The sequence below is a fragment of the Thunnus maccoyii genome, chromosome 8 (genome assembly GCF_910596095.1).
Source record: "Thunnus maccoyii chromosome 8, fThuMac1.1, whole genome shotgun sequence".
Lineage (NCBI taxonomy): Eukaryota > Metazoa > Chordata > Actinopteri > Scombriformes > Scombridae > Thunnus > Thunnus maccoyii.
The window spans coordinates 4,166,890-4,238,978 of NC_056540.1; the positions used below are offsets into that span (position 1 = coordinate 4,166,890).

Genomic DNA, 72,089 nt, shown 5'->3' on the forward strand with positions numbered 1-72,089 from the left:
TATATGAAAGAAAACATTTCATGCAGATATTAATACTTCAGAGGGCAATTTCCCTCCCTTTCCCTTTAATGTGAAACATCTTCCACATATGTTGTGACTGTACATCCAGAAAATATCTATGGAACTGCAGGGTCCATGTTCTGTAGTAGTTCAGAGAACGACAATGAAATAAAAATACAATGTATTATGTTTTCAATTACTTCATTTAGCTGATATTTTATTTGTTGGCTTCTTTTTTGAGCTTTGCTAATGTTTTGAAAGTGAAAATGACAGTAAGCCTCCATCTCTTCAGGGCCAGGGCTCATTGCCTGAGGCCCACTTTGTACCAATTTACATCAGTGCAAAACAAAGTGTGTGAATGTATGGTAGTGTGCATGTATGTATGTGTGTGTATTTGTGAGTATGAGCTTATGATTGCCCATCTGTGTGTAGGTGTGTGTGTGTGTGTGCAGACCTGGTGGAGCTCCTTGCTGTGTTGGTGTTGGTTGGATCTCTGTCAGGGGTCATCCCTGCCCTCGGGGTGAGCAGACCTTGCCGACCGCAGCCTCACCCCGCCTGTAAATCCTTGGAGAGAGCTGAGCAAGCAAACACAGCCACCAAACACACTAACGCTTTCCTGTCACATTTCCCTCACACATCTAAAAGACATGCATGCACACGTGTTTACATGCACTAAAAGCATACTCACATGCGAAATGCAAGGCTGTATGGTGACAACTGCAGAGGATTATGAACACAGAAGGTGGCAGAAACAGAGATTTGCACGCTGCTACTGTCACATGGGTCAAAATCACCATAAAGTGCCTTTGAGACTTCACAGTTTCCAAAACAAAAAGCTGAGATTTTCCATTTAACTTCATATTCATTCTATTAAGTAAACCTTAGGCTGTTAAAAATGCATGTTGGTCAAGCTCCAGCACTTTTTATAAATTAACTGCAAGCAGACAATATAAGAGCAAACCGCAAAATATGTCCAACCCTATCATAGACAAATTCAAAGTAGAGTAAATACATTTTCATTGCATAGTTATTATAAATTTCAGGAAACATTTTACTATCAGTTAACTGAACAAATGTGAACATTTTTTTAAAGAAATATTACATTGCTGTAAAAAAAATAATAATAACAGGTTATAGCAATATAGCATTGCTATTAAAACATCATCTTCAGAACATCATGCCACTTTTTATGATTAGTAGTAAAACAGTGGTTTTGACTTGGGAACTGAACGGTTGATTTAATAAAAACATTGTGGTTTTCAATTTCAATTTGGGGGTAGAATCAATTCTCTACATCACTGTAATTGCTCTTCCATGTGCTTCCAAACAGACGGCTGTAGAGAGAGAGATCTGTTCAGAGCTTGTGGTTCTGGCATTAGGCAAAGTATCTGCCCATTACGGTACCAACTGGTTCAGAGTTAATCGGGAATGACTCTGAAGAAAATGGTCAGTATGATCAATTCACAGATATTCTTGAACTAATCATTATCTAATGATTCATTAATGCAGGACCTCTCAGTCTGTTCTCTTGTAACTTGTAAGTATCACTATATAGCACTCCATTAGGAATTATTAGGGATTAATGAACAATCAATCAATTATCAGGTCATTCCTGATTCTTTCCTCACTTGTTTCTCAATTAACTAATCATTAACTAATCATTCACTTATCATTAGCTACTCTATGAAAGAACAACCCATTAACTAATGGTTAACCAGCAATTAGTTCCTCATTTGTTCACCATTTGTTCCCTGGCAACGACACAAAATTTTGTGTACCTTATTGTAAAGTGTTACCACCTCCCCTGGAATAGTGTGTTTAAGTCCTTCTCTGTTGTTGTTATTTCCCTTTTTACCTTGACTGTTTGCATTTTATCTTCCTCCATGATCTTTTCTGTCATCCACTGAGATAAACAAATGTTCTCTCGCCCAGGAGTTTACAGCATCATTTGACAAGTGTGGAGGCATTCCCTGTACTCACCATAAGCACAGAGCTTTGCTTTGGGGTCACTCATGGTTGCTTCAGCCATTTCCTCAATATCTCTTGAAGACAGTAACCTATGGTTCTGTAAGGCATTGGCTATGAATTGGAAGTTGTCATGTTTTTTGCATAGACATGTGTCACTGTCGGAGGAGGAGGGGGTCACCACCCAAAAGGGTCTGAGACAGCAAAAGGAGGTGTATGATATGTGGCCAAGGTGCTCAGAGAGGAACTTCATCTGCAATTGCCTCATTGTATCAGTAAGCAAACTCTTCTGCATCTTTTTCTTCAGCTGTGTGACTGTTTGTGACTGATCATCATTCAACTGACATAATCTCAATGAAAAAAGGATTTAACTTTCTTTTTTATCTCAGTTTGACTGACACACTTCCTCCCACAGAAGGTTTCGATGAGTGAATTCACTTTTTGATGACCCAACAAAGCATTAACTGTTGCATGTGGCAATTTGGATGCACTATGGAACCACTGGGAAAAACTGGCTGCAAGGCTGAGCCCTATCCAGCTCTTATAATACATCCATAACTTGCAGCAGTTGTTTCAACCTCAATTGAAGAAAGACAAAATGGTGGTGGTGATGTCACTGATTACATTTTGGCACTGCTACCTTCAGGCCTCTGCTTGAATATGCGTCTTACAGCACATTCCATGCATGGGAACATGTTATATCCTTCCAACTGGAACTTTGGGGAAACAACGGATCCAGACGACTGGACTTCTGTTATGCATAAAACATCAGCAACTTTCTGTTGATGGTAGATCACGTCCTCAATGAAGATGAAAGTCCTTGAGCATTGTAGTGGATGACTTTTAACGTTTGGACTGTTTGGTCTGCTGATTTCACATCATGCAACAGTGGCTTTGACCTAAGGAGTAATGCTTGTCTCATATTTCTCAGTGCAGTTGTGATTTTTTTAAAAAAAAGATATAAATCAGTGACAAGTGAAGTGACAGGTGAAGTGAAACTAGGTAGGGTGACATAGGCCATTCCAGGCCAGGTCAAATTAAATCCTTTGTCGACTTTGAGCCAATTGCAAATATCCCAATAACAGTCCTGTTTTCCACATCCAGATTCGTGATAAGTATAACATATACTCCCTGTGCAGCTTGTATGCTGTCAGGTAAATCATTTTTCCCTTTGATGAGCTTAGGCTTGATCATCATTTGTCCTGTTCAGGGGTCATTGAAAGATATGTAAATCTTTGCCTGAATGTTTATGACATCAGAATGGAAAGCAGCTATAGTTGCAGAATTTGTGTTTGTCAGCTTTGTTTGTTGCAGATGTGTTTGGGACATCAGCGGGGCAATCTTCAGTATCAGTGACAGTCAGGGTGAGAAAAGCTTTGTTATTGTCACTGAGACCTTCCATCTTTTGCTTTACTCATATCCTGTTCATGGGCTCTGAAAAATCAAGGTCGTCCTTCTGGTGAATGATCTGTCAGTTTGACCATTTTTAAGTTGTCTGTCCACGGGTCAAGCACATCCTTCTCAGATACACAGAGTGGTTTGGCTTCACCAAGGTGTAGCATTTGGTAAAAGGTTCAAAAGGGTTCTTCTCTCCTTTGATCTGCTGAAGTCTTCAGTGGACATGTGCAAATAGCTTTTTTGAAACCATGGATATTTCATCTACCCATCAATGAGATTCTCTGCATTTGATAGTGATGCTCTCACCTCATTCAGTGCATTTCCAAGTCCTTGATATGGCGATTTTACATTTCTTGGCAGTTTTAGAATGGAATGCAGGGTTTTATCCAGAGATGTTGAAAGCTGCAGTGCCAGTAAATACAGTCAGTAGCAATGCAAGCATGGACATGTCTATGTGGTCCCGGAATCTAAGGAGATGGTGCTTGTCTTGATGGATCCTTGTTTGCACTTAATGACATGGGACTTGCCACTGCCAGTCTAGTCAAAGAAGAAGAGACAAGAAGAAGTGTTTGGGATTGTGGCCCCAGACACATTCGAGGCACCATTCATAGACTGTATAGAATATGGGTGCTTGCATTTCATAAAAGCTGTGTTATTTTATCAAAATGTCAACGCCCAACTTTACAACTTTAAAGTAAAGCTTTGTTGAAAATGTATTACTTCTATGACCTCGGGGTGACTTATTTCAGAACCAGAAAATGTGAGAAAGACAGGCTTGCCCAATTGTCTGCCATAGCATTGAGATCTGAGAGGTGTTTTCTCCAAAGCCAGCTGTATCTTTTTTTATATGTATACAGTATATATAAATATTTAATATAGTTATTCTACCTGGGGTTTATCGTGAAGCATCCTGTCGGAAACTTTGTTGTCATCTCTTTTTGACATGCTGCTTGTAACCATGTGTGTTTCTGTCACAAACTGTGGGAAGAAAGCAAAACAGGTATCTGCTGAGAACAATCTTGCATCAAAATACATGCTTGTGGACAACTTAATTTGTCTGACCTCATCTAGTGTGTTCTGTCTGGTTGGGAACAGCACAGGGAAACAATGACATCTAATTTTGCTGTGGAGAAGTCAAGTGGTTTGTTTCCTTGGGCTGGTGCAATGCTAAATAATTCCCTCACTGTATGATAAATTTACTTGTGCCATGTCTGGCTCCATTTCTCCCTGAGTGGTTGGGCTGCTCAGCACGATCAGCATTTCCATGTCCTTGTTGCGGCTTTGTTGCATCACTTGGCAGATCATCAGGGAGACTTTTAAGTGTAACACTTTCATCTATGGATGCATCTTTGTATTGACAATACATCTGTTCCAGTTTTGCTAGACCTGCAAGAACATTTTTCATGTTACTGTGTAGAAGTGCTGATGCCCTTTGTGCTTTACTTGTCTTTTTAGTTTAGCCCGTAACAGCTGGACTTTACTGCTGGGTCTTAGAAGACAGTTCACTGTTACTTCAGCCTCTGACAGTGCACACACAATGCGTTTTGGGCACTGCATTGATTTTTGCAAAATTTAGCATTTCTGCAATCAGCTGTCTTTATAGCTGTCTTTAGATCAATTCATGGTCCGCAGAGGATGAATCTTCCTGACTTTGGTATTCCCCTGACTTTTTCTCTTGCACTACCACACCACAACTATTGGATGGATTTCCATGGAATTTGCTGGAGATTTTCATTGTCCATAGAGGATGAATTCTCATAAATTTGTGGATCCTCTGACTTCTTTTCTTGTGCCAGAAGCATGTCAAACCTATGCAGTGAGATATTTCAGTGTTTACCAGGCAGATTGGCACAAAGCTTTGTACATGGTTCACAGGTCTTGTATTATACCCTAATTTTTCCTCTAGCACAACCAGCAGGTTGAAATCTTTGGTTCAGAGTGAAATACACATCTATGGGATGGAATGCCAGTTGTGCTGACATTTTTGTTGCCCACAGGATGAATCCTAATAACCTTGGTAACACCCTCACTTTTCATCTAGTGCCACCAGCAGGTCAAAGTTTTAATTTGTCCAATACTTTGGTTTATAATCCATAAAACTAATGACATTTCCATCAGCCTCAAATGTATTTTGTGTTTAGTGCTAATTAGTAAACATTAACACGCTGACATGATAAACTAAGATGGTGGACATGGTAAACATTAAACCTGCTAAACATCATGTTAGTCTTATCAACGTGAGCATGTCTTCAGTCTTGTTTTCTTGGGACTGGACTGCGGAATGCAATGATACTATAGATAAAACCTACCCTCATTCTGATTAATTTTATTTAGCACTAAGTTTTGCACCTTATCTCTGTGTGCATAATCTGTTAACATTCTGAGAGTCATGAGCCAGTCGAAGTATTAAGTTAAACAGGTAATTTTTGGAATTTTCTTTGTCTGAAGCTGACTGATCAATCAAACCCTTGCATTTTACATATGAGAGATAATAATATGAGCTCTGATTGGTTGACAGCAACTTGTGCTCCTTGACATAAATCCTACAACAAATTTATGACACACCTAGTAGCTTTTTGAATACTAATATTTTGAAATGTTGAAATAACACTTTTTTGGAAACTCAATGAGAGCAAACTGCACGCATGCATGTACAGTATTTTTGTGTCATTGCCTTCACAAAGACTTTATCACCGGCTGAATACCACATAAAGATGCAAATTGTGCATTACATAATAATACTATTACAGGTGTTCATGCACTCAACCTTGCATGTGTATAAATGTCTAAGTTGCCTCAGAGTGCATTTGTGCGTGCGTGTGTGTGTATGTGTGTACAGTCCCATGTCATAACACGTCAAGCTAAAACGCTCCATCTCCAGCTGTGCCCGTGAGATTTTGATCCTAAAATGCTCTGAAAAGCTTTTCTCACCAAGCTGTTTCCACCACTGTTTTCAGGCAGGGGAGAGGGAAATGTCATGTGCTGTGTTTTGTGTGTGTATGTGTGTGTGTGTGTGTGTGTGTGTGTGTGTGTGTGTGCACATGTCATCCACATCTTTATCCTTTTTCCACCAACTTTTTGCAACTAAAAAAATGCTGACTCCATTTTTAAATAGGTATGCATTGGTTTTCTCCAACTGTTACAAGTAATAAATACATTTCAACTTAAATAGCCGCATGTTTACATAAATGTGTTGCATTTTTTTAATATAAATCATCTGTAGATGTCTACAAATGCAAAATATGAGTCACGTTTTGTGGCATAACAGACTCAACATCAACAGTGTTCATTTTGGCACCTGATTTAGTCTTAGTCTTAGTCTTTTGATGAAATCAAATTAGTTTTAGTCAACAAAAACTAGACATTTTAGTCTTATTTTTGTCACGTATTTATTTATTTATTTATTTATTTAAATGTCTTCTCAGCATTTTGAGGATATAGCTGTTACCATTTTTGTGGTGTACAGTTACCATGGTTACAGGTGTAACAACACTGTTTTCTTGCTCACATAGACAGTATCCATGTGAGCCTACCCTGCAGTAATACAACAGAATGCTCACCTAGCATTTCTTTTTAATGTTTCATTAAAAACATTAAAAGCTTGCTCGTTTTAAAGTCACAGTTAAACAGAAGTTAGATTGTCTTTAGCTCCTGTACTGGGAGGTATATCCCAGTGAAATGGAATGAATTTGAATAAAAATCCTTCAAATTTAGTCTGCTAAAAAAGTGGGTGTGGCTTAGTGAATACAGAGTCATACTGCTGCAGAGAGAAATGGAGCTGTAGAGCGCTGTTTGCCCACACACACACCTCCCTCAACGGTGTTGTTAGATCAAGAGGAGGACAAGGGAGAAATAAATAAATCAGACCTTAGTCACTTTCTTTTGGAAATGAAAACAACAATGATAAGTTTTTGCCCCCTTTTTCCAGACACACACCTCTTCCTATGATGCTGCTCTGCTACCAGCTATTATGACTGAGAGTCATAATCAAATTTTATATGACAGGAGCAGTTAGCTAGTCACCCAAAGTCACATTTGGTTGTACACATTTTTGTTTACACCCCTGAGTTCAAGATGAGTCATCAAACATTTGAAAATGTGTTGCAGGAAGAGAAAAGACAGGGTTTTAATATAAAATTACTCAAAAAAATATTTTTTGACATATATTTGGCATATAACAAGAGATAAATGAACAATTAATACAGGGACATGGGATTGGAACTGCCAAAATATGTTTTTTATTTTTATTTCATATGCTGAAACACTGAGACTAAAGCTAACAGGTCCCAGATAAAAAAAAGCCAGTCAACCAGACATGGAAATAATGAAACAACATTGCTCTTGTACTGCAATGTAGAGCTTGTTAATCCGATAAGTATTATATAGTATTATAAGTATGATAAGGAAAAATGTGAGATTAGACTGTTATGTGAGTCTAACATAACCCTGTTTGGCTGATTCTCTTACATACTTGTTGGTACTTTCATATCTTCACTTTAACATTACAAGAGGAAAGGCTGTTAGGATGAGGATGTTTAATACGATCAGCAAACATAACACTATCTTTGGTAATGTTGGCGGAGGTTGCTGAAGTGTCACTTCTCCAAATACAATAAAGAGCAGGGCAGAGCTGCTAAAGCTACCCTAAACTCTAATAACAGCAGCGTTTGACATAATGGTGCTTCAAAAGCTGTCAATTCAAATGTTCAACAGACATGTATTACAAAAAAGAGTGAAGCTCTGAACTGCGTTTCGCTCTCCAGGTCTTTATTTATTGGTGAAGGTTCCAGTGTTTTCCTTCATAAAGACAAAGAAATTCCTCTGAACTTTTTTTTATAGCTGCGAGCTGTCAATTGCCATCACAGTGAGAAAATCTGCTAGAGCAAATGGAGCGTCAGTGTTTTGCTCAAGGGCACTGTAACAGTTTCAAGAGGGACAATGTTGCACATTCAGTGTCCCCAGCTGGCCCAGCCGGAGGTTAAAGGAGGAAACAGTCCAAAAAAGAACCAGACACTGAGAGCAGTTCTAATTGAATGAGTTATAGGGCCAAATGTGTGTGGCAGAAGGAATCAGCTATTTGACTTTTCCCAGTTGAAGAAATGAGTGAATGAATGGAGGAAAAGAGAGCAAAGAAAGACAGTGAGACTGAGTCTGTGCTCTGGGAAAGCATACTTGTCTGTTTGTGTGAGAAAGGGAGAGATCTGGTTTTCCTTTTATGAGAAACAGAGCAACAGATGAAAGAGACAGATGGAGAGAATCCCAGTGTCATGTAGCCCATGTATCTCTGTAACCTGTTAGATCACATTTCCGATAATCATGTTGCTATACTTACATGTGTTTGAATGTGTTAACATTTACCATGTTTGTCTGCTTACATAAATATATGCCTAGTTTTCTTTAAATTATTTTCTTGTCATTGTGCAATGCATGCTTAGTGTAATTTGATTTCATGACATTCATTACAAAATACACACTAATTATTAAAACCTATGATAAAACTAGCTGCTCTTTCAGGTAACAAACTCAACATCAAACACAGTAAGTCCACAGCTCATTTCAAGTTCAGCAGCCAAATGGTAGAGTTGGACAGCTTGACTAAAGATAACATTCCTACGTGCCTTCACTGAAAATACACCATTTGTGTTTATGTGACCAAACGTCTTGCATCACATTCACAGTATAAAACAGCAACATCATCAGAACCACAGACTGCAAAACCCGATCATAAAAAGGAACTGAATCACAAATACCTGAGACAACAACATCATCAATAGCTGATAAAAAACAAACTGAAAATGAGATAAACAATAAAATTAAAACAGGAGATACTGGATTGGCAATGCAAAATAATTGATCTTTGTTCACAAGAGACATATTTGAACTTGTCTTGTTGATAAAATCACGTTTGTGATTTTTACATGAATGTACCATAATTTTATCAACCCTATTTCTTAAAAATGACACTTATATACAACTAATTTAAAACAGCACATATGTTTAAAAGAAACATAATGGTGCTGAGATTACATTTTTTATGATGAGGAAACAATTTGAATGCACACGTTTGCCATGTTGCAAAATGTTGATATTGAACATATCAGCAAAAATGTTTAGTGGTGATGTATTTCATTTTTCATTATCAGCATTTTTTTTACTACAATATTCACTCTTGCGGTGAAATATCAGCTCATAGCAACTTAAAGCATGATTCAACCTTTTTATTATGTTTAGACACACTTGGTTAAGGTTAGGAGAAGATTGCAGTCTTGGTTTAATATTGTAAAAAAGTCGACAGTGATTTGAAGCTTTTTCAGCCTAAACCTCGCCACGAGGGACTCAGTACATGAACCTTGATCCCTGGTGTCCAAGTCCTGCACTTTGTTTAGCCACCATCTATTTCTGTATGATCTGCATACTGTACAAAACAGTAGCAACAATGAATCCAGGCAGCAGCCATACCCATGCAAGTCATACCAGTTACCCATACTATACTACAACAAGGGAAACAGAAGAGGACAAACACCCACAAACACATATTTATGGGTGTGTGTTTATTAGTGTGTATATGTAACTAGTTTTTAATCATTGTAGTGAGGACATTGTGGACAGTCCTCACTTAGGACTGTTTGAAGGTTAGGACTTGGTTTTAGGGTTAAAGTTAATAGGTTTAGGTGAGAGTAAGGGTTGGGGTTTAGGCATTTAGTTGTGATGGTAAGGTTAGGGTTAGGGGCAATGAGAGTCCTCACAAGTATAGAAAGACAAATGTTATGTGTGTGTTTGTATATTTTAAGCTGTCTAACCACCTTCATACATGGATGAAAAAACACAGTTCATGTGACTGTTGAGAATAAGCTGATGACTCTGCAGGGCCATGAAAAGATGATGCAGTCAGTTTATTGTTCAGTTATTAAAACCTTGAAGTCTCCCGGGACAAAGCAGCGTATAAGACAGAGGGTAAAGAGGTACAGAGACAGCTGACTAGCACGGTGTGTGTGTGTGTGTGTGTGTGTGTGTGTGTGTGTGTGTGTGTGTGTGTGTGTGTGTGTGTGTGTGTGTGTGTGTGTGTGTGTGTGTGTGTGTGCGCATTAAGTAGACAGGAATGTTTGAGTGATATTTGTTAGTAATGCAAATTTTTTTTCATTGGTGTGAAAAGCTGAGCCAGTATCTACAGGGACAAACCTAACAGGATTGATGGTGACAGACTAGAGTGTAATGCACCCATGCATTAACATATCAACAGTGAACTTTCTACCTCTAAACTAGATTTCACATGTTGATATGAATGCCTAGCATACTCAGATGTTTTAGTCACTGTTTTTCTTAGATAACATTATTATTATTCAAAACTTAAAATAAAAATATAATAAATGATAAAAAAAATATTGAGGCACACTTAAATAACGTGTCCTTCCTTCTGCTTTAAGAGAAACAATAGCCAAAGGCTGAACAGATGGTGGAAAAGCTGTTTTATCAGCAATCATATTCTCTAAGATTAGTCTAACATTAAAGTTTGGAACAAAGTAAAGGTGGTAATACTAGGCTAGCTGGGGAGCTTAACTTGTGATTGTACAATATAGTCTAGGACTAGGGCATGTGTGAGTCTGCTGCCCTGTTTGCAACAACTGACTGAACATTATACAGTGGTGCTTGAAAGTTCGTGAACCCTTAAGAATTTGTTCAACTACTGTATAAATATGACCTAAAACATGATCAGATTGTCATGCAAGTCCTAAAACCCAAGAGACATTAATTAAACAAATGAGACAAAAATCTTACATTTGTTTTTTATTGAGGAAAATGATGTTACATATTTGTGTGTGAACTAGGATTATCAGTTTGTTTGAAGGGGAAATTAGAATCGGGTGTTTCAATCAATGGAATGACAATCAGGTGTGAGTCTGGGAGGCCCTTCCTTATTTAAAGAAGAGAAATCTGCATCTTCACTATCAAAGTCTGAGCTTCACAACACAGGTTTGTTGAAGTGTGTCACGGCTCAAACAAAGGATATTACTGAGGATCTTAGAAGAAGAGTTGTTGATGCTCACCAAGCTGGAAAGGGTTACAAAACCATTTCTAAAGAGTTTGGACTCCATCAGTCAACTGTCAAGCAGATTGTGTACAAATGGAGGACATTCAACACCACTGTTACCCTCCCCAGGAGTGGTCGACCAACAAAGATCACACCAAGAGCCGGCGTGTAATAGTTAAATTAAAGGACTCTTTTGCAATGGCTAATGTCCACCATCAGGAGAACATTGAACATCAATGGTGTGCATGGCAGAGTTGCAAGGAGAAAGCCATAACTTTCCAAAAAAACATTGCTGCCGTCTACAGTTTGTTCAAGACTACATGGATAAGCCAGAAGGTGATTTGAAAATTGTTCAGTGGATGGATGAGACCAAAATTGAACTTCTTGGCTTGAATGAGAAGTGTTATGTGGTAGTATCATGGTTTGGGCTGCTTTGCTGCCTCTAAACCAGGACAGCTTGCAATCATTGATGGAGCTATGAGTTCTGACTTGTACCAGTAAATTTTACAGGGAAATGTCAAGGTTTCTGTCTGTGAACTGAAGCTCAAGAGAAAGTGTGTCATGCAGTAAGACAATGACCTTAAACACACAAGTCATTCTACAAAAGAATGGTTAAAGCAGAAGAAAGATAATGCCAAGTCAAAGTCCTCATCTTAAAAGAAATGCTGTGGAAGGACCTGAAGCATGTAGTTCATGCAGGAAACCCACCAACATCCCTGAGTTGAGACTGTTCTGTAAGGAGGAATGGGATAAAATTCCTCCAAGCTGATGTACAGGGCTGATAAACTGAAAGCAAGGGTTCACATACTTTTGTCACAAATATGTAAGATTGGATAATTTTCCTCAATAAATAAATGAAAAAGTTTGTTGGGTTTTTTTGTCTCATTTGTTTAATTAGGTTTTCTTTATCTAGTTTTAGGACTTGTGTAAATATTGGATCACATTTAAGGTCATATTTATGCAGAAAAACAGAAAATTCTAGAAAATTCAGAAAATATAATACTCACATCTCCCTGACTAACACTTTGCTTATGGTGATCTAGTTTAAACTATGGGTATGTAGGTGATTTCAACATACATGATCGTCTGAGTGGCAAACACACTACAGTCAGCAATGTATTTGTTAATGTATTAAAAAAAACATGGAAATGCTGCTAAAATGGTTAAGTGCTATTGATTAACTGTGCAAACAGATTAAGAAAGAAGATAAGACTGTCTGAGGAACTGTCCGAAAATTATTTAAGGTAGTCTAAATTTTGGGGGAAAGCAGGGGATGGTCTTATTTATTTTGTTTAAATCTCAGATTTATTTATTTATAATATTATTTATATACTTAGCCATCCCTTGTGAGATTTATTAAGATTAAATTCACTTCACATCAAAAAGATGTGCACCACAGATAGTAATATCTATCAATTTAGTCATTTCTGGGTCAAAGACAAACAACTGCTGGAATATTTGGTAAACAGGATGCATCATTTTAAGATGTTTACTGTAATTTGGCCCAATTATTTCCTTTGTGTACCTCTCTGTGGTGCACAATGTGAAAATTATTTTTTCTGTTATGGTATTAAATGTTCAATTTATGCATTATTATCTTGAGATGCCGGGTGGAGGCTGTTACTTTTTATAAGGGGAGGGTTCAAAGAAAATAATAAAACTTTGGAGGGCTGTGCATTTTTAGGAAGTGAAGCATAATGTTCAGCTCCCTTTCCCAACCCAATAACTTTCATATGGTCCCTAAGAGGCTGTGTAAAGTTAACTAACCAAGAACACAGTTTTGTGCCAAACAATAATGTCCTTACAAGTCCTCACAATTTTGAACAGATTGGCAAAATATGCTTTCCCCATGCCTCTATATGCTTTCAGGCTTTGCTCAGTTACTTTCCTGGTAAGGAGCTAAGCATATACACATACTGTAAACAGATGTGTGACACATTCTTGCAAAAAAACCACTCCAGCTGTACATATTACATCTGACCAAATCATCACCCATCAAAAAAATGACAGCAGCTCTCAGCAATAGATTCAGCGATGGATCACAAACAAATGGAGGCTGGTGAGAGACAGCCAATCTGAATGCATTTTGAATCTACACTAAAGGAAACAAACTTGTTGCTCCTTCCAGGATCTTGTGAACGTTTCTGTGATTATTGTGGGCCAAAATGACTTTGCATGCATTTTGTTGCTTCCTAACATAGTAACCATGGTAAACACCAGCTGGTTAGCCTTGGCTTTGTGAGGTCAGTGCTTGCAAAAAATGAACAAACAAATATTTGGTACCAATTATTTTACAAGTTCAATACACACTGGATCTGCAAAGGTAGGCACTCCTTCAGGACATAGACACAGCCTCACATAATCCAATACTAACAACAGCTAAAATATCATATCAGCATGGGACAACACTGACTGGACCAGATTTCCCAACAACTTAGATAAGAAAATATTGTAAAGGTTGACTTTCTTGGTGTGAAAACATCCCAACTTTTTGTGGTTTGATGTTGTCAGTATAAAATAAGAACACTGGATATTGATGAACTGATAAAATGGACTGACTCTAATAATAATTAATAATTCCAGTTAAGTTAATTAAGGGCAACAGAAAACAATAACTGCAGCAGTCTGTAAATTATTAATTTCCTTTTGATACCAGTAAGAAAAATATAGCCAGGTAATATAGCCTGCTGTTTTAAATAAGAAAGCCCACTACTTCTCATTTCAGCTAGTCAGAGAGGGCTCAGCATAATACGGTAGACTTGCCTTGGGTCTGTGGCTGTTTAATCATTTCCACTGCCTTCCTGTGTCATTTCATCATGATTTCATCATTTTTGGAAGATCCCAATAGAAATCTTTTTATTTGATCTTAAAGGCTGTTGGATAGGCTCTGCTTTTTCACAAATCACCTCGGGAAAGACTAGTCATCAGAGGATTTGTCGGATGTTGCGCATTTGTTTGCAAAACTAGGAAAAAGTAGAAACCTGTAAAGGAAACTGACTTGTGCTCTGTATGGGTTTAATTGCTCCATATCTGACTGTATCAGACACCACTAGTTAGTCATACACAACTTTTTTATCGGTGTAGTTGTAGGAGTAACACTTTGCAGTGCTTCTTAAAATCACTGCATTAAGATTTAATGTAATGTGTATTTTGTGGTACACACATACACAAACGTTCAAGCATTCAATTTATATATAAAGATCATTTCATTTTATCTGTACAAGTGTTGGTAATCATTTTCCTTTTCTTTATTCATCTAGCGTTTCATCTCAAAGACGAAGGATTTGCTTGCATGAAGTCAAACTCACAATCAAAAGCAGTATCAAATCTAAATGTACTTAAAAAGAGTTTGATCTGAGACTTGAATCAAGTAGTCTCTGAATGGATTTGTAATATTTTACCATGAACCCTGCATGGAAGTCTCTTGGTGTAATCAGAATCACATCTAATTGGCCTTTCAGATAGGAGTAAGACTCTTGTGTAAGACTTAATTTGGGTTCTTAAAAAACAGAACAAAATCTTTTTTGTTACTTAAAGTTCACTCATTAATATTTTTATAAAACCAAAAGTACAAATAACTGCGTGTAATGTGAGGTGTTGCCCGTAGCAACAAACCCACAGAGAATTATCACCCAGCTCTGTAGCTCTCCTCAGTTTTACCAAGCATTTTAGCCTCTTTTAGCTTGTTTTGGTTTTACTGCTTTGCTTTAGTCTTGCCGCTCTCATCAACCTGAATAGGCAGGTGTTTTCAGTGTAAAAGCTCTAATAAACTGACTGTACACTACCAGCTCGGCAAATTACATTACACATCCCATACATCCATCCATTTTATCTGCTTATCCGGGTCTTGGTCAAAGTAGCAGCAAGCTAAGAAATGTAGCCAAGATGTCCTTCCACCCCACCATGTCTTCCAGCTCCTCTCAGTTGGATGCCTAGAGCAGTGGTTCTCAACCTGGGGGTTGCAACCCCCATGGGGGTCAAGATCATTTCTGGGGGTCACCAGATGGTTGTGTGAAAGAAAAGAAAATAACATATTTTAGACTGGAAACTGTTTTTTTTTTACATTCTACCGCCTGTACTAGTGATATAATTTGTCTTGGCATAGATTTTATTTAGTGTGTGAGAGTCAAAGTCTGCCTGCACTTGAGTTTTGATTGGACACACACAGCGCGCGCACATACACATACACAAACACAAACACATACACACACATACAGTACACAAAATCACTTTGGCGTTTTGTGCCACAATACCTGCTTATAGCCGGTTTTGCTAGCTACTAGCTATCATATGGAATGACTATGGAGAGAAGGCTTCTCAGAAAAAGTAGTCCAGCTCAAGACTCAAGCCAAAAGGAGGTGTCTCAAGGTGGGTCACCTGAAAACACAGCAGCACCAGCAACTGAGAAACACAGCCCCAAGCTACCAACAAGCTTCGGAAATATCACCCTGACTTTCTGCACTCTGGATTTACATGCATAGCCAAAAACAACGTGGATTATCCTGAGTGTGTTATTTGTTCAGAAGTGCTTGCACATGAAAGCTTAAAACCAGTTAAGCTTAAGAGACATTTGGAAACAAAACCCATCTCTCACATCAACAGACCCTTAGAATTTTTACGACGCAAGGAGGGAGAACTACGGAGCCAAAAGATAGCGGTGAGTGAGTATGTTACATTCCCCGCTAAGGCCCTGGCAGCTTCACATGAAGTGGCATATCTGGTGGCTCTATTGAAAAAGCCCCACACTATTACTGAGAGCCTCATCTGCCCCACAACCATTGCAATGATAAGAGCTATGCATGGTGAGAAAATAGCTAGCACACTTAAGACAATTCCGCTGTCAAACGACACAATGGGGTGGCGTATTCATGACATGGCAAACAACAGCAAAAGCCAGCTCATGGACAGAGTAAAGAAAAGTGGAAGATTTTCACTGCAAATTGACGAATCTACAGATGTGTCAGGTGATGCACAGCTGCTTGTATTTGTAAGAAACAGCTACGACAGAAAAATGCATGAGGATATGTAGTTTTGCACGCCACTGGAAGGAAATTGCAGAGGTCGGACATTTTTAACAAGCTGGACAGTAAAATGTGCGAGGAGGGACTAATTTGGGACAACTGTTTCTGTATGTACAGATGGAGCTGGCGCTATGCAGGGAACAAGAAAGGGACTAAAAGCCTACGTTTTGGAAGTTGCTTCGAAATTTAGGTTGCATGTCAAATTTTCACATTGCATTATCCACAGAGAGGCCCTGGTTAGCAAAAACCTCGACCAGAACTCTGTAGCGTTCTCCAAACCGTGTTTAAAATTCATAAAATCCTGGCCAGTGCAAACCAGACTGTTCGCCACACTCTGCCATGAAATGGGATCCAACCATGAGTCACTACTGTTTAACACAAAGGTCAGATGGCTTTCTCATGGTAAAGTATTGACCAGACTGTTTGAACTGCCTGAAGAGGTCTGCATCTTCCTACCTGATTTTGGTTCTTCCCTCAAAGACCATCTGACTGAACCGAAGTGGGTTGCTAGCTTTGCATATCTGGCAGGCATTTTTGAAAAACTGAACTGTCTAAATATGTCCCTCTAAGGCCCAAACACAAACATCCTTGCTCTTTCTGACAAGGTAACAGCATTTAAAAAGAAACTGGAGCACTGGCCCGTGCAAGTCGAAGAGGGCAGTGTTGAAATGCTCCCTGAGCTCGAGGATTTTATGGACCGTTATGACATAACCATCCAAATAATGAAAGGGGTTATTGCCACTCACCTCCAAAGCCTGCTTGATAGTTTCAACAGATACTTCCCAAAAGATGAAACGCCGGAGAGATATGACTAGATGCGCCAGCCTTTCACCACCTCCAGTGTGCAACACCTGCCATCAGAACTGGAGGATGGACTGTTGGACCTCTCTTCTGACTGCACATTACAGACTGCTTTCGCATCGTGCACACTTGAAGAATTCTGGCAGTCAGTAGCTGTGGAATACTCAGGACTTTCAAAAGCTGCAATGGATATACTTATTCCTTTTGGATCTACATATTTATGTGAAAAGACATTTTCCACACTGACTTTCATCAAGAACAAATACAGATCACGGGCTCATCAGAGTTGAAGATGATCTTTGTGTGGCAGTCTCCAACATAAAACCAAGAATGGAGTTGCTTTGTTCAAATAAGCAGGCCCAGCCATCCCACTTAAACGTGTGAGGGTAAGTGAATGATGTCCTTGCTACATAACGATAAAAAAGAATGAACTGATTGATAGGCAACAAGCCTTTAAATGAAAGTGTGACAAAAACTGAGAGAACAGACAGAATCTCCATTATTACAGGAAAATGTACTGAATTAACTGAGGTAAACAGAACAGGTATAGACTGAAAACAGCTCTTAAACTAAGGCCTGTAAGTTTTTTTTTTTTTTTAAATGTCAGTACCTCAGTAGGAGACTGTATTTCTGTCTATTATTGTTCTTTCAGGTGTAAAGCAAACATGTTGACAGAATATCTACTATTATAGGAAAATGTACTGAATTGTTTATTTAGGTGGAAAATGTACTGAATGAACTGATGCTAACAGAAAAGGCATAAACAGATATAAAACAATTCTTAAACTAAGACCTGTAAGACTATAAGGCCATACTGTTTTATTTTCAGATGTTAACAGTTACCCCAGTAATATGAGAATGTATTTTTTTCCATTATTGTTCTTTTCGGCCAAATGCACAATTGTTGACTGTGAAGGTGCAGTTATTTAAATAAATGTAAAAACACTAAAGCCAAAATTGAACTTATTATTCTGTCTGTGGGCAAAAAAGTTCAAGGAGTGGGTGGTGGGGGGTCACGAACACCAACCTGATTATTCTAGGGGGTCACGACTCAAAAAGGTTGAGAATTACTGGCCTAGAGAACCTGTAGAGGGACTGGTACCTTTAAGCAGCAGTGGTTCTACTTTAGGTTCCTTCTAGATGTTGGCGCTCCTCATCCTCCATCCAACCTTTAATCGACTCGTATTCATAATGTCATTCTTTTGGTCACTACCCAAAAGTCATGATGAGGGTGGATGAGGGTTGGAACATAGATTAACCGGTAATGGATAGTTTTACCTTCAGGCTCATCTCCCTCTTCACAAGGAAGGTCTGGCACAACACCCATTTGACTGCTGATGCCACACCAACCAAGCTGTATAACTCACATTCCCTCACTCGGGAAAAAGACCCCCAGATACTTTCATTTGGGGCAGCAGTTCAGTGCCAACCCAGAATGAGTAATCCACTATTTTCCAGCAGAGTAAAATGGACTCTGATTTGGAGGTGCTGACTTGCATCCCTACACCATTGCATTGTCATGTTTGATGTTGGATGTTAAGATTCAACTCCACTTCACTTGGCAGCAACTCATTCTGAATTCAGAATGAGTAATCCACTGTTCTCCAGTACCATGGACTTATCTTGAGGTGCCATTTCTCATCTCAAACATGTCACATTATGAAGTTGTAGCCCTTCCCCCAAAAAATCAATTAATGGAGCTTTCGAATAAGAAAAAAATAGGGAAAATATATACAGGAAATACTGCTGGTTTTTAGTATTACATCAGTTGACTCTGGAGAAGTTTGATGCTGGATGTGAAGAAAGATTTGGACGGTTCATCTAATGTTATTTCACTCATTTACATAAGTTTTGAGTTCTTCTTGGGTTCATACATGCTGTGGTTGGATGAGGGATATACATGAAGTGCAAATACTGGCAGCACAGTTGCTTTCATATGCAGGAATGAAAGCGTTTCTATATATTAATGTTATTCTGACTTGTTAATGAGCTCAAACATGAAACTCTGATAGATTCCGACTTCAAACCCAACTCTATCTTGACCCAGGTTATCACTGAGTTTTATGTATTTTCCATGTGTTAGGCCATGTTTCTCTATATTAACACTCTCAAAGTTGCATCACCAGCTTTCTAGTATTTGAACATTGCTGAAAAAAAGCTGAAACTTGAATGATTTCCTGACTGGAAGCTTTTAACTTCCCTGTTGGCCTAATTGTGTCAGTCCACTTGTACAAAACAAAAAGAAAATCTGCTTTTTTAATGAGTTTTGTCTTTTGTACTCTGACAGTTTTTTGTAATTTTTTTGTCATCTCCAATATAGTTGCACAGCTTTCAACCTGAATACATGATCTTTTTCTCATTTTCCTCCTCTGTATTGCTTAAAAGTTGGGCGAAACGCATCACTGCACCTTTAAAACTCTTTCATCTTTATTGCCAGAAAAGTGCTGTTTTCACCACTTTTTGACTATTAGAGTTATTACATTATTCTGGATAGATGATTTTTATATTTCTGATAAGTTCCAGAAAGCACCCTAAAGGACCTCTTCTCACTGACACACACACTTACTCATTTTCTCTCCATCCTCCTTCCTTCTGCCTCTGTTATGGCCCCTGTGTTTATTTATTTATTTATTTTTTTACCTTTATTTAACCAGGAAGTCCCTTGAGATTAAAATCTCTTTTTCAAAGGAGACCTGGCCAAGATAGCACATCATTACAAGGTTAAAAAATTATAGTATAGAGTATGTCATAAACAAAGGAACAATTAAGGAAAATACAACATGTCAAAAACAGACAAGGGACAACAGATGCATGAAATCCAGTTTAGGAATAGCAATTGCACTTTTCAGCTACACAGTTTTTTTTTTATCAGAGCTGTGAACTCTCCCAGGCAAGATTATTAAACTGTAGTATGCTATTACATGACCAGGGCTCAAAATAGGATAAAGCTGCTCTACCAAGTTCTGAGCAAATCCTGGTAGACTGGTGTGTAGCTGTTGGTGGGTCCAATCAGAAGGCTTCCTATTTGTTGGATCATCCAGTGAATAGCAGTCAATGAATACAATTTCAATTATCTGACTATGCCACCCATAAAAATAAATCAGTTGTTGTTTCTTGCTTCTTGTTTAGCATATGATGATGATGATGATGATGATGATGATGATGATAGGTCAGATTTTTTAAGTGGCAGTGCATTTTGCAAATGCCAGATTGTAAGCAGCTCGTCTTCTTTCACTCAGTGTACAGCCCATGCATTGCACACAGGATCAGAAGCCTACTGTCTGCTAGCAAGCTGCTTTTAATGTAGGTTAAGATAAAAAAGTAGTCGCAAAAAGAAGTCATGAGGAGCAGGATTAAGAGAATTGAGTTCAAGTTCAGCCATCATTCTCAACCCAGACACCTGCATAAGTTTCTCCTCAACTAGTGCAGTATTAATGACACGTACATGGCTGCTAATTCAGCCCTTTCCCTGTCAGCAACGGAAACAAGCTGTACTGTTGAAAGACTCTTTTCAACTGTCAGTCAGATAAAAACTGGCTTTAGGGCATCAGTGATGAGATACAGACTGAACTCTTTGTCCCTGCTCTCCTTTGAAAGAGAACTGACTGAAGCATTGGACTATAATGAAATAATTTCAGTGTTCAACACCAAGCCCTGTTGTCTCTCGCTGTAATCATCGACTGTAGTAGCCTATTGCCTATTCCAGTGTTATTGTTTATTGGGTATAGTCTTTGTTGGGTGGACAATTGGATTTTATGCTGATGTAGCTGCATCTGCCATCTGTGTGTGTGTGTGTGTGTGTGTGTGTGTGCATGCATACGTGCATTTGTGTGGTTTATGTGGCCACCGTGCCAGGCTATGTTCAGGTGTCATTTTTAACGTTACTGAGCATGTTGGTAACAGTGTACATCTATCCACACATTTGATTAATGATGCTGTTGCATCTGTCAGCTGTGTGTGTGTGAATATGTGGTCACTGTTCCAGACTATGTGATGCTGTTGATGTTCGTCTTGGTGCCTGTAAATTTATCTCTGCTGATGTATGCATTCAGGCAAGTGTAGTTGTAATGGCCTATTTTGGTTAACATATGCATTTCAGAACCTATTAAGCATGACTGGTCTTGGATGGGCTAGGCCCACCTGATTTTCTCTGTGCCCACACACACTGTGATTTCTGCCTACGCTACTGCTGGTAGAGCAGCCATCTTGTGGAGAGAAATCATAACAACTGTTGGAGAATGGTAGGAGATTACACAGATAAAACAGAGCAATGCTGCTGTCTCCTTAAGGTTAATGAAGACCAGGAAACCAGATCATAAAGTACACAGTGATGAATACAGAACAACGAGTTGGGCATAAAACGTAGAGAACTGTGATACACAGAGTCTAGGCAGCAAAGTGTAGAGGAGGCAGCATGCATGTAAATAATGTCCTCATAGTCTATAACCCTTAACAACATAGCTTGAACAAATGTTTTCCTAACTGGTAAATTAAGGCAGGCCCTATTTCGATAATAAAAAGTCAGCCTAACCTTCAGTTTCTTCACTAGGTTCTCAATACACGGTCTAAAAGAGAGCCTGTCATCCACCCAAATACCCAAGTACCTGTAGGATGACACTCTCTCAAATGAGTCTCTTCCTAAGGCATGAATGCCAACATAAGATCTGTAGTCACAAAGAGCTTTACAAGGCATAATACAACATACAAAAAAGAAAGAAATCAGATGAAGTGACCACCCAAGGACACATTACTAAAAAGTGCAAAACTAAAACACATTATACACAACGAAAAAAAGACAATACACAATAAAAAACATAAAATGCTGACCCGATGCAGACTGGTTACCGAAATGCCTGTCTAAACAGGTATGTAGCTGCTTTTAAAATAATCCATAGAAGAACATTCCATAGTTCAGGGGCTACAGCCTCAAAAGCTCGATCACCATGGGTCTTAAGGACATGCGTGGGATAGATAGCAAGTTTAGCATATTTGACCTAAGAGAGCAAGCTGATGAGTAAGGCTGTAGTAGATCAGTCACATATACAGCAGCCTGACCATGCAATGTTCTGTAAGTGATAATGAGAATTTTAAACTCGATCCTATATGCAACAGGGAGCCAGTGAAGAGATCTAAATATAGGGGTAATATTACACCATCTGTTTGACCTAGTGAGTAGTTGGCAGCATTCTGGATTGTCTGCAGATGATCAAGAGTGAGGAGAAAGTGAGTTAAGAACCAACTTTAGGCCTTTCAATGAGGCCTGCAGATGTTTAAAGGCAGTATGGAGCTCATCAACAGCCTGACTCAGAGAAGAGGCAACTGTGTAGACTATTGTATCATCTTCATAAAGATGCACTTTAGCTGTAAGTACGTCCTTCCCAATGGTATTTATGAAAATAGAAAATGAGACCTAATGAAACCTTGGGGGACTCCCTTAGAGATCTCCATGAAGCTTGACTTGTAACCATCTATATATACACACTGGGTTCTATCTGCAAAGTAGTGCCTGAACCACTCTATGGCCTTGTCACCCATATGGACATCACTGAGTCTGCCCAACAGCAGCTCATGGTCGACAGAATCAAATGCTTTGGACAGATCAACAAACAGGGCAGCACAGTGCTGCTTTCTGTCCAAGGCATTGATAAATCATTTGTTACCAACACAGTTGCTGTTATGGTACTATGACCTGATCTAAAGCCCAACTGATTTTCACTTAAAATATTGTTGTCAGCCAAGAATTGTTTCAATTGAGAGTTTACTTGAGATTCTAAACTCTTGGCAAAGGTAGGGAGTTTGGATAAAGGGCAGTAGTTGTTTAAGTCCAAAGGGTCCCCACCCTTCAATAGTGAGAGAGCACAGGCTGCTTTCCAGATTTTGAGGATGGAATTAGCCTTTAGTTTTTGGATCAATAGCTTTCAACACTCTACAGATCTCCACACTAGAAATAGGTCTAAAAACAAAGGGGTTCCGAGGTGAGTCGGTACAGGATAGAAGTGTCACAAAACTGGAATTAGAGCTCTGACACCCTGCTGCAGTTGTATTAAAAACAGACCCAGCTAATGAAAAATGCTCATTAAAGTGCCAAACAATATCATCTTTGCTCTTAATTTCAGTTGAGTCAACTAAAATGCATTCAGGGAGGCCTGAAGTGGAATGGGAGCATGACAATGATTTTATTTGTTTCCAATATTTAGAGGAATTGTTGAGATTTTCCAAAACAGATTTATTATATTCTGACTTGGATATTCTAATCTGGATTATGCATTTATTTCTCAGAGTTCTAAATGCAGTCTAGTCAGCAGGGGAGTTAGTGGATCTAGCCTTGGCCCAGAAGGCGTTCCTTTCCCCTATCAGGTTAGATAGTTCCCCTGTGAACAAAGGGTCTCCCTCACAGACATCCTGAATTTCTTTACAGGGGCATGCTTATTGCAAATTGACATGAAAGAGTTATGAAAATATTCACATACACACCCAACATCATGGATTAAACTGACTCTGCCAGTGTCACTATTGTTCACATCATGCAGAAATGCATGTTCTTTAAATCGTTTAAAACACCTTTTAAAAACATAACAAGATTTAAACTTCGGTAATTGTGAGACTCTTGCACAGGCAATACCACAGAGATCGCTGACATCATTACAGAATACTGCAGTCGAGGTATACTTGTGGAGCATGTTTCTGAGAATGAGATCTAGTAATGTATATTTGCTTACATCTTTTGGGTTGGGCCTAGAAGGAACATTAATAAATTGTATGAGATTTAAGGAATCATACAATTCCTTAATGCAATTGGGGCTTAGGAAAGCCAATCCCAATTAAGATCTCCCATGAGCATGCATTTGGAGTCACTGAAACTGTGTAGGGTATCAGAAAGAGAGGAGATGGCTTATTTTGTGGCTGACAGCAGTCTGCAACAGCCAACAACAGTAAAGTGAACATCCCTGGATATACTCACTTTAACAGCGAGCAGTTAAAATTGTCTGGCTTTGTTTACAGATTGTGACATGGAGCTACGAAGTTTGGATTTGACATAAGTCGCAACTATAACACCTTTACCGTCTTGATCGGATCTATAAACATTGTAACCATCAACTGCGATGAAATTGTCAGGTATCGATTTTTTTAACCAAGTTTCTGGTACGACCAAAATATCCATATCCGTTGTGACAACCCAGTGCTTTACCATGTCCATTTTGGGGTGAAGACTTTTAACATTAACATTCACAAGGCCAAGACCTGATCTATTTCCTGTCTGCCAGAGTGGGTATATTTTGCATAGGGCCAGGGTTTGGTTGCACATTTCCAGATAACAACAACAGTTGCAAAATAACACACTTTAGTTTCCCAGTACGTGTGTTGGTGTCATGATCAGCATTTCTGGCTATCAAGTGTTTGTATGCCTGCATTATTCTTTTATAGAGGATAGAAGACAAGGGAGAGGGAGAATAGAAAGTGGAGGAGGACAAAGAGAGGAGGGCAGTTGGAAAGGGTGAAGTGCGTGACCCAGATAGTGAAAAGTGCAGCTCATTGATCAATATTTCCCAGTGTTGAGAGGGCTGACACATGCTAAAATAGTACACAGGAATGAACTTACCAAAGACAGAGGGGGAAGGAGAAGACAGCTGTTTTTGGAACAATGAAACATGTTCAACCTTGAGGCCTGAATTTACTGACTTATTGAGAGACTCAAAAAAGACAGATAAAGAGGTGAAATATTAACATCAAATTATGAATTAGCAGGCTAAAGCTTCAGCTGTCATTCATTTCAATTGACGTGATAATGTGCGGTAATGCCTCAGCAGCAGTAAAGGGGGGTGAAATAATTTGTCTCTCTGTAGGGTAGTCAATACAAAATGGCGACAGTACAGCAAGCGAACACAACAGGGGAGCAGAGAAACGCAGTGAAACTGTTTTGGAATCAGTCACAGCACTCTGTTATATTTTCTGCGGGCCTTTACAGTATACTTACACGTTACACAGTCTTCATTTTATAATGGACATTTGTGTCATGATATTTAAACCAACAATCCAACAACACAGTTTAGACCTTAATATATGAAACAGGGAGATTTGTCCCCCCCCTATATTTGTAATTGACTCAAAATCAGATTTACCCCAGGAGCTGAAAGAAAGCTGATTTATTCTCCTCAATATTCTGAGTCAAATCTACTCCAAAATGCACTGGATTTGTATCATTCACAGAAAAGCTACTGCGACTTGTTTGTGTTCATGTTCTGCAACAGCGAGAAGCAGCTGTTAGCGCGGTGCCAAAGCTTTGGGTCCATCCTGTAGGTACTGTGGGCTGCCACTTCATCAGTCCAGAATGTTTTGAGCATAGCCCTGCATCTGCTCCTCAAAACTGGTATTTTAATGTAACAGAGCAGAGCTTAATGTGGAGCGTCAGAGGGATGGAACGATTTCTGCAGCTGTCTCCAGTGTTTATAACGATAAGTGTGTCTTTCAATCGAGAGACCACCCACACATCCACAGGTGTGCCTGCATAATCATAGCAGCGTCAGACAGGCTGTGATGCTCAAGTGATCACTGTGATGTGACGCTAACGCTACAACCATGGTTACACAAAGTTCTTAATGTGATATTTGAAAAAAGCTGAGGAAGAAGAAACCCCTCCGCCTCTGACTGAATCCGTCAGCCCACAATGAGGTCAACCGGGCTGCTTGCTCTCTGGTGGTATAGCGCTTTCCCCGGTCAGCCTGATGCAGGTTCACTCATAGCTGATGGGAAGTAGGGGTGTCTGGGGATGCTACAGCCTCAAGGTGGCTGGCAGCCTATACGCCCATTCGTGTTGTTGCAATAATTATTTTTCATACATTCACATTCAAATTTGTATGTATTTCCCTGCACAATCAGGAATGGAAAATCAATTGTCACAGTGGTATGGATAGTTTTCTTGATAGGAAAGTGAGTAAGGACGTAGTTTTCTGTAAAATGTGCAGATTTGGTTTTTCATGAGCTGACTGGTACTGAAGCAACAATGGTTCTAGATTATAACGAATGCACCAAGGATGTGTTACATATGCAATTTCCCTCCACATTAACATCTCTGATGTCTGGTTTTATGTTTCGTAGCCACTTTGTGCAATAAAATAGTTAATTAACATTGCCGTGTGCTGTAGAGCTGATGAGCAGCTAGTCTTGCTGGTGCGAATATGCTGTATTTTAGACTGGACAGGCTATAAAAGACCGCCTTTTGTCTCTACTGTTATGTACAGCCTGAGCCAGTACCATGTAGTCGAAAAACGGCTTAGACTCTCTTCTCTAACGACCCCCCACTACCACAGCCAGAGAAGTCAGCTTTAACATGGAAATAATAATGCCGTAAGCTATAAAAATGCAAAACAACCAATTAAAGTAGTAGGGGAACTGTGATTCCTGTTCAAAATTTAAGAGGTCCAAACATTTCAAATGTGGAAAACCAAAAGTCAAGTTTACTAATTTAATTTGGTTCAGTTTTTTTGGTTCATGTTTATTTTGCAGGGGTTGGTTATATTCTTTTTCCAAAAGGTACTCACTTCACTTTAAAGGAATATCTCTGGTGATCAGGCATAAGCAAACGAGTTCTGATATTTACATGCATTTATCGCTTCCCAAGCTCCCCACTCACAGTTTTTCTCTGCAGCCTCTGTCTCTGTAACTATAATGGAATTGATGGTGAATACCATTGATAAAGTGTGTTCAAATTTTAAGATGTACATGTCTGTAGACTCTGTAACCTTGACGTTTGTATAATCGTAATCAGGCATTTTAGTAGCCTAACCTTAACAATACCTCAACCATAGCTTATTAAACATTGCAGCCGCCGTGTGCAGATACCTTAGGAACTGAGCATTTTCAAAACATTTGCTATTGGACATAAAAGAAAATTATTGAATGTGATCCAAGGTTTTGAATGATCATCCAACATGAAGTTTAGACAGGGTTGATTTTGACTGAAATAAGATAAAAACTAGGATAAGTATGCCACAGATTAAAGCAGTGGTCCCCAACTTTTTTTTTCTGATGTATCTCCACAGTCCTATCAGAAGGGCTCCAGTATCCCTTCAGCACATCCTGTCATAGATGGAAAAGATTCATGAATTTATTTTTATTAATTTTTTCTTAAGTTTCATGACTATATTTTCAGATGATACAGTGGCTGTGGCTTTTTTTTGGTCAAATTCCCATTTGCATAACTATCACTTAGAAGGGCAGAAGTTGGCTGTTACAACCATTTATCAAGGACTTTTTAGCTATTTTAATGCAATGCCTCCTCAAGAGCAACACTAGGTCTCTTTTACATTTTCAAAAGCATGATGTGCTCTGAGGCTCATCTTCTCAAAACCCCTTACACTGGCAGAATCTTTGTTTTAATCAAAACATGCTGAGACAATATATTAGGATAGATATTGTGTTAACACTTTAAAAGTACACTTTTTTCTTTACAAAGAAAATGCTGTGCATGTACAGTTGTGTTTACTTTAGGATAGACTCAGGAGGAAGACGGTGGATGATGAAGGATGATGAAACAAAGGGAAGGAAATCAGTAGCAGTGGAGCTTGCTGGAAAACAAGCCCAGGAGGGAAGGGAAGAAGGGATGAGAATACAGAGGAAAAAAGAAGCACGGTGAGAGATGAGCAGAGGTGGAGACAGACTAGTGGTGAAAGACTGCAGAGAGGCATTAAACAGTCAAATGTGAGCCAGCGTCTGAACATACGTGTCACTGCTTAGTCATCTCTGGACACACAGGGGAAAACAAACATGGTAAACACGCATTAAAACACACACACACACACATACACATAACTAAAACTCCCTGTCACCCCTGGCATGCATGTGACTTCATCTGATTTCACAGTGAAAAACACACTGAGCCCAAGTAAAATAGCAAAGGGTGTGTATGTGTGTTAGGGCATGTGAGTGCATTTCAAGAGCTGATGCTCTGTATTTCCTTTTTGTGTGTTAGCCTATGTGTGTTTCTGTTTGGAACGAAACTCCATACTGCAATTCTCTTCTCCCATGTTGCACTCCACAAAAACACAGAGTACCTGTTTTGAAAAGGCTTCCCCACAGTGATATGAACAGAGGATGTGTTGAACATGGCATTTTCTAATCCCACTGCCTTACTCAGAATAAACATAGGATGAAAGACATTAAAAAATAAAATGTGGTAAAATGTCACAGTTGCCATAATGCGTCAAGACAGCAGTGATGTCAGGTGGTGAGATTCTTTGTAGTCTAGAACAAAGACTGACGCTGCCATATTTAAACATGTAGACTGATAATTAAATGATAGCCAGAGGGAATGGGTGGGTATGTTTTCCCCACTCCTCCAGACAGGCCCGTAACCTTTTCACCCTGTCAGTTCTTCACATTTTTTTAGCACTTCAAATAGGTCTAGCTCCAATATATATATATACATATATATACATATATATATATATATATATATATATATATATAGGCATTTATGCTATATTGGACAATGACAGGAAAAGGGAAGAGAGAAAGACAGGGAATCAAAGGTCCACTGAGGACTCAAACTGCGGACGTTGCAGTTGTGTGGCGTGGGTCTTAACCAGCAGGCTACTGGAGCGTGCCAATGTATCTATAGCTACAGCCATGAAAAACAGGGACAAAATATGTCCCTAAAACAGCAAGAGTGGGTAAGACTGATGCAGCTGTACAGGCTAAATTGACTTGGAAAAATACCAACTCTTAAATTGGCTTACTGCTTCAATTGCCATGAAAAAGTCGGGTTAGCTGCACTAAGCAAACACTTCCTTAGCTTCCATGTCAACTGAAAGTCACGTCGGCAGGATGTATATGTCACACTGCTGATTGGTTAGGGCAAAACAGAAATCAGCTAACATGAATATGGTGTTAGGCTCAGTGAATTAAATGAAACCAATGGGCAGTTCAGTCAAATTATCAGGCTAACCAGTGAGGCAGTAAAATTAATTAGTGCTTTTTGACAAAACAGAAGCTTGTTGATGTAGTGGCTGCTCACAGGGCTATTTGGCAAGTTACTGGAGCTGGCAAGCTAACTGGCAACATGCTGGCTAAGTAGTAATATGCTCATCCTGCCCTATGCTGGGTGAAGGCCTTCCTCTGGTGGTGGCTTGTGAAAGGACACTTGTATTTACATTAGCAGTGTCTACATGGCTAGGGTTAGCTCCAGTGTAACAAGTTAATGAAAGGACATGGTGTTCTCAGCTCTGCCTACTTTCATGCCCTCAGTGAAACTTATAGCTGTGAATAACTGTTGCAAACTCTTTGTGAATGTTGTAGATACTTACCTGTTTTAAAAGTGTTGTTAATGTTGGGCTAATGAAGACAATTACAGGAAGTCATTTTATTTAGTTATGGTATCAGTGTAGATGTTTTTAATGAAGAGCCATGTGTGAATGCTAATTTTAAGACACTTGAACAGTAGGTGAAACATGTATTTTTGTATAAATACACAAACTACAGTATCCTACAACTACAAGTAAACACTCACAATGAAACAACAGCGTGTAGTGTGAATCTGTTCACTTTATGCCGAGTCCCATTCATACATGTGATGAGAGCGGAACAATGCTAGTAGAAGGCTGCCACAATAGAGTACCACGGCAAAGCTAACATCTGTCAATTCCAGGACTATCTGGGTTAATTTATGTGCAGCAGCACAACTGCAAAAGGGCTGAGTCAAGGTGAATATAGACCAGTGGGTTTGGTGATTAGTAAATACTGTCTCAGCCAGTCACATCACTGGTCTCATAGCTCTGAAACAGCTAATCAGTTTCAGTTAATTTTGCTTTCGACAGACTGACACCCATTAACCTATAACTAACCCGTTAATTTTTACGAAAAGTTGTGATGGAGTCTTCGTTTGTGAGAGCTGTCCAGCAGTAGGTGGTATGAATATAAATAATAATATGAATATAAGGCGACTCTGATTATAAGACGTAGGCTATAAACAGCTCTGGACAGCAGATACTGTAAGAATCATCCACATTCATTTGTAGATCAATGCAGACTGATTTACTGACGTTCCTGCTTTAACCACATTAAACATTATTTTCTTGGTTGGAGAGTGATTAATTGAAATAAATGATTTATATTTGAAGCATTAATCTGTTGTTGTCTATCTGTTTTCACTTAAGAGCCCTTTAGAGTTGTAGAGCTATATTATAATTTCACAGCCCCACTCTCCATTATTGTTCATTTAGGAAGCTTGTTACTGACTTCCACAAAATGTCAAATACCAGTAAGACTTATAAATTGTAAGCAGGCTGCAACAGTTTTAGTTAACATTGAAAATAAAATTCAACTTTTCATGACAACTGTCTTTTAACTGATTTAAATATGGAAACCGACTGGTACTCGACCTGACCTGCTTGATTCTCACCACAGTAACTTGGGACTTGCTTAAGACCCGAAGGTTAGGACTTGAGACTTGGTCACATGTGTGACTTACTCCCAGCTCTAGTGTGTACACTGGCAATGATTAAACAGCAGAGTGTGTGTGTGTGTGTTAGCTATGATTAAATCATGACCAGTTTGAAGGCTGCTTTATAAATGTCAGACTATGTAAGAGTCAGTTTTTCCACTCGGGGGTTCTTCCTGTCTGATGGCGCATTCATCTTCCTCAACAACACTGTGAGTCCGTTTGTATGTGTGTTTGACAGAGAGAGTGAGGGAGAAAGAATTATTGCAGAATGCAAATGTGAATTGCCGTCTTAAAAAACGTACACAACTTACATAAAATTAACCCTGGTGTTTTAAAGGGTCATTTCATCTAAAATGGCAAAATACAAAAGGGAAAGAAATGAAACAGCTGGAGACCTTGGCAGATAAAACCACTACTTAAAAAATGTGAACTAGCCCTTACACAGAGACCTTATAGCATGCTCATCAGGTTTAAACAATGTAGATTGAAATGACTTGTATGTCATCTTATGGGGTTATTATTCATGCAAAAAAAGAGTCTCAGCAGTCTGGTCACTGCTTCTTCTGAGAGCCAAATAATTCTCTTTATTTTTTAGATTCTTCTCATATCTAGTGTCCTCTGATTGTCATGGGTGCTGGTGAGAAAAAAAATGTTGACTGAACTTTTTTTTTTTTTTTTTTTTCTGGTGTCCAGGTTGTGAAGGTGTGAAGTCACTTGGTCGAAGCCCTGCTCTGTCTTCAAGCAGGGGGTGGGCACAGCTGGGGAAGACTTCATTGTGGTGGTGGTGATGGTTCTGCAAATTGCTGGTGATGGATTTCCACTTAGCTACAGCTTCTTCTCCACTCTTTGATGAGGATGCACTCCAGTACAGGTGGTTGATGGAACTTTTTCTCCACTTTGTCTCCTCACAGCCATGCTCCTTCTTGAGTACTTCCAACTTCTTGGACAGGCCTTTAAAGAGGGAGAGAATTTTTTTATTTTTTGCACCTTTAAATAAATAATTTACAAATGCCAAGACTGATACCAAGTCTTAAAGGTGTGACTTCACTTTATGCTGATTAATTGTAATTGCTTAGATCAATAACAAACCTTTTGCCACATGCCAGAGAAGAAGAGCTATATGTCTTTCTACTACTCTTGCAGGTGCTTTCCAGTATGTGGGTGACGGTCTGTTACACAGGCACCTACTGTCCTACATCCTACTGTCCTACATCCTACTGTCCTACATCCTACTGTCCTAGGAGCTACAGTCGTTTTCCAGGAAATGACAAACTTTAAAATACCATAAAGAATACCTACATTTTTTGTCATTGTTGGGCCAGATACTGGTGTATAGGTGATGATCAGCACAAGACTATGTGATATAAAACAAACCTTAAACATCTATTTTGATTTCATGGGGTTTTTAAGTGCCTGTTCACACAGAGTCAGTGAAGTTAATTTCCCAGCAACAGATGTGTTGCATCCCAGTGCCATAACTGAATACATCATAGTATGTACTAAACTGATCTTTATCATATATGGTTTTTGCAGTTAATACAAGAAATAAACATTCTAAATTGTTTTATACTGACAGGAAATAGTACAATACTTGTGCCGTTGGACGTCGATCAAACTGACTTTAAAATTCTGATTAAACTTAGCATGAGACAGCAAAACATTTTTCCAAAAGTGATTTTTTTCTAAGCTGTTTCTGGAGCTGTTTTGTAGTTGTGCCTTGCATTGTGGAAGAATAGTGTACATCAATGGGACACTCAAAAATCAAGGGCTGTTATGGTCAGCATACTGACTGTTTTGAGTACATGTTTTCACTTTTCTGGTACAAATGTGCTCAAATTTGGAATAATATGGCTTTACAAAACAGTTATAGTATTGCAGCAGCCATAGTTTTTTGTGACAGTTTTCCTTTTATTCATGCTACAAAGGAACTACATCAAAGATAGACATTGTAAAGACTGAGCTTTGACCCAGTACAGTTTGGTTAAAATAAGAAAGAAAAATATTACTAACTTGACAGAAATTAAGAGAATAAGCCGATCAAATGTCAATCCTGTCTTTACTCATAAACATGAGTAGACATTCTTTACTAATGTTGCTAAACTGCTCTCCTTTACAGCAGCCCACAGTGCGAGCCTTTCATTTACACATCCGAGTGAAAATCAGAGTTTGCTAATGTAAAATTATTATTTGGGCGCACCAGAGCAGGCGACTCTGAGTTCTCTGACACTGAGGTTGGTAAAATACACAGATTTGCAAAACTCAGATCATTAGCAAACAGCAGCAGTGTACGAAACATTAAAATAGCAGTCTCTCATTTTTAGCTTTCACCTGTTAAAAGGACTGTTAGTTATTGTCACTAGTTGCTAATTAATGTTCATTCAGTGTGTTAGTACACTCTAATGTTGTACAACTGGGAGAACTGTGAGTGTTTCAGTAGTTCCCACAACACCAACAGAGTGATGCGTATTCTCTCTAGCTTATCATGTCACATCAGTTTCAGGAGTCACATTCTCCAGTTAAATATTCATTCATATCATATCATTAATTCAAGTCAATCAATTTAATAGTTTTGAACAGGACCTTCTGAATGGATTAAGTAGCATATGAAAGGTAAGGTTTACCACATTCAGTAAGCTACATCTTTTACCTCAATGTTTCCTAGCATTAAGATTTTCCTTAGTTGCAACTAAGTGAGAACTTTCCACAGTTGTAAAATCCTTTCTGCGAGTATTGAAAACCGTTGTGCAATGTTTTGGTGTCTGATAAACCTTTACACACAAAAGGTTCCAACTGGAGTTCATGGATCATATTTCATTTTCTCACTGGTACCTAATACATGGCTGTTCCGGGTCTGATTCCACACTAAGGGGCCTGAAGCATGAAAAATAGCCCCAGACAAAGAAATTCACAAAAGTATGTGGACAGGGCTGTATTTCATGGTATGATGCTTTTTGAAGATGAGGATGGCCAAAGGTGGAGGTTTTCCTGCTGTCTGAATAAAAAATAGGTGTAAAAACAACAGTCAGGTCGCCAGGTGATGTGTTCAGAAAGTCACTGGAGAGTCCTTTAATACATCCATGCTAAGCTAAGCTAATGTCCTGCTAGCTCTAGCTTCATATTCAGTGTAAAGATGTGAGAGTGATATCAATCTTCTCATCTAGCACAGAAAACTTCCTCACATTGTGTCATAATGTTTGCCATTTCCTGTATTTTGAGCTACAACCCACTCTCTTTAGCTACATGAAGAGACTTGAGTAGGTGGACAGCAGAAGCTTGTCAGTCTTTAGAAGTATCAGATGTAGCTACACATTCAAAATACACAACACCAACATTGCTGAACCACAGACATAACAGTGACAACACCTCTAAAAATGCAACCAGCTACCAGTAAGTGCCAAGAAATCTTCCCTCCTGACAGGCCAGGAGAGAATCCCCAATTCATATATTTACTTTTACATTTAGCACATATTATTCTTTTCTTAATTAATACCTGTTGCTTTTTCCAAATTTACTCCAGCCTTACTCATGAGAATGTAAAACACAGCTCTGCCTTGTTTATTTCTCTTAAGACTGATTAATGAAAGGTTCTGGTTCTTTTAATGTCTGGGTGTAGTTTATAGACAGTGCATAATGAGTGAGTACAACATATAGGATAGCAATCTTTGATAAACATTAATTGTAGTTCTTTTTGCTGTAGTGGTGTGATACTCAATGTATAATTATTAGTCAGAATATGCAGTTGAGCAAGAAAAGGAAAACAGAATCAACAACCTAAGGCTTACTTATAGACTTAGCAAAATTGGCCTGTTTTAACAATTCACTTCATCCTAATTCATGAAACAACCACAAGCCAATTTCTTTCTTTCTTTCTTCCTCAGCTCTAGAGTAATTAATGAAAGGTCCCGACTACTGATTAAGTTTAGCTGGAGCGTAGTAAAGAGGGAGGACAGGCACAGAGGTCTGAGCTGCTTATTTCCATTAAACCTAAATTTAAAACACTGCTCACCCTGCATTAAACTTATTGTCAAATCAACCGTTGTGTTGTGCCTGAGCCAAGTCTTAACACACACACACATATGCACACACACACATGCACGCACGCACTGTCAGACACAGATTAAGATTTGGACTGAAGTTGATAAATACGTATGGCCATTTTAAATTGTTCGTTTTACTGAATGACTAACCAGGTTGCTAATTTGGTGTGATGTAATTAATTACAGCCAATTAGGTAAACAGATGGGACAAAGATTGCGGAGAGGAAATGAGAGCGAGGATCATTAACTTGTGTGGGAGGGCGGATCGGGCTTCACTATATGGCCACCAAGTAGCCATGAAGAGGCTTAGTTTAATGTGAGACATAAACAGATGAAGACAGAGACAGAGATTAGGTTATAGTGACACTAAGCAGCTGATATTGGCTTTAAAGTAATGATCTGTTACATGTGATAAATATTAATGTCTGCTTTGCAGATGCCCGCTGAGGATGTGAATCTCTCCATCAACCTGTAACTGCTCCCTGCACTTTACGTTTCTTATGATATTCTTAAAAGCTAAAGTGATGCATTTGAAGGAAAATTCTGATTTATTACAAATTGAGTCTTAATCATGAAAAGCATTTCTTGACTTTGGAAAAAGTAGTTTGACAAAACAGTTCCAACTCAAGGTCTAGCCCCTTCCAGAGCTTCTAAATGACACCCTGTGATATGGTTGAAAGCTTTGGAAGCGGCTAGTAAGGAGACCTTGAGTTGAAATTGTTTTTATCAAATAAGGGTTTTATTTTATTAGTTTTGGAAATCATTTCTACCCCATATGATAATATTGTACTCACCAAAGTATCTGCTTAGATCCAGGAACAAAGTGACATCACTAATAGAGAGAATAATGGGAAGAAACACAAGCAGTCAGACGATCACGCAGGGTTTAAACCTTTATTCACGAGCAAGGACCACACCTTCAACAAGATGCGTTTGGATGATTCATTAAGGAAAACGATTGATATGCATAGTTCTTCCGGTTGCTGACTGCATTGCGGGGAAGCTTACGGGGAATTCGCCGTAGCAACCGGGCAACAGCAGACCCCCTCAGGACCCTATGAAGGAGAGGAAGAAACAGGAAGAGAGAAATAGGGTGGAGGGGGAGGGGCGCAGAATATGAGAGCAGAAGAAGAGAAGAGGGGTTAGGTGGTATTTATAGGAATGCTGGAAGTGGCGTAGTTGAGGCGTGGTCCTGCTCCTGAAACTTCACTGAATAGCTTCGATTATTATTACACACCACTGCACTGGGTGACGTGTTCCTTCACACCTGAATAGTTTGATTACCATAGCTTGTTTAGAAATGGCTCCAAAGAGCACATCATACATTTCTCAAAGAACTTCAGTACAACATCAAGAGACTGTGTAATGTAGCTCGACAAGCTAGCAAAGCTGTAAGCGGAATTCTGTAAGCGGAATTACTCTTTGGAGTCGTTTCTAAGCAAGCTACAGGAACAAAAGCAATTCATTGACACGTTTTTAATAGTTTTTGGACAACAACACTGGTCTATGGTACGGAGGAATATGGTGTATCAGACTTTGGATGCACACAAATACTTGTAAGTAGGATGACTTCATGGTTGGTTTGGCTCTGCACATGAGATTTGTTGACAATAAGAAAAATATAGAAAATCACCAGCCTTATCCTTTAAGGTTATCCTTTGGGGTTAGGTACAACAATGACTTGGTTTGAGAAAGAAAATGCTTGGTTTAAAATAACTGCTTGGTTACATTTGGGAAATGATTGTATTCATGGCTAAAATGGATTCTTGTTGACTGTCGGTAGGGAAAGTAATTCTCCTTTGTTAAGTCCCACTTCTGAGAACTCATTATTTTGTCGAGTAGAACATCATTATATCTTTCAAAATAATAAAATAATAAATAAATAAAGTTGTGTTTTAAGGATGTGGAGTTCAGTAGCAATATGTGCATATAACATGGGTGCTTTACCTGAATTTGAGGCATGTCACAGTCGAGTAGCACATTTCACTGGGAAAATTGTCTCAAGACTGGCTGATCAGTCATCCAAGCCAATATCTTTTCAGCAATGTTGCCACATTCCAAGATCTCAGCAAAACTAGTGTTATCATAACCAGTAGAAATGACAAAGATACAAGCTGTACAAAACTGGAATTTCCCTGTAATGTTTCTGGTCAATTATGAGTTAAATATGAGAAGAAGTGTGTTTGGTCAGTAATAGTCACTGTGGATGAACAGATGAAGCAAAGAGAGTATTTATTATTGATTGCTGGGAAGTGCTGTTTGAAAATGTCACATTTAAGCATTTTAAATAACTTAATCACACAGGCTCAACCTGTCTTAACACTGTCTTAGCCTCAGTGTTGCTTCAGATGTGCTTCAAATGAGGTTTTAGTGCAGGTTTCATGAAATATGGCTGAGATATTTCCCCAAGCTGCTGTTGGACAACTTGTCTCAGGTTCTGCAGTCAGAATGTCACCATAATTAAAGGACAGTCTCACAATTTTTCAAGTGTGTCTTAAAACATCAGTCAGGTGTCCATATGAACAGTGAAAGAATATTATTATATATATTAAAAGATCCCCTTCAAATGTGCTTTCAATGTAAGTGATGGAGGCTAAAATCCACATTGTGTCCACACAGTCATTTAGTGCAAATGTAACAGATTAATGTAGACATAGTTTATGAATTTCATCAAAACTGGGTCTGCATCTTCTACCTGTGTGTCATTTGGGGTGTGTGTGTGTGTGTGTGTGTTCAGCGTAGCTATGTAGGTGTGTGTGCACATGGGTCAACTTTTTCCAAGTGACAGACAGGTAGGCTGCATCAACTGAAACTCCCTGATAAATGTTGGTTTTTTTTAATGCATTAGATGTGATCCTAACGTGATCTAATGGTTGTATCTTGTTCTATGTCATATCACTTCCATTCTGTATAAATCCTGCCTGAGATTGCTCACCACAGTTCTTAATTAAATTACATTTGAAGGAATTGGGCGACTGTTAAGAGTGCTGAGTTCGTTGCCAAGCTAGCTCAACAACTCTGCTGTATTTGCGGTCCTTCTGTGTTAATGGTATACATTATCTTCCTTCTGGCTGGGGAGCCAAGCAGACACACACACACCACCAGCTGTTGATGTTATTGTTACTATGTATATATTTGACCAGGCATGAAGATGTTTTTCTTTACTTTACTGTGTAATTTTAAAATTGGGAGAAGTTTGTTGCTGATGGTTTAATTCATACCAGGCTTCAAATTTACCTTTATTAGAAAATGATCTCTCTGTCCCTTTTTCTCACTGACTCTCTGCCAATCATCTGCATTGATAAGTGTCATGTGTTCTGAAAGCAGGAAGAGAGTGTAGTTAATGTGTTGCATTAGCTTGACAAGCTAGTGGTCAGTAACGGATGAAATAAAGAAAATAGAGAGAAGCTTTTTTAAGTCTTCAGTGATTCTAGGAAGTCGAGTCATTTTTGTTTATATAGCCCAATATTACAAACGACAATTTTGCCTCAGAGGGCTTTACAATCTGTACAGCAATACACCATCCTCTTCCCTTAGACCCCACTTTAACAGGGAAAAAGGTCATTGCATTGTGGAAACATTACGACCTTGTTGTGACATCAGATACAAAACCATCAACCTTCCTCCACAACTTGAAGCTGCAGAAGTTTGAAGAAGCTGGTAGAAGCTGCAGCGTGCTAAAATCATCTGGGGAAAAAAAAGCAGTAAATAAGTAGAACTGAGAGCAAGAGCAGGGACTAAAAGTAAAACTTTAAACCCAAAAGTCAACAACTCGGCCCAGTACAGAGAGAAATACAGACAGAAACACAGAGAGCGACAGTGGGAGTGACAGAAGAATGTGACTAAAAGTGTGATTAATGACATGAGACAAGAACTTCAATGAAAAAATAAAACCAGCTGAAAACATCTTGACGCTGATAAATCCAGACAAACCGATGACTAAAATATCATATGTCCCTGCTTTCCAAAATCTGGCCTGGCGCCTCTCTCATCCCGCCGCTGCTCCACATGCTGACTGAGGCTTTGCATGATTCCAATGCACCAGAGAGTCCATGTTACCAGGCTGATGCATAATCAATAGGACAAGCACTCTCCAAATAGGGTTTTAACTTTTATTGAGCTTGCTGAAGAATGAGTCCCTCACTCTCTGTACATGCAACACTACACTCTCTCAGACCTAACTGCATTTTGTCTGAGATTCAGGCTTTTTTTTTTTTAGGTGTGTGTGCTGACTGCTGCTGGCTGTGATGAAAACGGTGGGTAAGGGAGTGTAGCCGGCCTGAATCGATACATGACAGTGGTCTTGAAACAGAAATCAATCTGCTGTGCCTCTAAAACTAAAACAGGCATCCTCAAGGAGAAATGAAAGATGCTGATTAAAAATGTGCCCGAGAATGTTGTTGTTTCCTTTCTCTCTCATTTATTCTTTAGTGAAAATGCAGCATCCATCATTCTGTAGCTCTGATCCTTCCCTTATTTAATTTAGACATTAGAGAAAAGGCCTCGCTGCAAGTGCTGATTGTCAGATATGATAAATAACAGGCTGCACTGTACTGCAGGAGAGCATGTGATCAAGGGACAAACCTTATTGCTATCACCATACTATTAATACTGGGCTGTTACCTTTTAAATGGACATTAAGCAATATCCAAGCTTTATGGACCCAAAGTGGAAACCTGATGTTCAGACTAAATGGCTATTTTGTCACTACTCCATTATTCAGTCTGACTCTTGTGAGTCATTTTCTGTGTGACTCTGATATACCAGCGTACAACAACATGAAGTTAAGCTAGTTTTAAGAGAAGTGCAGGTTGTGAGGATGTTGTTGAACACAAACTAAAATAAACATACATTTCTGCAGCTTACAGACATGGTGGATGATCTGCATGCATGGGAGCCACAGCAGCAAGCAATGCCGGCATGAATGTATGAGCAGAGTAGTCAGTCAGCAGCTGAATCCAAATGTCCTGACTCTTTAGTTAACAGGTGCAGGTTCACACACAGAGAATATACACATAGGCCAAGGTCCACAGTCAGGATGTGAAAGTGCTGTGTGGAGAAGTTAATTGAAGCCTGCAGGAATTAATTGTTAGTTTATGGTTACAATCATCAAACACTATCTTTTTTTTTGCATTGTAATCAGAAGAAAAAGCATCATTTCATACACATCTGAAACACTACTACTACTGTAAAAGTGGGATTTCAGCCAGGAAATGTAACACAAGAGCCAGATCCCTCGGCCTGTTGAGGTCCGTGTCCGGCCCTTTGTTGGCATGGCACTCAGAATGCGATCGAAAAATGAGGATTTCATTTGGATTTATAAAAGTAAAATTGATTTCATGGAGCAGAGGTTCATGGCTTTTTCTAAAGCTGGTAATAGCACAGAACAGAAAAGATGTTTGTTAAAACTGGACTGATATGAGTTGAAAAGTTTTGAAGATTCTAACCTTGATGGCATTTGATGACATGTAACCGGTTCTGCAGGCTCTTCTGCTCAGATTTCGTATCCTTCACCTACGTTAGTGTTTGATGCTGCCTTACAAGTGAGATGCAGCCACGTTAATGGCAGCTTGTCTGCTTTCAGCTACAACCCAGATTCATCTATAGGTCCCAGTCATCTCATGCCAGTTGCTTTCACACCAAAGAAAATAATAGAACAAGATTTTAAAGTTCATTAGTTGAATTAAAAATGTAAATCTGACTTCCTTTTATGCCTGTGTGCTGTCTTTATTTTTAATGAGATTACAACATATACTTGATGACCCAACTCATACTTCTCTGGCATTCAAAGTAAGCTTTCAGCATTTGCCTCATTACAGCCAGTGTTTTATAGTCTTTCATTAAATTGCTTTGGATTCTATTCTCCGAATGAACCGCACTGAAATTGTCATGGGAGAGGATTTTCAGTCTAAGTGTGGATATTTTACCAATTCTAAATTCTTAGATTCTTAGATTTTCTCCCTGGCATGTGCTCTTTTAAATGTGTCTTAGATCCATTGATTTAAACAGATTTCAAACCTCTTTATCAATTGAGATGTCAAGCGGTTCATCAGCTCCACATGTAATCCCACTGTGCCTGTTTCAATTAGTAAAAAATCAGAGTGAACACTTCACACTTAATAGGGAGGCTCTAGCTGGAAACTCCATGTTATCACTCACTTTGCTTCCACTCCAGTTGGAATTACAAATGGGGAACTTCGGTGAGGCTCGTGCTTACAAATGTATTGACAAGCTTGCAAGAAATCCTACCCTGGAATGATTCTCCTGCCTGTCTGCATGGTTTCTTGATATATTTGTGCTCTCTGAATCATAACATCAGTTGTTGACAGCCTGGGCTCCTACTGGCCATAACTGCATGAGGAACATTTTCATTGCAGTGTCACAGTGTTTGTAAAAATGTGAAATCCTTTTGAAAATGCGTGACCGCACTGTATAGTGTAGCTAATTAGAGCAGAGCAGGAAGTAATAAACCACAGCTCTAAAAATTGGCATAATAATAGCTTTGCTTTTTCATTTGCATTCCTGGCTTGGGAATGCAGAAAAGGTCATTTTGTTTTAATGTAACAGTAAAGCTTTGATCTAGTGCACCACTTTGACTATGGCTACCGCTGTCTACTAATGTTAGGTATGTAAGAAGTTACTGCTGCGATAATAATGCAGATAATAATTATACAGCTTCCACTGAAAAAAAATTACAAATATACATTGGACTGAGGGTAGTTCTTCACAGCCAGAAGAACTGCAGCTTTCTACAGTAGATTTGTTCGGTTTTGCTGTCACACGCTTCAATTGTGCTTTAGAGACTGAATGTCTTTTCACAAGCCTGTCTGCTTCAATCATACTGTAGCCACCAATATATGTTTCTGCAGCAGAGCAATATCCTCCTTCATCGTTTTTCTCCAAATTTTTCCATCAGCCATGGATATACGCACCTCTTCTTGTCTATTTGTCTGTCATTATTTTTACCGCAGTGAGCTTGTTTTATTACTACAGAGAGGCAGATTGCAGGGAAGTCATCCTTATTTTCTGAACCCATGGTGTTGTGGTCACCTGCGTGTGCTTAAACCCATTGGGACCTGCACGGATTGCCACAGGAATCCGTTTCTTTAGCAGGGCAATATCCTGTATCTCCTCCTATTTCTATCAGTTATATATCTCTGTCCATTCAGCTGCTGTTGTATGTTAAAAGATGACACTGGCAGATTCCCATCTGGGTTAAATCAACAAAAACACACACTTTCACACTCAAATCTAAGCTTGAAAAAGCCATACACATGCATGCACACATAGAGACAGCTACTCTCAGTTCTCAGACATACAGAGCAGGCAGACGGCAGCTTTGTGAGGCGCAGACAGCGCTGTTGTATGTGCGGCTACATTATGGGTGAGTACATGTGGGTGTATGTGTGAAAGAAGATGAGTGACAGCTAGAGGGAAACAGGCGGTAAGACTCTCGATAAAATCAGTCCTGGGCAGCTTGCTGTGGAGCAGTCAGACCTTCATATCAAATAAGCTCATTACTTTTCAAAATGGTTTAGACATGGAGGAAGGCTTGTATTTTTAGGAATCGAAGGGTATCTGGGTTAGGCCTGGGATTTTCATAATAGTATATGAAAATTAGACCCTCAGGGCTTTCTTAGTAGCTTTTACAGGGATATATTACGGCATATCTTGTAGTGGGGATTAGCTTTTGTTAGAATCCATGCAGCCAGATGCTTATGGCTCTGACAGCTGCACTTGGATAACAGGAAACAATAGAGATTTTGAAAATGATACAGTCACAGTCATTCCCAGATATAGCCTAATATGAATCAACCGCAAATATGCAAAGTCATTGTTAATGTTACATAGAAAGAAGTGGAAAACACTTGAAATTTCCTTTTGAACACTTATCAGAGAACACTTATCAAGATTATGTATCAGTGTGCAATGTCTTTTGCATTTTTTCCTAAGCATTTAATCGCAGTAAATATTGAGACAGATTAATTCAATTTAACAAGGATGTTAAGATGCTGATAATGAATGATGCTGGAAGAATAGCATGTTTCCCAATGAAGAAAGTATTCCCCCAACAGTCACCACCTTCTGACTAATGGAACAGAATAAATCACCAGATATTTGTCAGTGTTCACCATATTCTGACAAAGGTAAAAACCCTCTCCCAGGAACTGAACAACCAGTAACCTGGGGCTTCCCCAACCCCAGTACCAGACCCTAACACCATCAAGGTTGTGGTTATTGTTGATAAAAAAGCGAAAAGCGACATCAAAGTCAGCCCCACCCCCCCACCATTTCATTTCAAATTTTGATTTTGATGGTAGCTCGTTCCACTGGTGCTTCCATAAGGTATTTTTAGTACAAGTGAACTAGTATTTCCAAGTGCAATCAGGCTCCATGTACAGCCACCAGCCCAAGTAGTCATAGTCACAAGTTGGATGGGCTCTGCAGACCTCTTGCCAACACTTGTGAACATACTGTATATATCCAGCATGTTAGTTATAATATTTCTGTTTGGAAACCATTGATATCATACATGCTGGTTCTGAGTCACCAGTTTCCAACTGTGCTCCAAAAGCAACATCTCATGTCAAATTGCCCTGAGTACAACTAAGTTTAAGGCAAAAATTCTCATAAGTGGGAATTGAAAGCTTGTCAGGTACCACTGACAGCTTGATTGAAAAAAGTGTTTGGTCCAGTCAGAACAAACCCATCCTCCTCGTCAATGCCTCTGGACTGTTGGCTCTATCAAAGCTTGTTCCCAGGACTCTTTCCTTTCCTTTGGGAGAAGGTTCCGGTTAGGGTGAGCTGCAGTGTCCGCTTAAGTAATCCATTCTCCTAAATGAGCCAGAAGGACAGGACCTGGCCATAAGTTCTCTTTAATAATCTAAGTCACAGCAGCTGAGGCCAATATGTCTTATTCTGGCCAGCTGGCTACATATCCTGAGCTGGGACAGACAGGGCAACTTTAAAACTGCTGTGACCTGCAGGAGGCTGTTTGGCTGAGGAATAGAGAGAAGAGGAAAGAGATAGAATGGCATGTAAATTTGCTTTTCAAATCTGATGTTCCAGACTGACTTCGAGTGGTCGGATCTGATTTGTGTATTTAGACACGCAAAATGATTCTAACTGCCTTTTCACACCTGAAAGTCTGATCCAAGGTTCATGCTTTTGTTACATTGTATCCATTGCAATTATGCAAGAGCACTAAAGGACGTTACATGACATATATAGGTCCTCTGGTCATCACCAATGTGGACAGCGTGACATTAATTGGATTGTAGACGTTATGTGTCTGATGTCAGCGTGTTGTCAGTTCGGTGGTAGCCTTAGATGACCGTTTGAATCAGTGGAGAAAAAATAATGAACAGATTCATTTCGTTGCCACTATAATAATATTATCATGGCAATACTTTTATCTTCAGGTGGTATTGCTCTCACGTTCTCTCATATCTTCTCTCTCTTTCCAAAAATAATAAAAATGGAAAATAATCCCCCCCAGACATGTATTAAGACATATAAAAATACTCTGCTTTGAACAATGTGTGTCTGATATGGTTTTTCCACAAAAAAAAGTATAATTACAACGTTAAAATCCTTAAAATGGCATCTACTCCTTCTCCCTCATTAAAAATTCAATAATCTATGAATACGCAAATATATTTCACTTCAAAAGTTGAACTGCTGGACACTAGATGTCTCCTACTTCACTGAAAACTCCACACAAGTGTTTGTGCACTGGAGGCAAGACAAGTTTTACATATCACCCTTGTGTAAGTTGCACACTGGACCATGATTGGCTCCAAACTAGTTGTGATGTCACAAATCCTGCTGGTCGACCCAGCTGTTATAATCAGATTTTCAGTGAGCTCAGAGAAACTTTCCACTTTCAGTAGATGAATGTAAAAACAGTCAGCTAGTGTCAAACTCTGCACAGACATCATTCTGCACAGTGAAGCTCAAACATTCAACTGTAGGAACAACAAGAAAAACACATTTTTGCCTTTTTTAAAATCAAGAGCATTTTGATAATTACAGTATTTTAGGCAATCTAATTCTGAAATTCTGAAAAACATATTAGGAAAGTTTTCTATCCAGACTTCAGACAAATTATTCAACTTATATTAGACACTGAGACAGTTGGATTGAAGCTGTCTGAACCCAGCTGAAGAGACTGAGACAGAGAGCAGAGTGAGAGGGACAGACAGGAAATCAGACAAAGAAAGAGGCAGACAAGAGTGAGAGGGAGCATTGGGAAGACTGACAGAGACGGAGAGAGACGTCCTCCTATTAGAGTTTTATTCTCAGCTGAAAGTGGGTCACAAAGGGCCGGAGGTTAAAACTGTGACAATAGCACTCTGCTTGCTTCTATAAGACCTGTTCTTCTTTCTTAGCAGAGAAAGATCTTTTGTGAAATTGATTTCCAAGAGAAAGTGAGAGTCAAAAAGAGAGAAAGTGGAGCACAGAGAGGGAAAAGTGCAAGAGAAAATGCTGGAGAGAAGAGGTGGAGAAAGAAAGTATCAGAGTAAAAAGTGTGCAGACATTATGTAAATGAAATAGTTTCAGTTTGTGAAATAAATCGAATAAATTATGCTTTGCCTAACCCCCTGGGCACTCTGTTACATTCCTCCATTTTTCTCTGTGGAATTATTAAGTATGTTTATATAACTTTCCCTTTGTGCAGATGCGGGTCAAATAAGCCTGCTGAAGCAGCTTTTCAACACCTGCAAATTTCCTTCTTTGAAACTTTATATTATTGAGGAAAGTAATCATATGCAGTAAAGAAAATGGCCCTTGAGGTAGTGCACTTTAAATTAGAAGCCTATTTTCTATAGAGCGCTCATTACCTGTGAAATAATTGAACTGAGAGGAAGGAAGGGATCAAAACACACTGCAGCAATAATATACAGTAGGTGCCGCACAGACTGCAGGGAGCTTCTCAGGAAATGAAAACAACTTGTGACAAAGTGATGATAAAGTGATACTTGGATTGCTTTTTGGAGACTTCGAGATTGGAGGTCAGAAGTCATGGTCAACCACAAAAGAACAACCCCGGAGCTGAGAGGAATTCAGTGTCTTATGTGGTTATCAGACTGCCCAGCGTTGTGTGTTCAGTGTAAAAGTTTATCCTTTATACTGGGGAAACTTTTTTTCTCAGCAGACACCATCCACTGAGACTCTGAAATGTGGTTGAAAGCTCTGGAAAAAGCTTGTGAGTAGAAAATTTAGTATTTAGTTTTTTTGAGGTGGTTACAATTAGCTGATCATGGTGCCTAGAATTTCTTTCATGACCCAGCTGAGTTGGCATCAAAAGCATCATGAAGTACATAGTTGCCAGTCTTTCCATCAGACTGTTGAGAGGTGTTCCAGATGCACAATCTGTCATCTGCTGTCCATGTGACAGGAGTTGAAACCACAAATTCTTGTGCCCAACTTTCATTTGCATTTCCAACGCCCCAAATCTATCGGATGGGGCCTTGGTCAGGCTGACATAATTAGATTTTTAATAGGTTTAACCCTGTAATAGTCACATTAAACCCTTATTTCTTCCCTTTTTGTCTTTGAATTTCTTAGTTCATCTGGGCAAGTTTTTCTCAAAGGACAAATTAAATTAAATTCTAGGCCTCTGCGGTTGACACGTCCATTTATGGTAAAAGTCCACTTTCAACAATCTGCATGAATTTTTCTCCAGTAAAGTGAAATTGAACACTTTTGTCTTTTGCACATTTCTTTTTATGGACAAAAACAATGTCCTGAAAAAAATCTGATAACAGAAACATTTTGAATATAATATAAATGTGAACCATGTTTTTAAATTTTTATAAAAAATTACCTAATAATAAAAAAATCATATTATCTGCAGTTCAATCTGCAGTAGAATCAACTCATAAGCAAAATTAGCATTTATTTGGAGTTGTGTTCAATCAAAGTCCAATATTCACTCTGTTTTAGCTCTGGCTTTGCTCTCTACCAACTCCTGAGGGAAATATCTGGCTCTTCAGCTGTTAAATGCTCCACTATGTTCACCAGCTAGTCTACAGCTAACTGTGTCTGTTTGCTGCTGCTGAAAACAGTGTTGCGAGAGCCAAAACAGTGAATTTACAGTCCATAACACTAAAACAATAAGTTAAACGATTCTGAAATGTAGCAACCATGAGAATACTGTTAAACTGAAAGCTTGTGGTTATAAGCCCTGCACACTTCCTCTGCCCTGTTTTGCTGTCAGTTTCTACAAATGGGATTTAAACCCTCGAATCCCGGTTTGGGACCCACAGCCCTTCTATGTCTCAATACAGGCCTGTGACATTTTGGAATACATTTTAAAATCAATTGGAACTGTTCCCAAACCATGGCTGTGTGCAGGTAACATCACCAGCTCTCAACAGAATGAGAAATGTAAATGTGATACCTGCAGGACACAGACAATATGACATACTTGCTGGAAGGAGGATGGAGAAGTATATATAAAAAAAATTAAAAAAAATTTGCATCCGGAATGTAAATGATTGTGTTTACCATGCATGAGTCTTGGTCCTGCTTGTTAGCCTTTGACAAATGTTTTGAGTGGTGAGTGGATGACATTCACAGCCTCAGGTGATCAATGACTGGCTCCCTCATTACCATCGCAATAGACTGTTATAGCTCAACATGCATGCAAATAACACATGAAAACTCTACACACACACACACACACACACACACACACACACACACACACTCTAGCTGGGTGGCTACTGTAATTATACAAAGTGTAATCATTCATGGTGGCCAAGTCAGAGCTAAACCTGCCTCCAATTTATTGGAAAACAATTTTAATTAAGGTGATAAATATTTAAATTGCTTCTGGGAGATTTGTATTGTATTTTACTCTGCCTTCTGTCCCTGCTGTCTCCCTCCATCAGCTCTGTTTCCCCTCTAAATGCTCTTTTCCTCTTCCAATCTCTCTCATCTGTCTTTCTTTACCCTGCGCCTATCTTCCTGTCTCTCCTCCGTCTTTCTTTCATGTCTCTCTATCTCTGTCCGTCTTGTGGGGATGAGGATTACCTCTGCCAGCCGCAGCGCAGTATTTCCCTGGTGAAAAGTGACTCATTCAGTGCTTCAATTGGCCCGCTCCTGTTGATTCAGATTTGAAGTCCCTTTCCAGTCTCTTGCCCTCCACCCCACCCCTCCCCAGCACACACACACATTCGTTGGTGGCGAGCCTTTCCTGGGCAACCACCCAAACCCTCTCTGTGAGCTTGCAAGTACTGCATATGTCCTCCTGTGCCGGAGCATTAGAGAGAAAATTGCATTTGTGTCAAGAGGGATGATCCGTCTGAGGCCCTGTTGTTCCTCTTCCCATTCATGAAATACATCTCCATTGATTGCCAGTGTCTTTACTGTAAAGCCAATTGTACTCACGCTCCAGTGCTTCCAGTAATAAGCAAGAATGTGTCCCATTATGTGGTCGCTCAGACTGTAGATTCTCAAGAGTCGGGCTGCTGTTTGGAGATCAGGATGACAGATGAGAGGGACTTTTTTAGCCAAAGCTGTAACGATGTTACACTTCCACCCAGCCAGTCCTCTAAACCCAGATCCAAGACCAAATCCTTAAATAACTTTTGATGCATACCCTACGAGAAAAGTTAACTTCGTATGTGACACACATAAGGATACTTCATGATTACGGTGCATGGTCTTCTGTTCTGATTTTTAAATAATATATCATTATTATATCCCTCTGTATGATAGAGTATAGTAAAGCAGTACAATGTTAACGATGGTTGGAGACATTCTATATTCTAGTGAGAATCAGGTTGTCAGGGCGCACTTGTTCTGGGTGACAATGCTAAGAAATGTAAATATATCTGTATTCACATTAGGGGATCATCTCAATCAAATTTTCATTTTCAATTAATCTGTTGATTATTTTCTAGATTAGTTTTTTGGTCTTTAAAATTTCAGAAAATGGTGAAACATGTCAATCATTGTTTCCCAAAGCCCAGGATGACGTCCTCAAATGTCTTGTTTTGTCTACAACACAAAGATATTCAGTTTACTGTCATAGAGGACTAAAGAAACCAGAACATATTCACATTTTTTAAAAGTTGGAATAAGAGTATTTGGACTTTTTTTCTTCAAAAAAATCTTCAAAAGACCTGATTAATCAGTTATCAAAATAATTGGTGAATAATTTAATAGTTGACAACTAACCATTAAATCGATTAATCGACTAATCATTTTATGGAATGTAAATTCTTGATGCATGGTACACATCACATGTATACCTACTAAAAAACCAGCTTTGTTTCTGTGTTGCTTCTTGTTCATTTTTTCATTTCTACTACTAAGGTTTCAGGTCTTGAAAATGTGTTTTATGTGGTTTTGCATTTTTTAAAAAAGATTCCTTGGTGTCATCTCCTCAGGTGCTGAAAGCTGCCAGATTGAGCAGATTTTGTGATATGAGGCATTGTCTTCCAACAATTATAAAGTGGGAGGAAATATTGGAATTTGTACTAACACTAGATTTTGTCAGTGTCAAATGTCATTCTTCTTAGTTTTCTAGCATATCGTGTTAGTTATGTAACTCAGCATCAGAAAAAAGCTGGTACACTGACAAAAAATCCACAAGGAGGTTCACCAGATGCAAAATTATTTATCTCAAGTGAAAAACTGACACGTGAAAACTGAACGTTTCATCTTCTGACCATCATCAGCACAAACCTACACACTACAAGTTACAAAGAGTTAAATAAGCAACTAGACAGTCAGTGGTGACCAAATGGAGTAAAGCAGGCTGAAGGAAGGAGAGTCTATCTCATCAACCGGCAGGCCAGAAGCTAATAGCACAGTATGACTTACATCAATTCAGCTTTTCAAGAAATAAATTGGCTACAAGTAGTAAAGCATGACAAAGTCACCCCATAAATACAGAGTAGAATATAGGAAAACATGAATGTACAACGTGGTTCTTGACTCATAGGTAGCAGATATGAAACCTTTATAGACATCTATATATGTACACACACCTGTATGTAGACCTATTCACTCAAATAACTAGAGCAATGAAAACAATCATACAGTAAGAACCACAGGACTGGCAAGCACAGCTCCAAGACTGTAAGGAAACAAAAGGAGAGCAGCAGAATTACAAAGTACAGGAAAGTGATAGTTCTTCATTAAGACCCTCTTTTCTCGTCTCTTAGTGGATTTTTGTCAGTGTGCCAGCTTTTATCTGATGTTGATGTATAAATGTTGTCCAGACATACCTGAAGTACAGACTGCAGAGTGCAGACATGTCTATGCTGTTATAATTATGTAACAGTATGCAAAATTCTTCTTCTTATTCTTATTATATATGTTGTTATAGGGCGTAGGATGATGTAATCTCATCAGCCATTATTTCTGAATTCTTACTCAGCAGTGTTGAGTATTGACAGTTAATACTCACAGTGTCAGTGGGACCAAGAGGAAGGACACAGTGACAACAGTGATTGCTCTAAAAATGTTTCTTTTCATAAAAAAAATATTCATGTTATGGACATATACAACTAATTAAGTGATTCTACTTAATCTGGTCTTGTTAATATTTCATACAGGCCTCAAGTTGTTGGGTTTATTTTTCTGCCTACCATGCATTGTTTTGTCTTATTTTAATTTTTTTATTTATTTTGATGCAGTCACTCACTTTACTTTTTGAAGAATTATTCACACGAAATATAAATGTATTTCACAATGCACTCATTAGATATTTTTGTAAACTATGCAGAGTATTTCATTGCATCTATGTGAAAGCAAAATTGAAGAATTGTTAACCGGAAAGACAAAATAAAATAGTTTACAAATTCATAAATAAAATTGAACTTATCCCCAAAATTGGGTTGTAGGCCTCTATTTCAGCTGTTTACACTCTTTAGACATTTAAGTGGAAACTTCTTTGGAACAACACACCAATTAAGTCAAAGGTGAGCTTGGATTTGGCGTCTCAGTGCAGTGCTTCTGTCCTTGATAACAGCAACCAGCTACTTAATGTACCGTGGACGCCACCCATCTTAAGAATTCCTTCATTTTACTTGTGCTGTAACACGGTAGCTTTGCCACCTCCAAATTCAGTAAGCACTGCAATATTAGAGGGTATAACCAAAAGAATATTTTTATTCATTCAACAGTGTATGAGAGAGACATGAGAGGTCTCTCTGTGTAAGAGCATCTGTTTCATAGTGATCTTGATTGTCAGCCACTTGGCTTATGCAAAAGTCTTAGCAGCTGAAGTAATGTGGTGCATCCAAGTACCCTGAAGATTTCTCCTTTTGTTTGTTTGTAATTATGACATCTACAAAGTTCACACAACCACAAATTGTATGTTCTCACTGACCTGTCAAATACCTGTGCAACACGTTCTCAAAATAAATATATAGAACCAGACATTAATGACACACAGCCTACGTTCTAAAGGGAGAAACTGATGCCCACCAAATTCAGGATTAGGCATAATAAAAATAAAGTATATGTGTGTGTGTGTGTGTGTGTGTGTGTGTGTGTGTGTGTGTGTGTGTGTGTGACAGTAGGTTCTGATGGTTCATGGACACCAGGCATGTTGCTTGTGTGGGTGTAAATGTGTAATCAAACTCTTTGCTAGCATCTTATTTAACCAACTAACAGAGGTGACTTTTGCAATTGTGCTTTCGTAGCACAATATTATGCTGCGTCACAGGCTTCTGGCTATTGTGTTTGTGTGTGTGTGTGTGTGCGTGTGGGTGTGTTTTATTTGCCTTAATGAATTCCCATTTTCATTTTCCCCTTCATAATAAACAACAATAAAACTTTCATAATCCCCACTGCCCCAACCCATGTTCCAACTTCACATCAACACACTCACATGCATGCATACACACATACGCACAGTTGACAATAAAATTTCATGATTATCAACAGTAACAATAACAACCTCCGGATTAATAAACACATAAATATGCAGAGACCAATAAAACATCTGGATGACAGCAAGCTTCTCTTGCTCTTAATCATTCATATAAACATAGACACAGTTAAACACACACCTGAGGTTTCAATATTCTATAATATAAGTGTGGGGTTTAAAATGTTAAACCCTGGGAAAATGTGGCTAACTTTGCTGTTTGGTGCTGGGCAGGTCGTGTACAGTGGGTTTATCAGAGCTTTTAAAAAAAGAACAGTTGCCTACAGCAGCAAAAGTTGCTGGATACTAAATGAGTGGAAAGATGCTAAAGCACTGCATAGAGCTTAGAGGAACTGCAGAGTCAGGTTCTCTGTGGGTAACTCTTGCATTAAACATGGTCATTTTATCAATTTTCCATATAAAAATTTTGATCAGTGCAGCTGGCGAGTTGGCAGCTGTTCCACCACAGAATAGACTTGATCCCTCTTGCACCTCAGCCTACCAACAAGCAAAGTCAGAAAGAGACCTTGCATCTGGAGGAGATTTGAAACCTTAAAGGATATGGAGGAAATTTGAGGGAGCCAAAGGTCAGAAATGTAAGAAGACATCAGCCCACTGGGTGCATGAACAGTAAGATTTGTATTTCACACTGTGAGCCAATGAGCAGAGGCCAGTACAGGGGTAACCCTGTACTGGCCTCTGCTCACTGGTCTGTCTTTTTGGTGCCAGAGAGCAGTCGAGCTGAAACACTTTGATCAGTTTGTAGCTGAGACAAAGAAGATGGACAACAGGCCTTGTTACAACAGCATTTAAAATGGTGAAATTTTGCAGCAAATTCAGGTCATGCCAACAGAATCACTGTGATCAGTGGATTTACTCACAATGGCAAAGATAATCAGTGTGTCTTTCATCATTTTTAATAACAAGTTCAAGTTTGGTGAACTTTAACAGAGAAATTGCACTGTCGACCAATGGTAAACTGTCTTGACAGTGCTTTGAGAGCATGGAAAGCCGGAAAGTCCAAAGTGGAGGAAACCACAGCTTATTAGCTGTAAGTCACCGTTCAAGTTCATATGACCTCCCTGTCCGAGTAAAAACTGTTCCACAGAAGAGCAATCTGCAGACAATTATGAGACATGAGTCAATGGTACAAATTCGTCTGTTGTAATACACTATGAAGTGATTGTCCTGTTAGTTCCTGAGCTAAGCTATCTAGTTGGATAACAAGTTTACTAACTGCCTGTTAACAAGCTTGTTAGCTCTGATAGCTTTATTTGCTGTCTTCAATAACTGGTGTGCAATGGTGAACAAAATACCAGGGGAAGTAAACAGAACAGCAGTGGATGTCAGCTTGTGCTGTGACCATAACTTAATAGCAACATCTGAAGATCCAGATCCAGACATGTTTGAAGACATATGAAAACCCCCTGCTTTGACTAATAACTTGTGTCTGATATGTGTTTTTCCCCACAAAAACTTAAATTACTTCCTTAAAATGACATCTACTCGTTCTTCCTTGTTAAATATTCTGAATCTATGAATATGTAAATGTTGTTCATTTCAAAAATTGTTGTGATATCACAAATCATTCTCATAGTTACACACTTTGAAGTGAGATTTAAAGTGAGCACAGAGAAACTTTCCTTCTTCAGCAGATGAATGTGAAAACAAACTGCACATTCATCATTCTGCACAGAGAAGAGAACAACATCCAACTGAAGGAACAAGAAGAAAAATACATCTTTGACTGGAAGGGAACTTTAAGGAATTACAGCGGTCTAGGTGACAAGAGATACAGACATTGATAACTTTCTTCAGATTATGAGGAAACTGTATCAAACCACTAATTTGATTTAGTTCTCACAGCTGAGATCAGCTTTATAGAATAAAACAATCTATATCTATGTGTGTTTTTGGTGTGTGTGTGTGTGTGTGTGTGTGTGTGTGTGTGTGTGTGTGTGTGTGTGTGTGTGTGTGTGTGTGTGTGTGTGTGTGTGTGCGTGCGCGCGCACAGAATTCATCTTAAACAGCCATCTGAAATGAAGTGTCAGTGCTTATCCAGTAGAGTGGCCCAAATCTTTAGGGGGCTGGATGACTCACTGCTGTGATGAATGGTGTGTGTGTGTGTGTGTGTCACAAGACCAGTCTGCCTAAATGTTTAACAATGACCCGCGACCTTTGACCTGAACTTTATTTCATATTTCATTTCATATAAGGGCTGTATAGTACCATAAAAATAAAATCCATGTCAATCCACTTGTGTAAAATGTATTTTTGTTCATAGGATACTTGTGACATGTAAATGACAAAGTCCCTGCATATTCACCCCCAGGCAATGTTATTCCATGAGAAAGACTTAGGATGTGAAACTATATTATCTGGCCAACCAAGGTCTGAGAACTCTGTTTCCTTACTGTGGCTGAGCCACAGGGACACAAACACCAGAAATAGTGCTATTACTGGCACCACATCAGTTTCCCCTGCTGATAATGTAGACTTTTCAAAGTATGTTACCATAGAAACCACCATGAGATCAGTTCTAATTGCAGGAAAGTTAGTCGGCAATCATTGGAGTATATTCAGCTACAGCTACTACTGCAATTGTCAACATATTGGTTTTATTGGTGTTGGTTATAAGTGTTCAAGAGGCTGTTTGTTTTTTCTTTTTCATTGGAAATAGTGACCAAAATGAATCACTTTCAGAGATTACAATACTACTGACAATCTAGTACATTACTACAGGCTTGGAGGAAGGCCTGACGTGCTTGGGTTAGGGCTGAAAAGAGATCTTGCATGTTGGATCGTTGGAAAGGTCTCAACCTGGAGAGTAACATCAGGTCGGTCCTAAGATTCTAAATGGCTCCTGCTTTGACATGATGACCTTTGAACCTTGACCTCACTCCATGTTTTTAGGATTATAATTAATCAAGAGAATGGGCTACAGACATGGAGCTGACTGTTAATGCAAAGCTTCAAGGAGTTTTATGTTAATAATTATGGTTTCCATAATAATGCCAAATGCCAAATAATTGTCAACATGATAAGGGACACCACCAAAACACTCATCAGAAACTCTGTTCAGGAGGCAGATGCGTGTGTGTATACTGTAGGTGTATATGGACACCACAGGTAGAGGTTAGGAGGCTACACTGATGGATGCAAACCATTATAATGGCAGGTTAATTTGATTAAAAATATAGAAAGGCATCCAAAGCATAGAAAATCATCAGACAAACATATACTGGGGATGTTATGACTTGTATATATAGGCGTGTAAGGCTGCCAGAGGTAGGTATTGGCTCACTTGTTAATGGTACCCTAATATCTCATCATGGCCTCATCAAACCCTCATTTAATATTCCTACATTAATTGTGGTGTACACTATCCAACCTGTTTCAATTTTCTGGGATAATTAGATTTAGAAAAAACAATCTTTTGAACATTAAACATTCATTTTATTTTAATGATCACATCACATACACATCTGTTGCATTTTCTTTGTAAAATAATATCTCTATTTTGCAAACAATCATTTGAAATACAATTCTATGCACAATATGTATGCAGAGGTTTCAAAATTTCCCCAAATAATCCTTTGAAGTATATGTGGATACCATTGTAATGAGAATTTTGAGAACTGAAGAAACCAGGTTTCCATAAACCACAACGGATAAGGAAACTGACACCATAAATACAATAAACTCGAATAATGTCTACCAAGTGTCTTTTGCAAGTGATGGCAATGGTAAGTCATCTCTTTGACTAAGATGTCTTTCTCTTCCTCCAGTTGTCTGACAAGCATCACCTGGTCAAAGACTCGCCTCTTCAATCCCAGGCCTACAATTGCTTCAACAGGAGAGTAGAACATGACCAAGGATCTGAAAAATACCAATATTTTAACCCAAATCAGGCCTAGGGAACTTCTCAAGAAGTTGCACAAACCATGTTTTGGACAAAGTAGCCCCAAACACACCACTGAGCACCAGGAACTTCCACCACAGGTCAGATGATGGCCTTACAAACTGTGCCACAATAGCCATTTGCATGATAGTTACAAATTGTTAGTAGAAAAATTAGGTTTAACTTGTTAACAAGCTAGGTTTTATTATTTTTTCCCCATGGCAATTAGCCAGGCAACCCAGTAATTACATGGCTTCACATGCTTTGTGTCATAGATGGTTGTTTAAACATCACAACTCAAAGACAAGTTAAAGAAAAGAACACAATAATCAAAGTTTGTCAGGCTAAAGAAAGACTACAGGTTAGAGGATGACAGTAAGAGGGCCAGATCTGACTTTATAGAGGAGAACAGGATATATCATAGCCTAATATATAATAATAATTCAGGACATGGTGAAGAAAATCCCTGGGAAAAAGAAATGCTTATGCCCTCTTCTATAAAGTCAGATAAGATCAACCACTGTGAAAACACTGGTTAAGACTCAGCAATACTCAGCAAAGACTCCCTAATCCCAACCCCCATGGGTGTATGTCCCATAGCAATAGGACTGAGTAGAATCGGTATGGGCCTTTGGTTCACAGCAAGTTGATGTATTTCTGGATGGTTCTCATTGCCAAGGTAACATGTACAGCATTCACTGTTGTCACCGTGTAAGCACAAGAATTTGCTCAGGTCAGTGAAGGCAGTGAGCTGAAGAAGAAGAGCTAACAGAAAACATTAGTTTGTATGGGTTAGTAGTTAGCCTAGCTTGCTCTCCTCCGCGTTTGCTCTCCTTTGGGCCCACTGGGAGTCGCAGACCAAGCTCATGAAGCTGATTTAGCTCCCAGCCAGTGTTTCTCATAGCAAAGGTCTTTGTTATGAATGTCCAAAAGAAAATGATGATCATAGACATATTTCCCTTGCACTCCACACGATGATACAGACATAGACATGGACAAAGAGTCGGTACTAGGAGAGGCCACCACAAACATTGGTAGCACTGCCATCACATCAGCTCATGGAGAGAGAGAGAATGGTAACAACAAGAATCCTTTAATTTTTCCTCTTGTCTTTAATAAATCACTCTTCCATCAGTTTCTTTAGTTCAGTTTCTTCTTTGGAAGGTTGGTAACAGTGGCAGGTAGCAGTTGACAGCTAGCTAGTTGTTTCAATTTAAAAAATATATCCAAAGATGATATTTCCTCTTCTGTTATTACTGATTAATGTTGTTACCTCTTCTTTCGAGTCTTTTATGAAGATTATTTCTTTCTTCTGCTGCCAGGCTGTTGTACTGATTTATTGCCTCTCTACGTTTGGTCTTCAGTTCATTATTCTTCTCTGCTTACAATGTCTTGTTTAGTTGCTGTGTGTTAAGTTTAGATTTCAATTTCCTTTTACAGTTTGTCTTGGCTGGCATGAGCTAAGACTGAAAAAAAAGTTTGTTTTCTTTCCTTGTTAGGGTTCAGAGTTGACCACAGTAAACAGCGACTGTATTCACAGAACATCTTTAGGCTAAAAGTAGCCCCTAACTCACTGATTTAGGAGCAACTCCTAAAAAAAATGGCTGTGTCAGCCCTTTAGAACTCCTAAATTTTTAAGATAAGAGTATTTCACAAAGTGTCTTAGCACTAAAACCAGCTCTGCAATCTGTATAGTTAGGAGTAGTAGGACTCCTAAGTCACTAAAACCAAATTAAAAACATTTCTAACATGGCTGCAGCGGGTAATCTGTCTTGTAATCAGATTAATGTTCTTGAAACTTTCAATGGTAATGAGCTTTTAAAAAGGTATCACCTTAATCACAGGGTATTATGATAATAGCAGAGCTAGTCAGAGACGCAGCAGTGTTTCCCATTAGTGTATCAAACCGTGGGGGCCGCAGCTTAATTTCTGCCACCTCAGTTTCATGTTGCTGAGATAAAAAGGAAAGAAAAAAAGAAAAATGCTGTCATTATTTTAGCAGTCTTTAAAATAATTAAAAACTCAGTTAGTTTTAGGTCAACTTCTGACAGTGGACTATGGATGAAAACTAGCCCTGTGGCTAATTCTGACACATTTGTTGCAAATATTAATTAATGTGTAGTGTCCCTCCCCCTCTAAATGACGTGCTGCTGCTGCTGTGGCATGCACCAGGCTGCACCAGGCTGCGTTTCAATCCTCCCTGCTTTCCTGCTGCACACACACACCTGTTCCAATGTTTGGTCTGTGAAAAGATTATAAAATTGATATATCGATCGCTCTCATGCACATTACTAATGTGCTCTTATACATAAACACTAAACTTAAAATTCTTCAGTTTGCTCCAAACTGCCAATTGTTAGTAACCATGGTAACAGTGTTTGTTTACAGTAGTGGACACTTCTTAAAGACATGGAGGTGTGTAAAGTATTATATCACCACATTTTGCTGTTCAACAAGTTTCCACTGGAAACTGCTGTCATTCTAGGTATGGGCAATTGACTGATTCATAACCCATCCATAAAGCATAAGATGTCAATTACATGATATCTCCTTCTACAGTATTTCTATGATCAGTTTGCTGACAGAGAGACATCCCCTATCAGCCAATCACTGAGAGCATAGAAAGTAAGCTCAATCATGAAACATGCAATTAAGTCAACACCAGACTTTCTCTTAGCTTTACAGTTTTCCCAATGCCTCAGTAAAAGTTGGTCTTATCAGCTTAGTGAATAGGTTTTAAGAGGGCAGTCTAAGGTGGGAACTTTAAGTGCTAGTCAGAAGAACTCTGAAGTGATAAGATAAAATGCTTTGTGAATGTGGCCCAAGGGAATTAACATTAGAAAACAATGTGTTATATTTAGAACAGCATTGCAACAATAGAATCAACAATGGTACAGAAAAAATAGTACATTAGCCGTACTGTAGCTCACCAGTGTCTGCCCACTGCCTGACATCACACACCCATAGTTGTAGGGTCTCCACATTAAGGCTGAGCTCCTTCTTGAGAGCCTCAAGACTGGCAGTTTCAATCTTTGCCCTCTCACTAGACTATCTGAAAGAAAAACAATGAGAGAAAAAAAGTCACATATCACAATAATTGTACAGATTTATTGCTCATTTATTGCTAATTCACCAGCAAGGTGTATTTTCCTAAGACATCTTCATGCTATAATTACTTTGATACAACAATTTGGAATTGTTTCACAACACTAAGAGAAACAAATTATTCTCCATAAATAAAGCCGTGTCATAACAGATTCATAACATCTCTGCTTGGATTAACAAAAATAATCTTATGTAGGTTGTGCAATTCGTTTTTAATTACTGGTGGACCTGATTTAGTATTTCTTTTGTGTGATGATTATCTTGAGCACAATTTTAAAAAAAACACACACACACGGTGATAGTGTCCATGCAGGGGGAATAAAGTCAGGTTTGGAATATGGAACACACACATTCTCATCTCAATCACACCATTCCAGGTTTCACTTTGAAGAAGAATGAGTCCTGATAAAGGGGGAGCAGTTACTGTATGTGGATCAAAGTTCAGCTGATTTGTTTGTGCGTCCCCTAAACAAATCAACCAAAGGGGTAAAAGCTCTGCTGTAAGTGTGAGTGCACAAACAGGCCTAAGGTATGAATATGTTTACAATTATCCTTCAAACAAAGTATCTAATTGTACAGTTAATATGATTTGTTGAATTGCTTTGCCAGCGCTTTGTGGAGGCTCTCAACTTTCCTTTGATTCCATCCCATGGCCAGTAAGGTCATCATGTCTGTTCTGCCTTAGAAGACACAAAAAAGATCATATCAGATTTATTCTACCATTAAAGTATTAAAGTAAGCTTACAGGAATATTACCAACCAGGCTGGATCATATTTGTGGTCAGAGCTCTTCACCGATGATGTTTCCTACCCCATCATGGCTTCTTCCACCCCATCTCACCTGCACCAGACCATAGTGATATTGTGGCATTGACTGCAGCTCAGGATCAGTATCAAAATTTAGGGCCTGTGAAACACTGAGTTTGTAATCCTTTTTTCAATCAGTCATCAGGCATTTGTAAATGAAGCTAAAATAATGAAGTTGCTAAAGTGTGTTATCCAGCATTACAGCTCCAAAGCTATCACACCTGCTGTTATTCAAAGCCTTCAGCCTTGTACACACAGGATCCCAGATATCAATGAAGTCAGGCATTTTAAAAGCATATCTTAAAAGATCATTAATCATATCGAACCATCCCTTTAAGTAAAAAACTCTACCACACTTTCCGGTGTGAGCCTTGGCGTGTATTACAGACAGAAAAGGCTTCATGTCTGTGAGTGGTTGTAGCTCAGGCAGCTTCTCTGCCATCTTCTCCAAATATAGTCAATATCTAGAGGGCATGAGGGCATAAAGGTAGAGAGGCCAACCAGAGGTGGTAAGAGAGGTAACTAAATCAATCCCTGGCACCAGCAAAAGGCTGTGTGGTAGATTTAAGGTATCAACTGGAGAGTTGCTGGTAGGGTTGAGTATTGAACTTTGGTACTTTTTGAGCGTCAAACAAGTCACATCCATAGCAATTAGTATTGAAAACTGACTCAAAACTATTAAGCACATATTTTTAGTACTTGACAATCACTTCAGAAATGTTCAGTCATTTATTGTGATCAAAGAAGAAATTTCACAGTTTCCTCTATTTAACTAATCCAAAACGTTACCTCTGAATGCTTCTTATTGGCTCATATGAAACTATAGGCATGAAGAGGAAGGTCTCAAGCAGAGAAGAAAAGTTTTTTTTAAAAAATACTGTTTTACTTTTCAGCTATTTCATTTCCTTTGATTCCTGTATGTGCTGGTATCCATAAAAATGTCCTTCTTCTTCCTCTTCCCCCTTGGTTACAAAGTAGCCTATTTCCTGATTGGGTTGCACGTCTGTCCACTTTCCAGTCTCACCTTTTCTTATTTACTTCAAAATAACACAACACTCGCACATTTGTTGTGACTTCAACAACAACTAAATAAATTGGTGATGGCAAAGTGGTTAACTGCATGAGACCCATATCACAGCTGAAATAAATAATAGGCTTGGCCAAGCCCACATAGTAGGATACTTAAGGTATAGGCCTACTACATAAATAAAGGGATATGTCATAAATAAATAAATAAATGACAGTTTGTTGATGTTTATAAATAGATATTAGGACAAACTGTTGACAGGATCACTTTATTAAAGCAAGACTAAAAAGGTGCTTCTTGGAATTTACATGCACTTATTCACATGACCGCAAGAGGTCGCCTGTGAAAACATAAACATTGGTTGTTTTAACCCCCTTACACAATCGACCAGTGTTGTTGTTTTTCTGGTGAGGTCTGGCTGGTCATAAAACTGTCTTAACTGGGTGAGCCAACATGTCACGACCGGGACAACCTTGAATCGACCAGGAGGCCACAGTGTGTGTAAAGACGTGTGTGAAAGTGTGTTTACTGTGAAGGCGGGTTAGTGAGAGTGAGACTGAGATTGTGAGGTCAGAATCTATGATTCCCTGTAGCACTAAATAAGATATTAAGCTTTCCTAGCCCCCGCTAGGCCCGGGCGTCCAATCCTTATGCATGCATCTGTGTGTGTGTGTGTGTGTGTGTGTCAGCTGTGATGTAAAACCCATGTGTTACAGGAGTGCCTCTCTCCTCCTCTCTGTCATTCCCACCAGCCCTCCTTGGGTCGCTGCAGACAACAGAGCTTTGAGCTAATGTGATCAAACTTTAATTGTTTATCGCTAGAGCCACAGTCCTGAGAGGAGAGGGCGGCTTAGCAGAGCAGAGAGGAGCGATGTGTATTCCCCAACATGGAGAACTGGAGTCGCTGTCGCTGCTCTATCCTCACTGTGCGGGGTTAGACATGCAAGGGGAGTACACTTGTGCTTCTGTGCTTGTCAGTTGGGTTGCCCACAGGCAAAGATGTTTTTGTCTTTGTTTAAATATGCACGTGTTGCTTTGCTGTGTGTGTTTTGAGAATGATGTGAGAAATTGTCTGGTTTTCAACAGATGTCTTAGAAGATCACACACAAATTCAGTCATGACATTGACAGAATTACGGTTTATTTTATCATAATTTGGAACAGCACATTCATTAAAACACATTTATTTGGGGAGTTAAAGTTTTGACTTGAAGGTCTTTCACTTTGTTCCATGTATAATCCATCAAAGATGTAACTCACACAAACATTGACACAAGTTCCAAGTATTTGAGTGCAGATTCACATTGTCATTATCTATTGTTGGATAATGATGAATATATTTTCTTAATCAATCAATCATTCATTTATATGTCACAGATTGGTTAAAAAAAATGCACATCTCGTCCTATGTGCCAAGGTCTTCAGATTACTTGTTTTGTCTAACCTAACAACCTAAAACACAAAGATATTCAATGTACAATGAGAGAAACAGCAATGTTACATTTGAGAGTTGGAACTGGTGAATGTTTGGCATTTTTAGAAATAAAAAGTGGTGTTCATTAATTTAGTCATTTTATCATTCATTTCTTCTCTCAGTATTTTGAAAAAACCTTTAAAAATCCCAGAAAACCTCATCTTTCTTTCAAATTCATGACTAAATAAGCAACAGCCAAAGTTGAGGGAACAAAAACATCCTTCGGTATTATTTATAAGCATTTATAAAACTCAGTAGGTGTTGCTAAATTCTGTTGCTCTGAAATACATGATATCACCTTCTACCACCTGAGCTCCGCCCACTTCAAACCAGTGAGAAAAGTCAGGATGAAAACAAAATACAGAAATCTCTCATGAAACTGTTCTAATCCTGGTAAAAAAAAAAAAAATAGTGGGTTCATTTCGCTTATAGTAAGAAAATGGACATTTCAGGACCTTTAACTCAAGGTCCACTGACTGGCTTTTTCCAAAGCTTTCAACTGCTTATCACATAGCAAACTCCAGCAGCTGCGGACTGTGAGATGCAGTAGTAAGCAGCAGGAAAAACATTAAGTAGACATTGCATCAAAGTTATTTTGACTAAACTGTTATTTTGATGATCAAGAACAAAATGCTTTTTTTCATTTCATGTCTTTATTTGAGAGTTGTCAGTAGAGAGAAGACAGGGAATGAGAGGATAGAGAGAGAGATGAGAAATGACATGCAACAAAGGTGTCCAGCTAGACTCCAACCCAGAGCCGAACCTCAAACTCCTGGGCCACCAGCGCACCCCACTTTCACACTAACCAGATAGTAGCTGCACTAATTTTATATTACAGAAGTGTGAAAAGGCAATGTTCTCTTACTTCTCTTCTTTACAAACTCCACTCTGTTAGGGCAGGTATGAACAGAGAGAGAAAGACAGGTCCTCTGTTTCTGAGACAGTTTGTTCTGTTGCACTGCTTCATGGTTCATCAGCCTTGCTCTCTCAGGTCAGATAGCTGCAGCTTGTTCTGATATGAAACCTGTGAGAAAATTGAGAGAAAGCAACAAGGCTGGTTGAAAGTTTTGTTTATTCTCAACTCCTGCCCCAAACAAACTGCTGCTGTCAGATAAGATAGCAGCAGTTTGTTTGGGGGTTGGGGAGGTGGAGGTGGAGGGTATATCTACACCCATCACTGCTTTTTGTGTGCTGTGTATTTAGTGACAATTTTCAGGCAATACAGGTGATGTTTTGCACCATATATTTTGCTGTTTTACATCCATGGTTGATGAGTTATTTTAGGTCTATTTTCAGAAATCCATGGCACATGGAAGACTGAAAAAGGTATGTAACTCGTTGTTCAAGCTAATCTAATATAATCAAAGGTACATTTCCTGTTCTGGCTAAATGACAGGCAAAGGCATATAAGGCATATAAAGCCCTTTTATGCCAAGCATATTTAATCTTGCTCGGTAATGATGAGTATCATCATTCAAAAAATGTTTAGTAAGTATTGTGCTTGGTCTTTGGCTTTCATCAGATATTGCCTGCATTAAATCATAATTTTGGTAATTTTATACTGTATTTTATACTGAGTTGCCACATCCCTGGACCCCGAACTGACCTCTTTGCCAAGCAGGGATCTAATAACATTATACTGACCAAAAGTGAAACTCTGTGACAAAATGGAGATTGAACAGATCTCCCGAGAGACCATTTCTGACCAATAACTAAATTATGGCCTGAACTAAAAGCATAAATGACCTTCGGGGTCATTTGAACTTGGAAAAACAACCGATAACTCAGTAAACAGGGACCGGAAACTCTCATCTTTTGGGCCTTATCTTTCTCAGATCAGACTCATAAACATTAACTGACATTCCTGGAGGACTTTTATGGAGTCTGCCTGCAAATGTGAGCCAGATCTGAATTTCATGTAAATTAAATATCTAATCATTGTGTACGTAATGTTGTTTGTCATAGGAATACACCAAGAACAGTATAACACAGTAGCTGTGTGGCAATCTATTGAGGAGATATTAACTTTTGATTTTATTACATTTTTACTACATGTGACACGACTGCCCTCTAGTGGTAAGATTTTGAATTTTCTTATGTTAAGAGTTAATGAATGTTTATATGGTAACTACGCAATGGTATTTTTAAAATCACCCAAGTGTTTTTACTTTTAATCTATTAGCCTCATAGACGATCATATTTTAATAGTTAAATTAGATAATTAATTGTATTGAAATTTCTGAAATAATAGGGATGTAGAAATATAATATGTGAAGAATTTCAGGTTGAATGTTTTTTTTATTATGAAATAATAGTTTCATTGAAAGTTTAATATTATGAAGTAAGAGTTATGTTGAATTAAATTAGTTTAATTTAATCACATAAGTGTTGCTTTAACTATATTATGTTGTAACTTTTACTACTTTAAGTGTAGATGGTTTGAGAAAGTTGAATCAATGAAGGTTGGATGTCTAGACATCATGAAAAGTGTTAATAAGAATGTTAATGTTTGATATGTTGATAGAAGGACTGACTTATTATGAAATGAATGTATAATGCTGACCTGTTTTTATGAATGGTTTTACAATATATGGTACAGGATGATATGAAGTATTCAGATTTAGCAACTCTGAGGTGTGAATTTGTGTCTAAAACTCAAAACTTAATTCCCCAGTGTAAGAAAATGTATTTGCCATCTCAAGTCAAAGTCAGCCACACCTGAAACAAAGCAATTTAATATTGATCAGTAATTTGGCGCAAAACGTTTAAAACACACCCAAGACTCCAACTATCTTGTTCAAAATTATAAAAACAACCTCAGAGGAATCTCCCACTGAGCTGGTCTCCAGAAACTCATGAGCCAAGACATAATTCTTATTAAGATGTCTCTCTTATTTGATTTTCAACCAAGTATATGTGTATTTTAATCTTTTATTGAAGCAAGTTCAGTATGTTTTTGTTTTATTTGTAACATTAAGTCTGGTATTTCCACATACAGTATTTTATTTTTGAAGTCTATGCCGCTAAAGATTTGAGTGTAGTCAGGAAAGTTTATTCGGCACTCAACTATGGTTACAAGAAGCCAGCCAAAGCCTGAATCCTCAACTCAAACACTGCTTGGAAGCAGGTAGCAATGCTTGAAACTGGAACTCAGCCTGCTCGCTGACAGCAGTCGGCCAGACAAGGAGTTAAACTGAAAGACTCTTTCCAGAGCAGCCTGAAAACACAGCTTGACTCCTCTTCACTGGTGGTTCAACACCACCAAAGACTCAACCCAGCCTAAGCTGGGCCACAACACACCAATTGTAACCTTGCAGCTAACTCCAACTCCATTCACAATGACGTTGGACCTGCTGAGACAACATAAACTACAATAAATCTTAAGTAAGGCATAATATGGCTTTATGAAGGGTTGATAAAAATAATGTTAAAATTAAAAAAGGGCATTTCTTTAAAGAAGCTGAACTAGCTTTCCCTTAGCATTCCTGTTGCAGTATGTTAGCCTCGAGTCACACACTTTGAGACACTATTTCTAAACAATTTTCTGTATTATTTTATTTTATAACCCTTATAGCCTTATTATTGTTTTTATTTAATTATTTTATGCTCTATCATCTATCCTCAAGATGTTTAGCTATTAATAAATTTGCAATTCGTGGGTTACTAGGACTACATGATCATTTGACTGAAGGCCCAATGTGAGAAAAAAGAACAAGATGGAATAGAGATTTCACAACTTTGCATTGATGTTCTTGACCGAAGATTTTTTTGCTGACAGCTCCTAAGCATACAAGGGTGTACAGTCAATAAAAATATATACCTTTTTTTTTTTTTTAACTCTTTTTAAACTCTTGGCTGGGGTGAAAAAGTCAGTCAATAAAAAGACAATTAAACAAAGTGCAATGGAAACTGACTTAGCAAATACATCACTTGAAGCATGTGACCAAAAGTTACTCAGGCTTACACTGAAGAGACGAAAACATCAGATCTGTGTGGAGCAAACTGTAGCATTCTTCAAATAATACATGAAACAAACAGAAATGTCATATTTCAATCATGTTCTTCACATGGTCTTCCATAGTTTGAGGTTTGACTGGCGCTCTTTTAATTATGTCATCTCTTTGCATCAACTTCATCTGCAATGATTCAATGGCACTTGATTGGAGAATTAGCGGCAACAAGTGTTTGAGTGTGGTGTGGTTCAGGGCAACTATAAAAACCCTCATCTTCAGATTCTTTTTGACGACATATCACATACCTTAGTTTGCTTCAGCATACTGACACCTGAAGTGCTTGGACAGACAGATGGACATCCAGATGCTCTGATGCAGGTCCATAGCCCTCTGCCTCAATGTATTCCAGAATTACCCAAAAGCATTAAATGTTGACTGTCATAGATGGAGACAGACTCCATTTTAGAAGAGCACAGTGTATGCTTAGGGTGTTTATGCATTTCCTCATGGTGATATTTTTGGCTACAGCCTGTGTCTTCATTCCTCCTTCTAATAGATGTTGCCTTAAAAGGCCACATGAACAACATGTTTTAAGGGGAATACTGGCTGAGCAGAATAAGAGCTCATAAAATCTAGCTGTAGGCAGGGTGAACAGTGTGACCTGAAATTCAAATTATACCCTCGCCATGCTTTGAATATGGAGGTGTAAGTGCACTCTGTGATGAGAAATAATAAAAACAATGTCATAGCAAAACACAATCACATAAATGCATTGATGAGGCAATGCATTTGAAGCAGTCAGCTTGGAGATAGGGTTAATAATAATGCGAACATGTCCAATTCAATCACAGTATATATTTATTCTCTTCAATGTTGCAGTGATGGGTGATCTGTCACTAGCAGGCAGTGTGTTTGTAGCAGCTCTAGAGGCAATGATGTGGAAGCTACTAGATGGGAGACTGACTGAATGTTGGATGGGCAAAAGCATGGATGAATGCAACAGTCATCAGAACATACAGTATGCTGTACCTGGAGGGTTTGTTTTGGAATAAATACATTACTGAACAAGCTTCTGCAGGGAAAACAGAGATAGCAGATCAGGCATTGACTGATATCTGACAAGATATTATTCAGACAGTGTGAGTATTAGTGGAAGCATTTTCCACAAATGCATGTTGCATAATGCAGTCCATGATCAGCTCCTTTGTCTTTGGCACATTGAGGACGATTGTTGGAGGCACACCAAGATGTGAGGTGCAGGATTCCATCCCTATAGGCTGTCTCATCACTGTTAGTGATTCGGCCTGCCATTGTGGTGTCGTCTGCAAATTTTATTATTGAATTAGAGTTGTGAATTGACAGGCAGTCGTGGGTAATGAGAGAGTAGAGGAGGGGGCTCAGAACACAGCCTTCTGGGGCTCCTGTGCTGAGGGTCAGGGCGGAGGAGATGTGGTTACCTAACCTCACAGACTGTGATCTCTTGGTTAGGAAATTTAGGGTCCAGTTACAGAGGGAGGGGTTAAGCCAATGGGAGAGGAGTTTGGTGTTTAGCTTGGAGGGGATGGTGGTGTAATTTTGGAGTAAAAGTCAGGTGATCACCAAAGTCAGCAAGTCTCATCTTTTGGTAACCATGAATGTCTGTACAAAATTTCATTGCAATCTGTCTTATGGTTGTTGAGATATATCTGGGCCAAAGTGGTGGACTGACTGAATGAAATTTGCTCTCTAGCCATGCAACTAGCATGGCTAAAAATGCACAGAGAAAGGGTTACTGCTCAGAAGACATTGTTAGCAAAGATTCAACTTCCAAAGTTCAAGGACAGCACTCACTTCTAGCATTAATGACACAAGCACATAGTGTTTAAATCTCTGGACAATTCAAGACAGTTGTATGGATGGAGAGTTGGTGGTTTGAGATTCAAAAATACTGCACTTGGTCAATATATGGTCAAAATAGCACTATATCCATTAAGTTTCAGTTTAATCACCTTGAACGATGGGCCAAGGCAGCTGTGAGATGTGTTGTTTGCCTTTTCAGAAACTTTTGTTAAGCAGCAAGTTGGAAATATTGTAGCTTTAAAAAAAAAACTAGTCATAATTATAACTTAAATATGGATATGAGCTGTATTCACAAGCCAGAAACCACAGTACATGATATGAATGTGGTATGAGATCTATGTTGGTGTTGCTTTAGGTACTGGTGAAAAGACTGAATAAGATCCAGAAAGTGTAATATGAATAATAGATCCATGAGTTTGAAGACTTATCAGATGTCAACACAATGCAGAGCTGTTTATATTCTGATGAGGCTGTATTTTACAAAATCATCATGGCAGAAATAATTTCATAAACCGTCTTGATGATTGCACAGTAAACAATAGTGAACGGGGTAATGCGCAGTTGTAGGTTGACTAACTAACGCAGTGCATTGTAGGATGATGGCTCTGACACAGTGTTGGTCTGAACATGGCCTCAAAGGGTTATTCCACTGACTTTCAACTCTGGGCTTGTTTTCATTTTCCACTCATGATGATTAACAGGAGAATAAATATTGCTTGAGTACCACACAAATTGAAACAGCAATAACAAAATCCAATCAAATCCAAATTTCAGAGTATGCAGGAACAGATTTGTCAGTGACTTGTGTGAAAAATCACATTTGGGCTCTTGCTATTTTGGGAGCATTCTGAACAGCAGAGAATGTGAGAGGAGGATTGCTACTATTTCAAAACTTTAAAAGCACACACTCATATATAAAGTATCAAAGCTTTGTAGACAAACAACAAAGGCAATGGTCCATGCTGGGTGGTAGCCTGATGTTACATAGAAGGTGGGTCTAGCAGGCTAACACTTTGCTGCAGGCATTATTTAAATTTTATTCTTCTATCGGTTTGATTTTGCATGTAAAGGACATAAACAGTCAAACCTCATGATGTGAAAGTTTTCCACACAGTCTAAGTAAGCAGGAGCAATATACAAAAGGCATTCCTCCCCATCTCTTTCCTCTTTCTCTTGATCTGTTACTGTCGCCTGGGCCAGATTAATCCTCTTGGGGGCCTTGGGGCAAAATTGAGCTGTGCATTGTGTACCTTGTTGCCTTTTAAGTACCTAAATTGAGTACTGTGCACATAGCAGCGTTATTCTACTGAAGCCTTAAGCTCAAAAAGCCTAACAGTACCACAATAGTGGAATACTACCTTGCCCCAGGTTCTCTTTGTTAGTTAGTTAATAGTTGTTTGACCACAATACCATTAAGGAATATACACAATGTAAGCATTTTATCAACTTAAATGCTTGTTTGATTTATTGGTTTAGACAGGTTTAGGCAGCAACAACAGGCCTTTTTCACAGAGACATTCTGACACAGTAGGACGAGCACAGGTGTTAATAATCAAATGAATGATGGCTGAGTTCCATGTAGCTGCACAGCCATCATTAATGTCATTAGTAAGACCTGTGCTTTTCTTACTTTGACAAAGCCTATTTGGAAGTTAATCATCCACCTTTAAAACCAGAACTGCCTACTTCAAAAGAAAAGCAGGTGAATCAAACTTGTTCCTCACTAGACCAAGGAAACAGAACTCACCCCCTAGGGACAAACAGGAACATAGGAAATTGAAACATGTAAAGGCTCAGTGGATGTTGGTACATTATGTCAGGCAGACACTGCCTTTTAACTATGAACAACCAGCAGGTAACACTTACTATAATGCTCTTACACTCGTAAGAACACTGTAAGTCTTATAATCAAGGGGGTCAGATCATAAATTCTGACTGTGAAAGAACCCAAAACCTTACACACTAAAATCCACTTAATGAATTTTACCATATGATGGTCTAAGGACCAAAATGTACAAAAGAAAAAAAAGTTCATATTTCAAATGGTTCAACAGTGTGTGGGATTTTTTGGGTTGTTTTTCGGCTATTAAAACTGAAAGAAATTAGAACATGTATGAAAACATGACAAACAGATAGTGGGCTGCATTTAATTTAATTTCCTGTGTTTAACTTCAAACAACTAACTTTCGTTAGTGGTGTTTTTAGTGTATTTGATGATGTTCATTTGCCAAATATATCACGGTGTGAAGTAATTTTACTATGTTTTGGTGCTAAATTCTAATTTCAGGATGGTTTGATCATTATCGTGATACTACTGTTTGTTGTGATATTTTTGTTCACGATAATTGAAGCATTAAATTTTCTTACCAGCTCAACCCTAATCAGAACACTTGATTGACTGCCTGAACGATCAACAATTTGACTGTTGGGAAAATCAGACGGGTTTCTGGAAAGGTTTCTGTGGTTTGAGCAGTTCTGTGATCAGGTTCACATGGCTGCTGTCAAAAGATCTGTTGCAAACTTGTAGTAAGCTTGTTCAACATGATTGGAGTAATATTTTACACGTTGTGGCTGACTGTAGTCTTGACTCAGACTGTGCTATAATAGAAAACTGAACTTGGCTGCAGAACAGGCAGGCAATATTGGTCACTCCACATTCTTTTTTTCCTCTTGCTTTCTGACCAAGGTAGTAATGAACATGTTGTTTAATGCTGTTTTCATTATTTTATTTGTTTTTGGTCAACATCTTTGAGAATGCCGCCATCTTTGAATAAAACTTTATTGAAACTGTCAATGGACAAAAATGATTGGGGGTTCTAAGATAACGTTAAATTTCAACACCCATGTTGTGATCATCTGATTGATCCATGCAGTGTGAGTGTAACGAAAGGCTCTTCGTTACTAGTGACTGACGGCTTTGTCCTTGTTAATATGGCACAACAGGGTCTCTATTAATTGGAATTAATTGGAAGCATCCAATCTAGTGGACCAGTGACAACAATGATAAAAAGCGCCGGTTTCAATCTGTGTGTGTTGCTGGTCAGATCTCCCTACCTGTGCTGCTGCTGTAGTTTGTTGGTTGGTGAATAAACACCTAGTGAACCTGGTGAATGGTACACCTTACCATCGCCGTGGAATTTCTTTTTTACTCCATCATATCCAGCCGCCAAATGGTCATTCTAACAGTGAGGATAGAAGTTGTATGTTTTGGCTATGCAGAAAGGGCATTTAAAATATGTTGTGTGAGTTAATGCAACATACCAGATTAATAAAAATGCACTGTGTTTTTCCAACTTAAGGCGAAATGTAGGCCATATTTTTAAATTTCAAACAGTAGTCTTACATTTCACTGCACAGCAATATTCCCAAACAAATGAACATTAATCTACTGTAAACTAATTGCCATGCTGTAAACCAGGGGCCTTCGGGGCCCGTTGGACTGTGGAGCCCCAGGGGTAGTTTCCCACATTGCCTGGTTGGTAGTCCAGCCTTGACTCCCCCCTCCCTCCCTCTCTTTTCACCCCCCTGCACCACCTCTTGCCAGGTGTTTTTGTTAGCGTGCTGATCAGTATGTAGCTCCCTGTCCTTCTCTCTCTCCCTCCCTCTCTATCCCTTATTCTCCTGTCATTTTCCTCTCTCTTGTGTCTTCATATCTCACCTCCTGCCTTCCTTTTTCTTCTGTCTGATTTAGAGTGTCTGTTTCACTTCTCCCTCTCTCCTCTCTTCATCCCTCTCTCCCTCCCCTTTCTCATGGGTGAGATTTGTTGCTTAAAGGATTTTTAACCTTTCTCTGATCTGTTTCTCCCTTTGATTCCTCTTCCTCCTTTTGATTCTTTGATTTGGTGCATGTGAGTTGGGCAGCGGGGGTAAAATCGGAAGGCAGCCGAGGGATTCCACCTGGAGCACAACGCGGACGAGAGTGTGTGTGTGCATGTGTGTGTGGGAGCGAGAGAGAGAGGGAGAGAGAGACAGTTTAGTTTCTGAGTGTATATTTGTGATGAAGAGAAGAGCTGAATTTAAAAGTGTCTCTAACTTTTTATTAAGGTTGAGCAGGTATATATATTGTATCTGTGTCTGTGTGTGTGTGTACATGCAGAAGAGGGTCCTAGATAGAAATACTGACAGGAGGAAAACAAAGAATCCAAGACTTCCAGCAGTGTGCAGACATGCAGGCTGCAGTATGGAGGGGACTTGTCTAGCTGTGGATTCAGATGAGCAGTGCGGTATAAGATGTTCACGCTGCACAACTGTGACAAACAAAATGTACTCAAACTCAGGTCTGTGAGCTCTGTGTGTGTGTTTTATGTATGTGTTTTAGTAAATTTGGATGTCTGACAAGAATATAAACATGAGGAAAGTACTCCAAATTAAATCCTTTTACTTGATCTGCACTTGCATAAG

The 72,089-nt window shown here is 38.8% G+C and overlaps 2 long non-coding RNA genes across 2 annotated transcripts; one reads left to right on the forward strand and one right to left on the reverse strand.

The window, feature by feature from the left end:
- The first annotated feature begins 451 nt into the window (after positions 1–451).
- On the forward strand, positions 452–32,036 carry LOC121901383. Its single transcript, XR_006097270.1, has 2 exons — positions 452–520; positions 31,346–32,036. It is a non-coding gene; the product is annotated as an uncharacterized LOC121901383 (long non-coding RNA).
- A 24,412-nt stretch (positions 32,037–56,448) lies between these two features.
- LOC121901384 lies at positions 56,449–58,842 on the reverse strand. The gene is made up of 3 exons (XR_006097271.1): positions 58,818–58,842; positions 58,415–58,536; positions 56,449–57,726 (listed from the first exon to the last, which is right to left on the reverse strand). It is a non-coding gene; the product is annotated as an uncharacterized LOC121901384 (long non-coding RNA).
- Between the last annotated feature and the right edge of the window lie 13,247 nt (positions 58,843–72,089).